This window comes from Leptidea sinapis, chromosome 2 (assembly GCF_905404315.1).
Source record: "Leptidea sinapis chromosome 2, ilLepSina1.1, whole genome shotgun sequence".
Classification (NCBI taxonomy): domain Eukaryota; kingdom Metazoa; phylum Arthropoda; class Insecta; order Lepidoptera; family Pieridae; genus Leptidea; species Leptidea sinapis.
Window position 1 is genome coordinate 15,751,124 of NC_066266.1, and position 50,645 is coordinate 15,801,768.

At 37.5% G+C, this 50,645-nt stretch overlaps 3 protein-coding genes and 1 long non-coding RNA gene across 7 annotated transcripts; 3 read left to right on the forward strand and 1 right to left on the reverse strand.

Annotated features, from left to right (window-relative positions):
* Positions 1-2,897: 2,897 nt before the first annotated feature.
* Positions 2,898-15,824, forward strand: LOC126977059 (esterase FE4-like). Of its 2 annotated transcripts, none has more exons than XM_050825740.1 (3): positions 2,898-3,165; positions 13,880-15,192; positions 15,296-15,824. In XM_050825740.1, exons 1-3 carry the CDS (start codon positions 3,037-3,039, stop codon positions 15,465-15,467), a joined length of 1,614 nt encoding a protein of 537 aa, XP_050681697.1. In that variant the 5' UTR covers positions 2,898-3,036; the 3' UTR covers positions 15,468-15,824. The 2 variants fall into 2 exon arrangements, with proteins under 2 accessions (XP_050681697.1, XP_050681707.1); XM_050825750.1 differs by lacking the exon at positions 2,898-3,165 and adding an exon at positions 9,267-9,929.
* A 1,921-nt stretch (positions 15,825-17,745) lies between these two features.
* Positions 17,746-23,406, forward strand: LOC126977563 (uncharacterized). The gene is made up of 4 exons (XR_007732242.1): positions 17,746-17,944; positions 18,210-18,357; positions 21,762-21,853; positions 23,385-23,406. It is a non-coding gene; the product is annotated as an uncharacterized LOC126977563 (long non-coding RNA).
* A 456-nt stretch (positions 23,407-23,862) lies between these two features.
* LOC126973155 (uncharacterized) lies at positions 23,863-28,679 on the forward strand. Its single transcript, XM_050820320.1, has 5 exons — positions 23,863-23,901; positions 24,196-24,365; positions 25,324-25,381; positions 25,949-26,197; positions 27,967-28,679. Exons 1-5 carry the CDS (start codon positions 23,863-23,865, stop codon positions 28,105-28,107), a joined length of 657 nt encoding a protein of 218 aa, XP_050676277.1. The 3' UTR covers positions 28,108-28,679.
* Positions 28,680-29,004: 325 nt separating this feature from the next.
* On the reverse strand, positions 29,005-49,954 carry LOC126977213 (adenosine 3'-phospho 5'-phosphosulfate transporter 1). Of its 3 annotated transcripts, none has more exons than XR_007732170.1 (10): positions 49,817-49,954; positions 49,327-49,437; positions 49,110-49,213; positions 48,654-48,844; positions 46,790-47,014; positions 45,987-46,134; positions 44,807-45,003; positions 43,506-43,631; positions 33,054-34,716; positions 29,005-32,036 (listed from the first exon to the last, which is right to left on the reverse strand). XR_007732170.1 is itself a non-coding variant. In XM_050825942.1 (10 exons), the coding sequence occupies exons 1-9, from the start codon at positions 49,837-49,839 to the stop codon at positions 34,591-34,593; spliced, it is 1,251 nt and encodes a 416-aa protein (XP_050681899.1). In that variant the 5' UTR covers positions 49,840-49,954; the 3' UTR covers positions 29,005-30,821; positions 34,567-34,590. The 3 variants fall into 3 exon arrangements, 2 of the variants coding, with proteins under 2 accessions (XP_050681899.1, XP_050681885.1); XM_050825942.1 differs by having other exon boundaries at positions 29,005-30,821; positions 34,567-34,716; XM_050825928.1 differs by having other exon boundaries at positions 29,005-34,716.
* Between the last annotated feature and the right edge of the window lie 691 nt (positions 49,955-50,645).

Sequence of the window (50,645 nt, forward strand, 5' to 3'; positions counted from 1 at the left end):
TGAAATAACTCGCCGCTTCCAGTATTCAGAAGTACCTACTTCTTCCATATAATATCATATCAAATATAATATCCAGGTGTATAGCCAAGTGGCTATAACAATTTATGTGATTTGATTATAGCAAATATCAGCTTTGTTATAGCAAATTTTACTCTCCTTTAGACTTGGCAATCCACTTCCATGGGCATAAACAAATAAACACAACCTTCACAGCCCTAGAATGACGCGTTTGGGGTTAAAACATCATCTACATTTTCATAGAGTCATCTATTCAGCTATAGTAATCTATTCATTCCTTATGTGGCCTCCGTTTATGGCTGTTTCCGTTATGTATATTAACTCCCACAATCTGAACCTTTGACTTTTGACGGCGAATTTTGTTAAATATACACCCAAACTAAAATTTGTATAACGCTTCCCCAGGATGTCGAAAATTTCGGCATAAAATGTGTCTTGTATATTATTTTCTATACCCCTGACGTGTGAAGAATGTTAGTAAAAAAAGTAGAGCCTTCAAAGTTCAATACTGAAATAAATATTGTGTAGTGCAATATAATTTATTGTTACTCATATTAATAAACATTGATGTGAATAACACCTACTTACATTGTTGTATTAGATTGGAAAAATTATATTCAATTCAATATTTAATTCAATCTGTTATAAATAAATTATCAGTCATAGTATTTTGTTTGATCGACGAGTATCGCACATTTAAATAAAATACACAACAATAATTTCAAAAGGTCAACGAAAACGGGTTCAATAAATAATGCAAATTTTATCAAACGTCTTTGCTTTAAGCGTGATTTGAATATAAGTTTATAATGGCTTTTTATAGCTCAAATTAAAAAAAAAGTGAACGAAATCTTATTTCGTTTTATAGAAACAGGCATTGAAACTGCAAGATTGTTGAAGTGAAACTTCTTTAGAGTCGTGAGACACAAACAGGTAAATGTTATAGGATTCAGCCGGCCGCGGCGAGAGAATGAGACAGACACACAAATTCTTAAGATTTAACTTGGGAGAAAATGAGATAGGAAGAATTTTTATTTATGGTAAAAGGTTTTCGTTCCGGTCTTTTTTTTTTCGGAGCCGAGCTTTTTATCTGGTAAACTATCAATTACTATGGCAAAAACTCACCTTGTCGAATGTGCCGCAAAAAACTGTAGATCTGTTGAGATACTGGTACGAAAACCAAACAAATTATGTAAAATGGGGCGACGCCATCTCTAATGACTTTAGATTAGAGTACGGCGTGCGTCAAGGAGGGCTAACCACTCCGGACCTCTTTAGCCTTAATGTCAATGATCTGATTGTGGAACTTAGAAATGTTGGAGTTGGCTGTCACATAGGAAAAACGTGCGTGAATAACTTCAGCTGCGCTGACTATATGGTGCTTCTAAGTCCCTCAATCAGAGGCCTCAGGAAACTGCTGGCTATCTGTGAAAAAAATGCAGCATTGCCTCAAATATAAAGTCAAAAAACACAAATGATGGTGGTTCTGGCTAAGAACGGTCCGGAGAGAACAAAATGGTAAAATTGTAAGTAGATGCATTTATTGAGTACTAGCTGACCCGACAAACGTTGTTTTGCCATATAAATTATTTTTAGTGTTAGACCGTTTATTGGACATTGCTTTATTTTTCTAAAATAAACGTAGCCTAAGTTACTCCTTATTACATCAGCTACCTGCCAGTAAAAGTCGCCGAAATAGCCGGAACAAACAGACAGACAGATGGTAAAAAATGTTATTTTGGTGTATGTATATGTATTTATAATATACATTTAGTAAAAAACGGTTATTTCAATATTACAAACAGACACTCCAATTTTATTTAAATGTATAGATAATTCACACAATATTTTTATAAATTATAGCCTATATGTTATTCTGGTGTGTAAGCTATATTAGGCAAAGTTTCATCAAAATCCATTCAGTAGTGTTTGCGTTAAAGAAGTTCAAACATACATCCAGACATACAAACTTTCACATTTATAATATTAAATTATAGTAGGATTACATAATACGAGTATGTAGATGAACATTCATTGTTGTTGTTTGGTTGAGTTCTGGTGACAGGTTTCGTCGTGCTTGTGGCGGCAACGTGAGGCGGGTCGTTCCCTTCCAGGGAAGTCAAATTTTTTTTTTTAAATTAAAGTTTTTATACTTTTTATAATCGTTAATAAAATGCTCGTATAATGCCTTTATTAATTTACTGACCTCAGTACTTTACATATTTTTTTATTACCTCGCCTAAGGCATTGAGTAGGTAAGTAGGTATTTGACGTTTGAGTATTTTTGTTGTATCAGTTTGTATTTTATATTGTAATTGAAATGATTTGTAAAACGATGAAGCTGTAAATATTCATTAAAGGATATGCCAACGAGTCTTTTACCACTTCTTCTCATTAAAGCTCAACGTTTTCCGAAGTGGTGGTAAATGTAAAAAAAAAAGAAAACATTCATGTGTCATTTCTTTGACCTACATGAATAAAAGAATATGGATTTGATTTGAATATTAAGGATAACTTATATATTTTTAGAACCTACAATCAAATTTTAGAACGAGCTTCCAATTGTCCTTGATATTATGTCCATAATATAGAACAGCAACAATAAAAAGACAGTAAACCCATGGCAAGTCCAAATTCAGATATAAATACTGATAATCACAAAGTTCCTCTAATATTCATCATTTTCTTCATTTTAAAATTTTTCTTACTGTACAGGTCACAGAGGTCACCGACCAAATAAATATTTGTTTTTGCACAAATTTGATTGCAATTTGCAGCATGTGAACAAAGTAATGTGTTATCGTGAACCGTGAACAAGAGTTGGTAGATTCGCGTTCGAAATGATAAGATATGGCCAGTCACAACTAAACACTTAACAGTACACACCGCCGCGGCCGCCGCTAATACTTAGTTGTGTTCATTGTGAATGGACAAAGTGTCACAAATAATAAAAAATGTCCCTGTTGCTTCGATAGTCTTACTGTCACACCTCGGAACAAGTTGGATTCTCAAATAATAATGGCGAGAGTAGAAGTAGAAGAAGGTATATTAGAAGGTGAAATATTATCGAATGAATATGGAAATATATTTTATAGCTTCAAAGGAATTCCATATGCGGAGCCACCTATAGGGGACTTAAGATTTAAGGTAACATTTTATAATATATCATACTAGCTGTGACGGATGCTTTGTCAGCATGGATTTAAAATATTATCTCTATAGGATATAAATATATTTTCATTTTGTTTTACCAAAAAGCGAGTTTTTTTAAATATTTTTTAACTATTATTTATGTTTGCTTTTTTAGTCCTGCGTAGTATCGTAGGACCGAATAATCAATGTCAGTTAGTTTGGGACTCAGACACTACCGGGTTTGAAAAAACAATCCCTTATCCCGAATATCCTGTTAAGAAAAATGGGACAGACTATGTATATGAATTATTAAATTGACATCAGTCCTTGACCAGTTTGTAAAGTTACAAATTAATCCAACCTTACGAAGGGATCGAAAGTCAAGTCAAGTCTACATACAAACGGACATTCATACAAAAGTTATGAAAGTGGGACTGCTTAAATTATTGTTTTGTCATCGGTCCTTAATCAGTGCGCAAAGTTTCAATTGAGTACAACATTTTAAAGTGGGAGAAAGTTAAACCCAAAGATACCAGTACATGATTGATACAGGTACGCTGTGTCAATTTACAAAATTGTTTTGGTGTTTAGTAGTTGGGCATTGGATTTGATCTGTGTGTGAAGCTACAACTAATACCAGATCTTCAATAGCACTTCTCTGTACTTCAAAAGAGAAGTCAAATTTCCAGCAATGTGCTCATAGAAATTATTTGCGGAATGTGCGAGAGCATGAAAATCGTTTCGACTTGTTGGTAGACAATTGTAATTTATTTGTGCTAAATTTCATACAATATACAATATCTATATATATGTATATACATACACAAACAACAATAAATTAACGGACAGACTCACGTTACTCCCACATGGAATGATTAAAAGAAAACGATGACTATGATAATTTAAACGTCTAGATTATGGAGAGTTGAGGCAAGGAGTATCAGCTCTTATGGGAGAAAAGTTGAAAAAGTGTCCAGCTTTATGTGGTAAGTAACAGTTCAAAAAGCTTCCACAATGGCGCTGGTGTAGGCACAGGTATGCTATGGAGTATGGTGAATGTAGCAATTGTGAACGAATTGAAGTATGCCAAGATAAAAAAAACTAATATCATTGTCGACTTAAGTAGTTAAATAGTGAAAATATCAAAAATTTACGTTGTTCAAAATAATGTATTAAATATAACCTTAAAGAGTTATTATGAGAACACGTTTAGCTATCGTGATTAGTATTATTTTAAGTTTGGTTCTTTTAAGATTTACCCTGATGCTACTGTGGCGCCACTCTAATTTAATGTATTTTGACGGAAACAGATGATTTTACACAACCGCTAAAAACAGGCCCAGTTTAATACTTTACGGTGCGTGACAAGTTACGTTAGTGTGCGTGCATTGCTGAAAATAGTGGTTTACTTGAAACTAATTTTTATTTGTTTTCACAGCTGTCATAGTCTATTTAGAGGTATAAATGATCTAAGATATAGCTACCAAAACAGTACGAAAAACAAAGACTTCAAAATTTTTATTTTACAATTACCGGATTAAGGCGGACGAAGCCACGGGCAGAATATATTAATGACATACTCACCTATTAGTTAAGTAATTACTTGAACTAACCAAACATACATTTTTATTAAGATCGTATTAGCATTTCTGTTATAAACAGACTAAAATTTCAAGGTGAGATCAAACGCTAATCATTAATCACAAAAATACAGACACAGAAACAGACAGCGGCCTATATATAGTAGTATAGACTAGTTGCAAAAAATCAATTTGTACTTGTCATTATAATATCATTATCATAACATATTCATGGAATTTGTTATTGCTTTGCAATTTGCTTTGCTTAGTACGTAGTAACAATTGTTATATAATATTAGCGCTTATTGTTAATGTACTAGAATGTAATAATACTAATGTGTCATACTGTATGTATATATATATATGTATTTTATACGTAATTGGCGTCGCACGGGGAACCGAAATCTACCAACCGACTGTCAAGGTCATTGGGTTACACATTACAGACTTCTGCCATATTATTATCAGTAGGTACCTACTACTATATTATAGCCTATGTGGCCTCTGTCTGTAGTTACGTTTTTTGTAAATTGTTGTAATAAACACAGAATAGTTTAGGTGATATTTACATGTTTTATGACAATCGACAACAATTCTACGATTTTTATATGTACCTGTGTGTCTATCCCTTTTAAAACTCAAGAACCTAACAAGGTGTTCGTGTGAAGTTAGGTCATGTGATAACTAATAGAAAGGCATGTCTATATAAACGGCATATTGAGGGTTCCAGGCAGATGAGGCATATTCTAGATGGGTCCTAACAAGTGCGTTATATAGCAAGACAAGTTTGACGAAGAACAAATCCGACCACCCTATATTCTTTGCTTTTAATTTTTGTCAACTATTATTCGTAAAGTAATTAATTGTCTGTCAAGCTGGATCCCAGGTCCTGCACCTCTTCAACTCGACGCAAATTTTCTCTTTCTTCCTGCAAACCTTGTCAGTATTTTTCTGTTCTAATTACATTGAAAGTGTTTGTGCGATCTCCATATAAAACAGATAAGAGTGTTAATGCATTTTATAACGTCATTAATAATGAATATATTAAAAAGTAATTATCTTAGGTGCGAGCCCTGAGGCACGCCAGATGTTATCGGTACGAAAGAAGAAATGTAACCCTTGACTGACATCTTAGGAGGTCACCGAGCGCTTTCAGTTTGGAAATTAGAACATCTTGTGAGATTTTATCAATGGCCTTGGTAGTAATCGGTATCGACGGCGTCCAAAATTATATCCAGCAATTCAAATAGATTGGTTTCCGTGGCGCGATTGTATAGATCCATGTTCAGACGGCGTCAATAGCCGTCGTGCCGCCGGAAATAATGAATAGTATGTTATTCTTTCGAACAGTTTGGGGATGACAGGTAATTTGGAAATGCCGCGGTAATTTCGTATAATAAGCTTATGTCCATTTTTATTAATAGGAGCTACTATAGAACGTTTTCATATCTTAGGCAAAGCGCCAGCTCTTAATGAACTTTGAAACAATAGCGTTAGCGAGAAAGATAACCGTTTGCTAGATTTTTAAGGAATAAAGGGTGTAACCCATCAGGGCCGCCGCTCTTGGTTACATCAAGAGCCATTAAATATATTTCAACTATTTTAGCATTCATTTCAACGTGTCCAATGAGCGCTCGAGGATGGTGATTAGGATTAGCTTTAAGCACAGAGTTAAAACGTTTTTTGAAAACAGATTCAAAAAAAGTTATTGAAAACATCAGCTATGTGCTGCCCATCGTGGGCATATTCGCCATCCAAGTATAAACTATCTGGTATACTATTAACGTTATATTCAGATTGTAAAAAAGACCAAAATGATTTTGAGTTAAGAGAAATATTACCTTCTGCACGTTCAATATATAAAATATAGCACAGGACCTCCATGTCCTTAAATTCACGCCTTAGATCTCCAAAAAGGATTTACTCGTACTGCCTAACATATATTTTCCATCTTTTGTGTATTCTTTTTTTATTAACAATCTCAATTACATGGCGTGAGCTGGTGCTCATGCTGGTGCATGGATATCTAGAATTTTTAATGACTCATTCGGGAAGAATAAACTTATCTATTACTAATCAACTGTGTCGGTGATGCCTTTATCTCCGAGGCGTTCAACCAAGTCAATTATCGATACGTCTTTATTAATAGAACTATATCAAATCAAATCAAATCAAATCATCTATTAATATCACCATGTTACAAGTCAAAAAACAAAAATAGGTCAATTTAAAATTCAAATTATCATTTTAAATAGATAGGGAAGTCCTACCTCACAATAATACAGTATTGTGTAATTATATATTGATATGTATATAAAGAAAATAAATATTGTTTTACGTATTGTTAAATAAGTTTTACCTAGTTAAATGACTGGCATCTTCTTAAACTCCTCAACTGAGTAAAACGTATGTTCGAGAAGCCATTTTCGAAGTTGTGTCTTAAACACCGTTGTGGAAATTGCATCTTTCTTGATCGAGTTCGGCAGCCTGTTATACACAGATGGACCCATTATGTATACTGATCTCTCCGATTTACGCAGCTTATGGTCTGGCGTGACCAGTAAATGTGCGAGATTGTTGCTGCGTAAAGATCTAGATGTATTAACACCTTTTTGTCGGAAGAGGTTTATATTATTATACGTGCACAGTGCTATTTGATAAATCAGCTCGCAAGGTAGAGGCATGATTTTAAGTTCTCTAAGCAGCTCTATACAAGAAACATCGTCCGAGACGCCCACAATGGCGCGCACGGCTCGTTTCTTCATGACAAAGACTCGCTCAACGTCCGCGGCCTGCGCCCAGAGCTCCGCACCGTAGGTGATATTGCTGTGGACGGTAGCGTGATTGCACGAAACTATCACGCAGCGAGATGCGGTGCTGGCGAGCCGGCGTAATGCAAAGCAGGTACGACCTAGTCTAGAGCAGAGCTCGCCAATGTGGACATCCCAGGTGAGGCTACTATCTAAATAAAATCCGAGCAATTTTGTTGATTGTACCATCTTTAGTGGGGCATCACCCGCGGTGACTGTGAGAGGCGGCGGTGGTGTACCATTCAGGTAGAAGGACATAAAGCAAGTTTAATCTCTATTCAGAGCCAGACCGTTTGATCAGAACCACTGCTCAAGTTTTTGAACAACTGAGTTTAGCCTCTGCTGCAACTCGTATGTTGTCGGTGCGGTGACAATTGCGGCGACGTCGTCTGCGTACATAAATACCTCTGCGTCGCCGACCGCGTCGGGCAAGTCGTTTAACAGAAGGCTGAACAGAGTGTTGGACCGACAAGAGCCCTGGGGGACTCCGAGGGTCGTGACCATCTCATATGACCTTAAACTTCCGTTTTGCCCTACAACAGTCTGTGATCTCTTGGACAAGAATGAGGTTAGAAAGGACAGTGCCGGGCCGCGTATACCGTAGAAGTTAAGTTTATTAGAGATAAGGTGGTGATCAGCTGTGTCAAACGCGCGTGAGCAGTCGCAGCTCAGGAGAGCGACGTACTGGCCCGCCTCACGTGCGACCAGCACGCGCCATACAACCTCGCGCATCAGGTCCGTACTGGCGCGTCCGGATCTGTAGGCGTACTGCCTATCAGTCATCAAGTCGCGATCTCCTTTGAAAGACAGGACCCTGTGGTTCAAGCCCACTCCGAATATTTTGCTGATGGTGGGAACTATCGATATCGGCCTGTAAGACTTGATGTCAACTTTTTTGCCTTTGCCTTTATATAGCGGGGCTATTTTTACTCGCTCGAAAGCAGAGGGATATATACCCTTGCGAATACAGGCGTTAAAAAGGTAGACTATTATGCATGCATGTGGGTTCGCGACGGCACGGAGTAGGTTAGCTGATATACCATACAAGTCTGTACTCTTCTTAGGGGCTATGTACTTATTTACAATAAGCAATATCTTGCCTGGGGTAAAAAACGTAAGCCGTATCGACGAGTTACATCCATTCGATTTAGTACAGAGACAGTTGTATGCGCAAGCAATATCAGCCAACGGGGCGCCGCACTTGCTGGCGGCGGTTGTGAATTCGAGATTCATTGCATCTACCAACTGCTGCTTAGTGCTAAAAGGAGCTCCATCAGCGACCCGTACAAGGTCGGTATAATCGATTCTCTCACGGTTTCCTCAGCCAAGTTCTAAATTAATTATATTCCACATACATTTCGCTTTATTCGGATGGTCACGAATCAGACCTAGTAACCAGTAGTATTTAGTTCTTTTCTCTTTTAACATTGAAAATTAACTAAGTAATTTTAAAAATCTATAATTAGACGTTTTAAACTTAAAAAAATCGTTCCCTAATAATACTGACCTAATTGCTATCGCCGAACAATACTAAAATAAATATAATAATATTTATTTAAAATACAATAAATATAATAATATTTATTTAAAATAAATATAATAATATTTATTTGAATATTGTTCGGCGATAGCAATTAGGTCAGTATTATTAGGAACGATTTTTTTAAGTTTAAGACGTCTAATAACATATTTTTATAATTTCTTACTTCGCTATCGATCCAAAAATTTTGTTAGGTTATGTATGTAGTGCAGTTTTTTAAGTGGAAAACTTACTTCAAATTTATTAACTATTAGGGCCAGCAGAGCTTCTGCTATCGCATGACAGTCATTTCCTACGCGCTCTACTAATGATTCCCAGTCAACTGATGCAAGGGCTTTCGAAAAGTTTGCTTTATTCGCTACTGTGAACAAGCGTCTTATAGAGAACTTAGGTGGTGGCGTGGTGTTACGTGAGATGGTCAAGCACCTGAGCGTCGTGGTCGCTCAGACACTAGCCACACATTCCTCGGGGAGATTGGAGTACACGTGGTCCAGTAGAGAACCAGTGTTTCCCTCTAGTCTAGTAGGAAAGTCGACTAGTTGGCTGAAATTGTGCCTAGATAATATATAATAAATTAATATTAATGTCGCCCATTATTATTGCACCAAGGCCTTCGACACATATTTTTGATAAAAGTTTCTCAAACAACCGGACACGATGGTCGATGCGCTGCGGGGGCGGCCGGTTGCCGCGGGACTGCTGCTACCGCCGGGGCCGCGAGTGCCGTAGTTGCCGCCTGTGCTCATGGGATTGCGTGGCGGCGCCTGGGTGGACGCACCTTGCGCGCACTGATTTCGGTACCGGGAGGCCAGTTTACGGCTGTCATGAAAAAGTCGAATTGACTGCACGGTACGGAGATAGAGAACGATACGACTATATTTTATATATATCTATATTATAATATATATATAATATATATCTGCGATGTGAAAGCGTCGAACTAAACGAGGATGAGGACGTAGAGTAGGTTAAGTTTTGAATATTAATGTTTACATTGAGGGCTGGATGATGATCATCTTCCGGTAGTGATTCGGATTAGTTCGGATCTAGACACTGTACATTGGGAATTAGATCTGACCAGGTCCAGGTATCTATTACTTATGTTACTCATACTGTTGAATTGCATCCAACCGGTAAAACATAAAAATTATAAAAGTTGTGATGTTAATTGATCCACATTAGGATCCAATGTGGTATAATTTAAATCACCTAGGCTCAGTTGCCATTCTACATTCTTCATACTAAAATCACCCTCTACTAAAAATCGCTCAAGTCTGAAAGGTACTCGAAAAATTGTTGTTGTGACCAATAATAATATGGTCGCATATTCAGTATGTAGTAAGTTTGCGGTATACCGCGATAAGGGTGCCGCCTCCCATAGTCACGAACAGTTCTTTATACATTATACCTAGAGTCAAATAGTTCTGCATGGATGATTCCTGGCAGCAACCACGTCTCGCTTAAACAAACTATTACTGTCATAATCATTCTTTGAGAGATTTTAAGAAACCCAGTTGTTTTTGTTCGTAAACCGCGAACGTTTTGATAAAAAGAATAACACCGTATCAACATGGGTTTAATTTTAATTGCGAATATTACGTAAATAATGCTTCAAAAAATAACAGTTGAAATATGATAGATAGTAAAATCTGATGTTATAGCTTTTAAACGATCGCAATGAATTACAGATATTTGGATGTTGTGTATGAAAAATATTAAAATGGAATTCATAATATACAATGTAATGTTATGAATAAACATTATTCAAATAAGTTTATAGAATTTTGAAACGATAGAAGACAAATTACTAAGATGCGAAATATTATATTTCTACGTCTCTATTTATAACATAATATATGGCATTGCATCATCTTATTGACACAGCTTGAGTGATCACGGTAACAGATAAAAGGTTATAATAATTATTATTATTATTGGTGAATGTAAAATATAGACTCTCATAATGATGGATATAACCATATACAGGAAATAAACATGGATTTATTTTATCACAACAGTTAAATGACTGTTTCTCACTAACACTAATATAAGAAGCACATTTCACTATTAAAATATTACTTAAACATTTTTTTAACGACACTTTAAAAGTAATTTGTAAGATTTTAAATTTGTCATTTTGGCGAACCATGATTTTGCAGTTCCTTACCCAACAATAGATATATTATTTTTCTTTCGCCTTAAGTTTGGCTTGTTGTAGGAGCATCTTAAACTATAATTAGTTTGAGAGGTGGTCATATACATAAACACAATTTTGGTAACCAGGGAATCTAATATCGGATGCTCTCAGGTCCTCAGGCAACGTAAGCATGCTAAGAAATCAACGTTTTTATACCTTGACAAAAGTTTTCTTGTTGGCTTAGGGTATGAGCTGTCGACGTCGTTCCTAACATGGAGCAACATGGGTGACGAAATCGATACCTCTCGTTGGGTTTAATTGGTACCCGCACTTTTCCGCGAGATTAGTTATAACCTTGACGAATCGAAAGTATGAGGAATCCTTTCTCTGCGGAATGCCATTGTTTTGAATATTGGAATAGGTGACCCATTGCTCGTTTTTTATGTTAGACTTTATAATACTAGTACCCTCTTTTTAAGTTCGCTAAAATCTGGCTTAATATCCTCTAATTGCGACACCCTTAATTCGAGGGCGGAATCAAGGCTATCTAAGCCATCGACTTTTGCAGAAAGTGTTTTTACGAATCTGCTTGAGAAGATGAACTTTGCACAGATTTAAATTTATCCGTTATTAGGCAATATCCGTCGACAACGACCACATGCATAAACTCTCGGGAAGCTTAAGTGATGGAAGTTTTGTGAGAAGCGTGTTATGGCATACATGATCAAAGGATTTCGCTATATCCAAGCTAACTGCCAAGCTTTCTTCCTTGCTGTCAATAGCCACCCATCTATGAGTTAAGTATACCAGAAGTTCGCTTGCCAAGGCGAAACCCGTACTGTCGGTCGTGACCAACTGGTGACCCTCTAGGTATACCAAGAGCTGGTGGTTAATTTTGCTCTGAATGACTTCGGAGAGTAGGGAGGTAATAGCTATAGGCCTGCAGTATGCCGGATCCGAACTATATCCTTTTATATTGATCGGATGGACAAGTGGTAACTATCATGGGTCAGGGTCTACGCCTTTTAAGTATGAATGCCGGAATATACGCGTTAGCACCGGCATCAACTCAGGGGTTCTAAGCACCGTGATAGAAATGCCATTAAGCCCGCTAGCCCTCTTTACATCCAACGAAAACAGATCTCGCCGAACAGTTTTATGTCTGAAATGTACTTCACGCATAGAGCTCTGACACCGCGAGATGGTCGGCGGTATTTTTCCGTTGTCTCCTGTGCAGCGGCGGCAGGGATGGATGGTTAAAGTTACTAAGAGCAGCTTTGGATAACGTCCAGAACTTGCGTGTTCCAGTCGGGTATTTGAGTCACCTACCGTATCGTCGTTATGGTCAAGTAATTGTCGTAGTCAAATATGATGATCAGGTGAACGTCTTAGCGGCTTACAGTAAGGGTGCGATCTGCGATCTGTGATAGAATGTCTTTCCCAATTTACTATCTACAGATAGAAATAAATTACTACCTTCTACTGTCAGTAATTAGTTGTCAATAATCTGTAGCTGTCCCAATATACCCGATAAGTCATTCTTATCGCCTTATATTGGGACGCGTGAATTACAATTTTCATACAAACTTTATATCTCTGGTAAGCTATACATCGTCCCATTGACAGACACGTCTACGGATAAGTTAGCGTCGATAAGTTTCTTGGGACAGAAAAGTCAACGATAGTTACGATTTTTATCTCAAGTAAGAGATGGACTGAATATTGGGAACGGCCGTAACTGTCTGTAATCAAATTGCAATTCGTTTACATTCGTTGTTGCATTGCAATATGACGCAAGAGTTCTATCTATTATTGCACTCTTCGCAAATCTCTTTTGTAATTATCCTCGAGATAGATCCTCTGTAGAGACAAGTGTTTCTCCCTGACTTCATTTGTGTCATTTAAACGGCACTATCTCATATTATGAGCAGCACGTTAAGTAGGTCTTCACATATTCAGACAAATTAGTTGGTGTACTTCAGATTCCCTAAAAATAAAATTAAAATTAACAATAAAAACAACCGGCGTCATGAAAACTATTCCAAAACAATATAATAAAGTAAAAATATAATTGCGTATTCTTCTACAACTAAATAATCGAATTATTTTTAGACTTCTCCTAAGTAAAAAGATATGAAAAATATTGGACTACCTAAACGTCAATATAATGTAGTTCCAATTATTGTTATTTTTTAAGTCGGTGTCTATATATATATATATATATAATGTTATATATATATAGTACATATTATATTATGATATAGTTAAAGCTGAATGATGTGCTTCTTTCGCTCGCCACGAGGAGAAGTGACCACGTCTCGCCTCGCGTAAGCATTGGAGTCTGCCCGCTAGCAAAATGTTTTACATTTGTCTTGCTATAGCATATAATATGTAATTTGTTGATGCTTTACTTGCTAAGTTGACTTAGATACGGTCAACAACAAAATGTGTTACTCTTAGTCTAAACAAAACGTGAAATACTTTTAGAATTTGCTTGAGAATACATCGTCCCAAAGTACATATACACCTATGCTAGTAGGTGTATTACCTACGTACTCTACGATTAACAAAAATGTATCAAAAATGACAGGTTTAAAAATATACCAGTCTTTCAAAATAAATTGCTAGACATTTTGTTTAACTTGAAAATAATTTATTCCAGGCACCAAAGCCCAAGAAACCCTGGCAAGGAGTGCGCCAGGCAAAACAGCATGGGTCGATATGCTACCAACATGACAACCATCCTCCCTTCGCTCCGAAAGGCAACGAAGATTGTCTCTACTTGAACGTCTACACTCCAACCTGCACGCCAATTAAACTACCAGTCATGGTGTATATCCATGGGGGAGCTTTCAGAATAGGCGATGGTAATTCCGACCGATACGGACCCGTCTTTTTGTTGAAACATAATGTTATTTTAGTAACCATCAATTATCGCCTTGAAATCCTTGGATTCCTTTGTCTAGATTCGAAAGATATTCCAGGTAATGCAGGTATGAAAGACCAAGTTGCTGCTTTAAGATGGGTGCAAAAGAACATAAGAAACTTCGGCGGAGACCCAGATAATGTAACTATATTTGGGGAGAGTGCGGGAGGCGCATCTGTTTCATTTCATTTAGTTTCACCGATGAGCAAAGGACTTTTTAAAAGAGCTATAATGCAGAGTGGGTCTATCACCTGCTGGTGGTCAACAGTATATAAAGCACGCGAAAGAGCATTGCTTCTGGCGAGAGAGTTAGGTTGTACTGCGAATAACGATGAAGAAATTTGTGACTTTCTTAAACATGTACCAGTTGAAAAATTGAGCAACAAAAATTTAAGTCTATCTTTTGCCGAATCTACAAAACTAGGAACATACTTATTTTTCGCTATTGTATCTGAAAAATATTTTGATGGCGAAGAAAGATTTTTTGAAGGTGACGTTTATGATGCACTCCGTAATGGAATTCATGATGGCGTCGACGTAATTAACGGATATAACGAACACGAAGGTATTATTTGCTTGCTAGGACAATGGAATTTGATATTAGAACAAGCGAATCGATATCTGGAGCATTTTGTGCCGCAGCCGTTACCAATGGTGTGTTCAATGATAAACCAATTAGATGTAGGAGAAAAATTTAAAAATCATTTCTTGAAAGGTGAACCACTTACGAAACAAACTGCAGAACAATTTTTGAAGTACTTGAGCATGGAGGCTTTTGTCTACGGAATATTATCTTGGCAGAAAATATGTGCAAAAAGAAATAAAAATAAAATATATTTGTACAAATTCAGGTGCACATCTGAGAGAAATATTTTCACGAAAAAATTAGGTGCAGACAAGCTGTTCGATCAACGTGTCATGGTGTCCCATGCTGATGACTTAGCATACTTATTTCCAGCAGTAGATGTCCCGAAAGTAGATCCTGCCTTGGATTCATATCGCATGATCCAACAATTAACAAAATTATGGACCAATTTCGCTAAATTTGGGTAAGACCCGGAAATTGATTCGAAGTCAAATACCCTCGAATTAGTTCAGATTCAAATGTATCATACTATTTGATTATAATTCATTTTCATATTTTTGTTTTAGAGACCCGACACCTGAGGATGATCTCGGGGTGAAATGGAGACCATATACGATGAAAGATGAAGAATACTTAGATATTGGTTCTACACTTACACCTAAATATTCACCCGAAAAAGAAGATATGGAATTTTTTGAAAATATATTTCGTGAATATTATCCACACGTCGTTCCATGATACGCTTATATTATAATATTTTTACATATTATACTGTTTATATTTTTTTAGTTTGTATTTTTCTGTTTCTGTTTGTTTCCTTATTTCGTTATTAATATAATATAATAAAACAAAAATATATCTTGCCTTGGTTTAAAGCGCTTCTATACTTACTTTTCATCGGTCGCAAAATCATTACCTACCCACCTTCTGTAAACATTTTTTTAAGGTTTCCCGATTACTCATTACATTTAAATAACTATCTACGAGATATCCGTGAAGTCGACGACCATCACTTATTTTTTGCACAATAACTAACAAGTTCATGGAAGTGTTCACTTCCATTTGTGTTCACAAATAAACGCTTGTTCCTTTAAATAGTGTATTACTTTCCAATCCCTGACCCACTCTCGTGAAATTTTGTTAAATATTTTTTTACAATTTATGACCATCGCCCTGCAACCGATTCATATTAAAATTGGCAATAATATGTATTGTGTGCTACCCTCTATGCTGTAACTACTCACCAGGAGACACAGGAATATACCAACTATCTCTATGAAGAGAGTAGTATATTTGAAGACGATGTATGTTAAATTATTAAGACTCGTGAGACGTTAATAAATAACGTCACAATACGTTATTTATTAAATTATATATTATTTATTAACACGGCCTTACTGACCACACCAAATCGATAAATCGTTAATAAAGTCTTGAAATACGATATACGTTCTTGCTGTATTCTGTAAATAGCTGTAAATTCAAGTTAATTTATAAAGTGAATCTTAAAAAGTTGCGCACTGCCACGGATATTGTTAGAGTTCTGGATTGAGCGGGATACCAAGGGTGAATTGAACGCAGCTGTCACGCTCATATAGAACATTTAACTCTAAAAATTCCAAGACACTTGATATTGGATTGGATATCATACAATTATCTTCATTTTTTATGGAAGACGAGGACAAAGGAATGTACGGGTATTCTGATGTTGAGTCACCATAGGAAACACAGGGGCGTTGCCGGACGTTTCTCGTATGGTCCCGGAAACACCGCACAGTAAAACTCAATTCACAGCTGGGTTGAACTTTGAAGAAAGTTCCTGGAAGACCGCACTGTAGACGGTCGCCAGACATACAGATGGTGGGGATGATATTCTATTTTACAACAACATTTACACTCTCTAGAGAGACTGCAGCTGGTGTGTATAGCCCGACATCACTATTACTGTTACCCGCAAAGTAAATGTTCGAGACGTCCAACATATCACTGATATGCAGAAGAAACAGTGTAGAAGTAGCACACAGGCTTGGGGAACACTGGCGTTCATGGGCTTCGGGTTCGAGCAATAACCATCGACAACGAAGCTGGTGGTCCACTTGCCTAAACTCTCGGGAAGCCCAAATGATGGAAGTTTTGAGAGAAGCGCCTTGTGCCATACACGATCAAAAGCCTTCGTTATATCCAGACTAACTGTCAGGCCCCTTAATGTAAATATATTTATACATATTGAATATATAATATGATCTTAATCTTCATCACATGACATAAAACGACATACAGACAAAAATAAATCTGAAATTCGTAATATTTTGGGTTGGTGAGTGGAAAAACGTTTATAAATCACAAAATGTATGTAATTTCAGACAGACAACTGATTAATATAGTACATAGATTAAAATGATTATTATAACTACACAATATCAAATAATTTTGCATCTCATTTGAACTACTTCCAATAATTGCATTAAAACTTTTTCGTTTTAATGGCTTAAAATTAACATTGAATAAACTTTCCAATATGAACCATCGATATATATGCCCATATTTTTTTTAGATAGTACTCACTAAAAGAAAGCGTTTTGCAAAGTTTAAGGTTGCGCAAACTTACGGTTCATGAAATATATTTAAAGTTTTAAGGTTAGAATAGCGCTATTAATTTAATAGAATGATTTTCATCTGATATTTTCTTTCCTTACCATTATCTGGTTTTGCTTTATTATATTATTTATTATTATTCTCGTTTCCGCATGTCTCTTCACATCCTAAAACATTGCAGTTTCACAGGATGGGGATGGCACATACCCCTAAAACCTCATATATCGATGGTCTATATTGGAAAGTTTAACTTGAACATTAAAATAAGTTTGTAATAGTTTTATTATTCTGGTTAGCTTGTTATATTATATAATCGCCAGTTTATATAATGACGTGCTTCATAGTTAATATTTTTGAATATTGAACCTTCTTATTGACTCGATGAATTGATAGATCACTCTTTCGTTAATATGACGTAAAAATAAGAAAGTATATCAAAGAAATAAAGTTAGAAGATTGTCGCAAAATTATTAATAAATGTTTAAAATCGTATGAAATGTTTGATAACAGTATTTAATAAAAAAGAAATATCTGTCAAGCAGAATGTCTTGGCTGACGAATGCTGTAAGCGTTAACAGTTATTATGAGTTCAGAGAGTTTCAGCATTGTCCACGTGAAAAGTAAGGCTTTTGTGGAGTGAGTTTGTGTTATTGTCAATATGGGATCTTGTTCTGCGTACTAGATGACTGTATACCTGCGAGGAATGGTCTTTTATATGAACCCATGCATGAGCAATTTAATATTTTCCCATTTATAACATCATCACCTATTTTCACACCACTGTGACATGGACAAAAGTCTAACATGATTAGGGACATCTGTCTGACCAAACAGAATGACACCTACCCATCATTTGATAAATTGCGTGTTACGTACTATTTTCAGAGGTGGAAATGCTAGGACAGCTCTTGGTGACCCTAGTGCTGGCGTTGGGGATGGCTCCGTGCGTTCTGCAGCGCGCCTGTTTGAGTTCGCCCCGCAGAAGCACGAACCCTCCGTCCTCCGTGTGCATGCATCGCGTCCCAACGCCAGTGTAAGTAAAGCTAGATAGCGAAATTTTTACTTCAAATACATCACACAACAAAACGATTAGTACTACACGACAGCAACGGATATCATGGTATACGAACAATTTTTTATAATTATTTGGGAAATTTATAGCTAGCTTACTTACAATGATAACTTATGAAATAATTACAATTATTAAAGGCTTCTTAAAACTTTCCACTAATATATAACGGAGAAAGAGCCTCTATTGTTTTTAAAATATGTGACGTCAACATTACTAACGTCACAATTGTTGGCTTGCTGGTGATCACTCATAATTGGATCATCAAAGAAAACTGCACGAGTATTTTGATCACCTTTGTATATTCCTCGGGCAACGTAACGACGTCCTAAAGAGGTCTGTACCGTACGACAGCTCGAGCCCTAATGCCTCGAGTGTCGGCGTCGAATTTTCTTCTCATCTCCTGTGTGAGGGCAGAAGGAACCCTCCTTCTTCAGGGCTGAGTCCTATGAATCTCTGGGTATTTAACATGCGTCTGCGCTATGTGCTTGGATCACAGCGTTGTTTTATTTTAATAGTTTTTGTGTTGTCTCCTTGCTTGTCAGTCAGTCAGTCTTTTGTCATTTTCGGCCTCTTATTTGATTGTTGCTCGTCTTCATTTATACAGTCTCTAGAATAAGCCTTCATTCTTCGTTTACCCTCTTAATCCGGAAGTCTTGCGCGTAGCGTGGCAATTCCCACCAGGTGATGGTGTGAGGAGCCATTTCATTGCCGGAACATTTCTGTTGTTAACCATCGTATGAAGGTGTCAATGTTTTCTAATGGAACGCGGTGTCCCAACTATAGCACGCAACGCAAGATTTTCTTGAGTTTGCAGGCGATACCCGTTCGTCGTGGTGCGAAACGGGTACCAAGCTGCTGCTGCATTAGTCAGTCTGGACCATATTATGTAAGTTATGTAAATCGACAATTTCGTTTCTATTGGCAGCTTGGCACGCAGAACGGGCTGGTGTTTGGCGCGAGCACCCCTCGCCATACCTATGGTGATGCCTACATGCTTCTTGAAGCTGAGTCTCCGGTCAATGGTTACTCCCAGGTATTTGACGTCCGGCCTCCATGGGGGTTCCTCCAACATTATCTTCAAGGGTGAGGTATTGTGAATTACCGGTGATGATCGCCTGTGATTTCGCTATGGTTATCACAAGTCTCCACTTCATCAACCATTTTAGACGAGCTTTTAAAGTGGGTAATACTCACTGTCTACTGTGTACTCAGGTCTATTGGAGGATACGTAGAAAGCCGCATCATCCGGGTATAGAGCGAGCTTAACCTGCCCAACGACTGGGATATCGTTGGTATACCAGGTATAGCAGTGCGGAGAGAGGCAGTTTCCTTGAGGTACTCACTGGCCTATCACTTGACTGGCAATCCCCCACAGTCAACACAGACAAGGAATCTCATGTTTGCTAAAATAATATAGCTAATATTTGACATGGCATCTCTTTTTGCATTATCTTGTACAACAGCCATACGCGATCGAAGGTCTTCTCCATATCTAGCAGCACCGCTGCGACATATTCCTTCTTGTTATCTCTCACGGCCATCTCGTTCACCATCCGTGTGATCTGCAAGGTGGACTATTCCGCTCTAAGCTCGAATTGCTCTTCTTGGGTGTATTGCGTGATATATCTTAATTAGACCCTCTCAAATAATTTGGAGAGAGTATGAAGTAGTTGGTCTGTAACTCTCAGGTTTACAGGCGTCCTTTCCCGGTATTAGATGCATCACCTTGCCTATTTTCCAGTCATCTGGAAAATGGCCGAAACGGAATATGCCGATGAAATTAGATTTTAAATTTTAAGAGTAAAATTATTAATCTTAATTATTCTCGTTTATATAATAGGTGTGTTGTAGGTTTTGCGCCGATATATATAAAACTATTGTAAGGATGTAATAATATAATGCCTTAAAACTAATCTAAACCTCAATTATTTAATCTGGAAGAACTTATTAGATAACGTTCTTTTTAATTGTCTTTATTCTTTTTTATCTTTGAAATAAAGGATGTTGCACGTCAAAACCAAAGATGGAGAAAAAAGGTGACTGAATGGAGAGGATGTCAAGGGGAGAAGGTAAAGAGCTGGTAGTGTTGGTTCCAGCTAGCTCAACCCAGAGAAGGCTGGCTATACTTGGAGGAGTACCTTCACCTGTAGAGGGATTCTTGCAAACAAAATTAAAACATGTTATTTATTTATTTACAACACTTACGTCTAGCATTACAGGAATATTCCTAAAGCGCTAGTGTAACATTTAACTTAAAAAATAATGTAACATTTAAAATGAGATTAATTAAAAAAAAATATAGAAATACATTTAATCGTACAATATATAATACTTAAGAAACCTAATCTTATAATTGTAATGTATTCCTACTTGTACATGTTTGATTTTTTTGTTAATATAATAGTAGATTTAACCCAGGAGGGTACCGGCTCTACCAGAGTCGGAGTCATTGATATGCAGAAGAAACTGCATATCAATGACATGTTGGATACCTCCAACATACATTGCTATGCAGACAACAGCACGGGCGATATAGATATATATGGCATACACGGGCCATGCAGGTCTCTCTCGGGAATTCGTCGACCAGTGCCGGGAGAAACTTGTCTTCTATCGAGTCCTCTCTTGAGAAGGTCGCGGAAAGGGGTAATTGTATTAGCGATTGCCAATTTCGCGGCTATTTGGAGATCAAAGCCAAATTGGCTTCGAAGAAACTGGGCGTCATAAATAGACCACGGCAATACTTCAAGCCGGCCCACATTCTAGCGTTGTACGAAGCGCAGGTCCAGCCACAAATGGAGTATTGCTGTCATCTCCCGTCTGGCGCACCTCAGTATCAGCTCGATCCATTTGACCGCGTGCAACGTAGAGCAGCTCGAATTGTCGGGGACCCGATGCTCTGTGAACTGCTGGATCACTTGGCGTTGCGAAGAGACATCGCTTCATTGTGTGTACTCTACCGCATGGGGAGTGTTCCGAAGAGCTGTATTACCTGATTCTTGTCGCCAAATTCCACCTTCGCACGACACGCCACAAGTTAGGATATCATCCCTCAGCTTTCTTCCATGTACTACAAAGCTGTGGAATGAACGTCCTTGTGCGGTGTTTCCGGGACGGTATGACATGGGTACCTTCAAAAAAAGCGCGTACATCTTCCTGCAATGCCGGAAACGCTCCTGTGATTCCTCTGGTGTTGCAAGAGAATGTGAGCGACGGTGATCACTTAACACCAGGTGACCTGTACGCTCGTTTGTCCTCCTTTTCCATATAAAAAAAAATTGTACTAAAGTCGTGCGAAGAAGAAAGAATGTATGGCTTTTTATTTTAATTGATATTCATTGCTATTCTTTATATTTTTTTTTCAGGAGAAACGGTAGTGCTTCCACTTGCCCAAAATTGTCAGCCAAATGAAGTTAAATTTAAAAATTGGTCACGAAGTTCTGAAGTATTCAAAAAGGTCCGTAATATAAGTTAAGGCTTCGATTAAATACTAACCCCTTTATTCATAATGGTCCGCTAACTTAAAACAGCTGCTAAAGAGTGTTATTTCTCATTCTGACTTAGGTCAATAGAAGAAGATAGAGTGAGAATTAGCAATGCTTTTAGTTAGCAGAGCTATTATGAATAAGGGGGTAAGTACCTAATCTATAATTATTTTTTAATTCAAGGCGGTAGGGGGTCATTGTAAAGTGGATACTTTCTATTTTATCGTAACTACTACAATATTTTGATAAAGTGGACAATATTTTATGTCCATTTATTTATTTTAAACTGGCTTTTACCCGCAACTCCGTCCGCGTCGAATAGTTACTTTGAGCAGCATTTTTTATGGAACCATGCAAATAATACACATACAAACTGCTGCGGTTTTTATTTTTATAAACTACTCATACTTTTTCTTGTTTTCCCATTCTTTACTATAAACATAAATATTTTATACGAGCTTTACTCGTGAGCCATACATTAGGTGGCCCATGGAAAAATATTTGTTTCTACATTTACACCTGCAACAAGTGCCTGTCTTTGAGCTTTGTTTATTGTCGTAGCAATCAGAGGAAATTGCACTGCACAAACTTTGTTAGTGAAATGGCAAATGAGTAGGAATTATTCGAAGACCTCCTTTTGCCATTCCAGGCATGATTATAGTTTTAATAATTTTGCGTCCCAGATGAGTAATATGTAGGCGTGTAGGTACCATAACATAGCCTCAGTACGTCAATATTTCTTATCCACAGGATTCAGTCCTGTGGATAAGAAATATTGACCACCGTCTTTTTAGCCTCAAATTTTCCAGTAATTGTTATCACTTGGAAGACCAAGTTCAATACATCCTTTGTAAGCGCGTCGTTATCAATTAAAACATACATTACACTACATACCTAAGACTGGCAAGTGGCAATGCTCCTGTGATTCCTTGAGAGCGGTCATGGTGCTCCATTAAAAGGCGTACTATATAGTAGGTATACATATAATATGCTGTATTGCCTCTCATGTGATCGCTCCTGTTGGGAGAGATGAATAGCATGAATTGGTAACTGCAGATCAGTTACACACTTATGTGAAAAGACAAACTCTAAAAGAAGGTAAATATAATTTCACATTATTTGTGAATGTGATACATTGTTGAGCAGCTCGAATGTAGCTAGGCTATCACTTATTCTTAAAGTGTAATAATTGTTGCTTGTGGGAAGTTATAGCAATATACCTACTTTGAAAATGATCTCCTTGTCTGACCATCTATGTTCATACCAGTTATGATGATGGCGATCGATTCTACGAGGTTTATGAGCTGCCGTATCATAGAACCCATACAAAACAAACAATAGCTGATTTGTTATAAATACCTAAAGATACCAATATTCCAATAAGACTTCAAACAATAGGGAAAACGTATAGTTGTTCCTGCTTCTGGTGACTGTGAAGCGCCATGAAAGTACTATACCTGAATATACTATAACGTCATTATACCTACCTTCTTATTCTTTCAGGTTTGCTGTTAGCTCATAAAGGCAAGTAATCTAAATTATGAACTAAATCCCCGACTATGAATGTACATGAGCGTTCCAAACATGATCCAAATATTTGACCGATGATCGCGTTTCCCTTTCCTCAACTGTTTTCAAAACAATCGTTGTATTATGCATACACCTCCTACCATGTTCATTCGATTTCTACTCATACAATATACTTACTCGAATGTCATAGCGAAATGTACCAAATCAAGTTTTATATTTAGAGTAAAGTATCCCTACCAACCAAGCCCCCATATTTGTTACTTGTCATATAGGAATTGAAGATAGGGCATTTTACTCATCATGGCTGGCGAACAAGAGGCAGCTTTTCTACCTTTCAAAATGCCTACAAGTACCTACTTTATAGTTTAACTTGCACCAACTCACCTATACCGAGGTCTCTTTCTGCTCTCAACGCTCTTCTCGAAGCCAGAAGCTTGTGATATATTTGCCGATGGATGGCAGACGGTTTTCACAGAGTGCTTGCGTTTTTGTGAGAGGAATGGATGAACGGTACTTGGATGTTTATTTATTCGTTAAAAACAGTAAATTTTGTATTTATATACAAGTAAGTAATCTAATTTATAATTAATTACATACATACTTTAATATGTAAAGTAAAGGTACAGGTACAGTAAAGTCTTAGAATGGCGATAACGTACGTAGGCCCCTCATAAGATGGACCGACGATCTGGTTAAGATCGCCGGAATACGTTGGATGAGGGTAGCGCAGGACCGATCGTAAGTATTTGTATTGATGGTAGGTATCACCGAGGGCCGGTGGTAGGGGCATGTGCGGACGTGCTACAAGAGGCGGGTGCGCGCGCCAGTGCTCGTGCGGTCGCTGCTGCGGTTGTCGCTGGCTGTTGTGTTGCTGCTCGTGCCGCTGCGCCTGCCACAAGTACGAGGACTGACATGTCGCCGCTGCCGCTTGTGCTGCTGCTGGTGCTGCACCAGGTGATCAACTTGATAATGTTTTATACGAGATATATTTAATACTTCCAACCATAACGACCTGTATAGCCGAGTGGTTAGCGATCCTACCTACAAAGCTAGAGGTCCCGGGTTCGAATCCCGGTAGGTGCAAGCATTTATATGATGAATATGGATGTTTGTTTCCGAGTCATGGATGTTTAAATGTAATTTATGTATGATTATATGTTTGTTTATATGAATTTATGTATGTTTAAGTAAGTATATTGTATTAAATATATCATTGTCTTGCAACCCATAACACAGGCTATATATGCTCAACTTGGGGCAAGATAATTTGTGTAAAAAGTGTGTCAATATTATTATTATTATTATAACCCTTCCTTCACACTGCAATGCAAGTTCACTGAATGAATAGTGTAGATAGATACAAGTGCGGCTTATGATGGTTATCGCTGACGGCGCCATTACACTGCACTTATGTATAATTGAAAGTTGTATTAGTCTATTATAAAACTAGTACCGGGCTACTAATACAGAAGGGTTACAAACACAAGCTTCATAAAACATTCGATTGTTAACAGACTTTATTCGTTTACTTTACTAAAAACTTTTATTATTTTTACAACATATGACCGCATCTACCGGTTTAAAATACAGAAACACACTCACATAAATACATCCGGTCCGTTATTTGAGTTCCGTCGGGTGACCCTCCCCGGCTGTGAACTGTCTTTTCTTTTCTTTGATGTCGTCGGTTAGGCTACGCATGCAGCCGTCACCTCCGTACATCGCGTGCAACGCTGAGTAGGAACCAATAGGAACTCTATAAAAGTCACGACATTTTGTTAACACGTCGCCTTATTATGCATATTAAATTATCCGTATTCTGAACAGCCTACATTCTGACTTGATTACTACCTACAACCGCTCCATTTATTCAATATCAGTTTAAATTTTGTATGAATTATTCGAATTCTAGATTCTTTATAATAAAAAAAATTGCATTTCAGGTCACTGGCGAATGTAAGAATTGCGTGGTAAGTACCTTTTTATATGCTATTACATATTTTAAATGTTTAATAACTTTAAACGGCCCAGCGTATAACATAACAAATCGTCAATTTGAAATACGGACTTGTTTTTACAAGTACAGCACATTAAATAACTTTGATTTTTCAAAGTTATTTAATGTGCCTGTAATCTCAATCAATATATTGTGGCACGTCTCCAATAACTTAGGTTTCTCCAAGATTTCATAGAAAATAAAATTATTACATACAAACTTTATTATTATTTTATATTATTACTTACAAAATTATTGAAAGTCCTAAATTTTATTGTATTTAATCATGTAGTCGGTTTGCATCACGTAGGCGGTAGAAGGGATGTTAGGAAATGTACCAACACAACATCCTAAATTATTATGTTAACAGTGTCTATCCGTGTTGTTGATATCGCTAACAACTAACACAATATTATGATTCGCATTGCATTCATTGACATAACAACTTAATTGAATTCAATGTTTGTCTAGTTTTGTTGAATAACTTGGTGGTTTGGGCATGAGGAGTTCATTCAAGTTTGACCAAACGTGTTCCGTGCAGGTCCTGGGCAAGGAAGAGAGGGCAATGTTCCGCGCCCACTCGGAGGCGTGTGCGGCGCAGTCGCACGTGTCGGCGGGCTCGCTGTCAGCGCTGCTGGGAGGCGCCGTGGTCCGCGACGAGCCAGCGCTGCGCCGCCACGTGTACTGCGTGCTGCAGCGCTGCAAGCTGATCGGCAAGGACGGAAAGCTGCTGAAGGCAGCGCTGCTCGGCAAGCTAGGCGCCCGCCAAGACGCAAGAATCGTTACCAAGGTTCGATGCACACCTCAATGTTATACTTGATTCTAATAAATACTGTTCATACTAGCTTTATCTTGAGAAAAGCTTACAAGACAGGGTGAACAGTATAACAACAGGGTATACAAATGACCTCAATATTAAAAGAGGCTAACTGGCCAAAGTGGTCTGAACTCAGTTGGTTTATTATTGCCTGAGAAATGGGTTTATAATTAACTGGTCGACGATTTCCCGAGAGTTGTTGCTGATAGTGTTGGAGGTGTCCAACATATCATTGATATGCAGAAGAAACAGTGTGGGAGATAGCACATAGCCTTGGGGCACTCCAGCGTTCACGGGCTTCGGGTTACTGGAAGCTAGAGGTCCACTTGCATAAGCTATCGGGAAGCCCAAATGTTATAAGTTTTAAAAGAAGCGCCTTGTGTAATACACGATCAAAGGCCTTCGCTATATCCAGGCAGCTGTCACGCCTTCCCCCTTGCTATCAATAGCCGCCGCCCATCTATGTGTTAGGTATACTAGGTCACCTTCCGACCGACCATGGAGAAAGCCGTACTGTAGGTCGTTGATCAACTGGTGACCCTCTCGGTATACCAAGAGCTGGCGGTTATTTATGCTCTCCATAGTTTTGGAGAGCAGGGAGGTAATAGCTAGGCCTGTAGTTTTCCGGATCCGAACAGTCTCCTTTTTTTTGGATCGGATGGACAAGGGCTGACTTCCATGAGTCAGGGACTACGCCGTTTGAATATGAGTGCCAGCGTCAAATCAGGGGGCACGTTCTAAAACGATTGGAGAAATGCCATCCGGCCCGCTCAACTTCCTGACGTCCTGAGTGCTGTGTCTTTGTTCGAAAAAATTTTAGCGAATTTAGTAAATATGAAAACACTTTTCTTTTCCCATCCAGGGACCCCACAAAACTACAAGTACCTTGCTGTAGAACTACATTGTTTCAGAGAAACTGTTTTATAAAAATCTATAATCACATCCCAAAGATAATAAGTGAGGTATCGTCAAATAGGAATTTCTCATCTAAATTGAAAATATACCTTAGTAAAAACTGCTTATATTCATTAGACGGTATTTCTAACTCATAAAAATACAATATGTTCCAGACTTCACCAACATATCATATACTAAAATGTTCTCCGCTGCATCTTATGTTACAAGAATAATTCCAATCGGTTCAGTAGTTTTCGCAGTATAACCTAAAGAAAAAACCGGCCATACATTTATTAGTACAAAATAGATTCGTGCTAGACGTCAGGAGCCCCGCGCAAAATGGCGCGTTTGAATAGCCGAAATATATTGCCGGGAAAGAATATTTATTTTTAATTCAATAAGAATGTTTTTATCAATAATTTGATGTGTTTGATAACTTTTAGGATGTAAAAAAACAAATTTAAGTATTTTTATGTATTGATCCACAGTGCTCAGACAACCAGTCCGGACAGTACTCAGTACTGTCCGGACCAATTCCGACCATGTACTTAGGCTAAAAAATACACGTACCAGCGGCTTTTCTTTGAAGGCGGTGCTATTCAACTTTTGCGCGGAAAACTGGCAATACCGCGTTTTGATCAAATGAAAGTTCATTGAATCATTGACCTAGTGACCCACTTCTACAGAACGTTCAAATTTGCTCAAAATGAAGTCTTCTTTTTGACAACATTAATGCGCGTATTTTGTTAATTTTTTGTATAGTGTCAGCAAATATGCTTAAAAGTATGTACCTACATTTATTTCATATATGCTACTTCCATATACATCGATATTTGTGATGGCAGGTGCTGGAGACCTGCGCTGAGCAAACGGGAGACACCCCCGAGGACCTGGCGTGGAACCTGTTTCGCTGCGGGTACGACCGCAAAGCAGTCCTGTTCCACCACATGCCCGCTGGCGACGACGGAGCACTCTCAGCATCCTAGCAATTCTGTCTTCGTCTTTGACTTAGGGTGAGATCTATAGAGCGAACTTAGACTATGCTAAGACTTTACTTACACAGTCAGCACGATTGTGATAATATGCAAACTTAACTTATGTATTCGGCTGTCTTATCTTAAGCTCAGGATAATTCCAGCTGTAAAATGCCTATAAAAACGAAATAAAAGATTATGCTAAGCTTACGCTCAGCTATGTTTTATGTGAATAAAGTCTGAGCAAAGTCTAAGTACGCTGTATAGATCGGCCTTAGGTGTCCATCGTTTACAATTTGTCCTTGTCCATTTCTAAATCTCGGAAATCATTGATCTGGGTCCATATAAATAAATATATATACCTTATTTTTAAGGCTAGAAACTATAAAGGTTCATCTTTCCGTTGAGAAACTGTAATTTATTCCGATTCCTTTTTACCATTGTTTCTTAAATATTTTTGTTATTTTAAACACGACAATGACTTTGTGATCGTATTTTTTTAGTTCCTTTAAGTACCTATTTCATTTTAAATAGTTACTGATAATTGATAAGTATTTATAAAGGTCTGTATTCAAATATAAATAAAAATGTGAATTATATTAAGGTATTTTTACTATAGATAGTTATTTCATTAGAACAGCGAACTCAAATTAACATTGGACCAGTAAACATTGGTGGCTTCTATCAATATCTGCCCTGGTATTTAGAAATCAGTCCGTTTAAAGGATATAAAAAAATAAGGCATAACTGTTAAGCGGTCCTCAAGGAGCTTTCTTTGGAGCTTTGTCGGACCTTAGTGATGTTATTATAATAAGGTAAGAGTGTCGATGTTCATGGTGAAGGTGAAACATCGTAAAGGTTCGTATAAGCCTAGAGGTCAAACTAGTTCGGTTATTTAGAATGCAAATAAAAAATTCAAACTAATATTTATTATTCACTGGATATCTAATCTCATAATCAAACATAACTACTTAATTAACATTTCATATTCAAATACAATACAATACATTATGCCCTCGGTTGTCACCTTACTATAAAATCTAGATGCGTACTTACATAAAATAATATTTACTTCGCTATCTGCATTAATACAATTTATTGCACTTTCATTTAAATAATTTAATTACTAAAGTAATAGCACAGTAGACATTTATGTACCAGTACGGAAACTACCTACAAACGTTCGAAATGACACACTCACACAAACATGCGCATTGACGAGGCCCCTAAGCGGTTTTCGCGGTCAATACGAGTCGAGTGTCACGTTGTTATTTGTTTCCGCGTTCTTTTTAAAAATGCCAGCGTATTGCGTGGTATACGGCTATTTGAACTCGGTTCCATCAAAACTCCAGTTTTCGTTTTTTAAACTATACAGTAGTATAAGTATATAAGATTGATTTATTGCTATATTATTATTATAATTAGTAGGTATTCGAATTATAAGTCCGTGAGATCGATTATAATAAATTCGTGAACATAATTCACAATTTACCCTAAGATGGCGGCTGCAATATTTATTAATTTTTTTTATGAGTGTGGTTTAATGGTTTTAGTATATTTTTTTTTATATTTATTTATTTTGGACAAAAATACTTACCTACATTTGTTTTATCATGGTTTTCGTGAGTGTTGAAACCATTCCAAAACATTCCAAAATAAATATTTCCAAGAAAAACATTCAATAAAAAATTGTTTAAAAACATTACATATCAGTATACTATAATATTGCATTATACACTGTATAGCTATCATACATACACTATATATATATACATCTAACGCTTTTTAATTTTTTACGCTCTGCAACACCCCTTTTGGAACTTCGTTCCAAAACTCCTTTTTTAAAGTCGGTTAGAAAAATAACCTGACAACCCTATTGCTTTAATGGTGTGTACGTTACATATAGGTAAGTTTTTTATCAACAAGGCTTAGTTTCCGTACTGATACATATGTCTACTGTAGTAATAGCCTAAACAAAGGGTCGCATATGGTACGGCCGGACCATTGGACTGCCCGGTGGGTGCCTCGCACCAATTGGTCCGGCGTCGTACTCAGTACGGTCCGGACGGTAATAATAATAATTTTGTGCGATAGACAATGCGACATACCCTCGGACAATACGTCCGATTGATCATGTCCGACCATGTGTTTAGGCTGTAAGTGTTACACACAGCTGCTTTTACCTCGACCACATTCCCATACGTACACGTGTAAGACAATAAATAATAAAATCTGTCCTAGAAGACCATACACAATACACCAGTTGGTGGTACTTTATAATTGACACACTGACACATATAAGAGAAATACATGTTTTGTAGTCAGTTGTCAGGTTACCTACCGTGCTAGGACGGTTGTATTTAATTACAAATAAAAAATATCTAAAATATAATTATTATTTGAGTCGATTAATTATGACATAATTTATGCTTAATAGTTTCTCCTGTTGTTTATGTTGACTGAAGACAATGTTTCAATATCAACAAACGATATTTTACTTTACACAACAGAGATCATGGATTTTTTTTACACAACCTAAAGCGCCACACATTTCCGGGAACTCCTCCCGGCCGTCTTCCGTCAGGGACGGGGAAAAAATCGGTTACGTACAAATTGTATGAACTTGTTCACACAGCTCCGTGTCAGGCGTCAGTGTCCCGGAGCACGCTCGGTCGCACGGACGCTCTGACAGTGCCATCCGATTTTTGTTAAAGTTGACAATTTATCTGCAAGTGCAACATGAACACAGAAAGGTTGATAGAACTTGTATGGCAGAATGCTATTATACTTTACGATCTTTCTAATCCACATTATTTGAATTCTAAAAAGAAAAATATCATATGGGATAATATAGGAAAAGAATTAAAGTGTGAAGGTAGGTTTAAACATTTTTATTATATGTTTTGTATTCTGTAGACATTTATGTAGGTTCTTATTGTTTATTTCAGGGGTATTTTCATACATTTTGATCCGTTATTTACCACTTTGTATGAAATAGTTGTTTTTTTTCCACTTTTATTGAGGGACAACAACTTAAATTCTATTGTTTTGCCAAGGCACTGCGCCAGCTGGAGAAATAAAATAAGATTTGAACGTATCCCTTACATAAAAAGCCTCTCTTGAAGCATTTAAACCGACAGCTGGTAAATCGTCGTATGCTGCAAGAGTTTCGTTTGTGCTTGCAACTTCTGCAAACAAATTTGTTTCTTTGTCATATTTTTTAATAAAATTATGAAGAATACACGTAGAAAGTAATATATTATCAACATTTTTTGCTAAAGCATGAATGCGTCTATTATAAATTCGGAATTTTGATGTCAACTATCCAAATGTGTTTTCCACTACCCTCCTTGCACGAGATAAACGATAGTTGAAAATTCGCATATCGGTGCACAAATTGGTCCCTGGATACGGTCGCATTAAATAAGTTTTGAGAGGGAAAGCTTTATCTCCTACAAGAACATAAGAGCTGTTGTTGAACTGCCTCGTAGATACGAAGCTTCAGGCAAAGACAAGTTTTTTCTTTGAAGTTCTTTTCCCAGATTAGAGTTAGCAAAAATTCCTCCATCACTATTCTTTCCATAAGAACCAACATTGACAATTGTAAAATTATAATTGAGATCAACTAACGCCATAAGCACAACTAAGAATGTTTTTTTATAGTTGAAGTATAGTGATCCACTGTTAGGCGGTGACTGGATGTTAAAATTTTTTCCATCAAGAGCTCCGATGCAATTTGATCCGATGCGATACAATTCCAAAGTGTATTGAAGTCGTCCGCTATTGATTTCCACGTCTCATATGTTGGCCTAGGTAGCATTTCACTCATCATTGTGTCAACTATACATTTACAAGTTTTCGTTACAATTTCTTGCACAGTACTAAACCCCATTCAATATCTGAACGCAATTGTTTTAAATGAATCTCCTGTTGTCAGGAATCTGTAATAAACAAAAATGTTAAATTATCTGTTTTATTATCTTTCCAGCAAAGGTGTGCAAATCGCGGTGGAATAATATTCGGGATCAATACCTTAAAAGTGGCCAAAGAGGTGAATCACAAAAACATTATAAATATCACGAGCAGTTGTCATTTCTTCGGCCGTATTTTCAAGAAAGAGAAACAATTAGCAATATAAGTGCTCAAAGTGAAGATAGTACATTAGATACGGATTTAAACAGTGGTTCTCCACACTCTGCACAGTCTCCATCAGTTTTGAGTGACGAAGAAGTGATAATATCTATTCCATCGTCAGTTCATACATCCCATCGAACAGGATCACTTTCACCAGCAGCATGTTAAAGTTCTCTTGCATCTGCTCAGGAAACAACTGACAGACCAAAGTCTGCTGCTGCTACTTTGTTGGAGTATGTATTAAAGAAAAATCAAAATAACACTACAGGGGAACATCCTATTGACAAGTTTCTGCATGGTATTGCTCCCACTCTTAAAAATCTTACACCGTATTACCAAAACTTAGCTAAGAGTGACATATTTAATATTATAAAAAAGTATGAAATAAACATGTTTGAGCGACATATGGAAGTACAAAATGTTGCAAATGATGTACAAATAATTTTTAAGACAAGTACCCCATCTGCCGGCACAGGACGTAATTTACAAGTGCAAGAAGAATTACCAGAAATTACACATCCAAGTCCATCTACATCTACAAGTGCCCCAACGAGTATGCAAGGAGAATCAGCAGACAGCAGACTGAAACTTTATCCGAGAGTGTTCTGAATCCTACAAATAATCAAAATTCTTCTACTACTTCTTCTACAGAAAACAAAAATGTACATGAAGATGTCTCCACCTTAGCACAATACATTTGCGAATTTCAATCCTAATTAAGTAATTACATATACTTTTTAAATATAATTTGATGTGTAAAACCTCTTTGATAAGTAACTAAAAATAAATACATTTAAAATAAATTATTTTATTTTTACACTTACCTTAACGTAACAGCGAGTCTTTCCATTGGCGATGTAGATTGTCTCCAGTATCTTTTCTTCTCAAACCATCTTGTAGCCTTTGTAGTAGCAAGTGAAAAGTAGATTCTGGCAGTTTGAAGTAATCATAATAATATTTAGGGTGTCTCGTGAGTTTCTGGCATAATGTGTGATATTCTCCTGCAGTTTCTCTATCTTCCCACAGCTCACATACCCAAATACGTTTTATTGCCTGCTGATGGTCTTCTTGGTCATCTGCTTCTTCTTCATCTAGCGCTATTGCAATCATTGCTAACTCTTCTTGGTTAAACAAAGACATCGTGAAGTGTGCGTATCAGAAAGAAACTGATTACACTGATACCGATTTCTCTGATATGTGTGAACACGGGTGACTGATGGCACGTCCCTGACGGGAACACTGAAACGGACAACTCGGAACTCGGATAGCCCTGACCCGGAAATGTGTGGTTCGCACTTAAGAGTTGAACAAAAAATACCAGGATATACGATTGATGCGTCACTTTGACGGTTGGCTCAGTTGGTAAGAAAACGAGACGGAACCCGAGAGGTTGCGAGTTCGAGTCCTGCATAGTTAATATTTATCATGTATTTTTTTTTCTATTTAAATAATAAAGAGCATAACATCATACACCACTTCTCAATTACTTTCAGATTTGGTCATAATACAGAGCAACTAAAAAAACATAATATGCGATTATCATGTTATTATGACATTTTTACTTTTCGTATTGACAATTATTATTTATTAAGTATCTACTACTGTACAGCATCACAATGCAACTACAGCAATATTATACAAAAAAGATTGACTATAACATTGTGTTTCATTAATATTTCTAATTATGTAATATAGACATTATTTTTGACTATAATCCGATTCGTAAATTCTGCAGAGTTCGATAACGAGCTGTAGTATGAGCGGCGAACACATTAGTTGAATTTAGACGGGGTGTTACTAGAACCAATAGGGGCAAGGCATGTGCAAATAATAATAATAATCGGCGGTTAACACTCACCAGAATATATTTACATAGGTACGTATATCAAATATAATAATTTCAAGTCACTCTTAATACAATAAATCGAACACTTACGTCAAACGAGCTTGAGTATTGGCTGTAGGTACATGTTTACTACCCTCACCTCTGACTTGGTGTTCCCCACTTGCTAAGCTTATTAAAACTCAAAATTTATAGTTAAGCCACAAGTAGCGCTCGGTTATGAATCCGGTTCGAAGGACCATATGAAGTTGTTATTTTGTTTAAATAATTAGTTATACATTGTGTAGAATTTCAAGGATATCTTCCTACCGTTTATGGAAGCCACGACCAGGTCAACGGGGTGATATGTTACACATACTTGCTTGTAAAGTTTCCTAAAACTTCAAATTACCTGCTATGCCTAGAATGTTCTAATATAGTCAGACGACTCGTATTTAGCTATCTAAACACTCTTTCGAATGAAAGTGTATAAGGCGATTGAATGTAAAACACACGTGTACTAATTGAGCGATGGCGTGTTAGGCGCTCCGACGGCGGCAGTGCACGCGGTACAGTACGGCCGCGAACACTAGCGCCACACCCGCGCCGCCCACCAGAGACACCGCGTGTCCGTACACCGCGCACGAGATCAGGATCGACACCGCCTGCACCATACATTACCAACTAGTTCAACTTATGGCAATCAAAGAGTATCATACTTTGAAAGTAACATAATGAAAATGAAAAAAAAATAATATTTACGTAAACTTATAAAAAGCATCTGTAAATAGTCATAAAATGTTCACAAGTGCGCAAAAGCGTCAAAAAGTAAATAACGTAAGTAATTTATATAATAAATAAATAAATATAATATAATAAATAAATTAAAAATACATCAGTGGAAGCGAGGAATACGCACATGTATTGACGGGACTGTGGGTAACCATAGGAGTACCGACTGGCTCGATATATGGGCCAGTGGGCTATTTAATGCTTATTAATAGTGCAGTTAATGTGATTCAGACGTGTCGAGTTTTTATGTTTGCAGATGACATGTGCTTGCTATACGCGTCTAACGACGTGAAAGAGGCGCGTGATAATATCCAAATAGATTTTGAAAGCCTAACTAAATGGGCACACGATAATGGCATTATTATTAATATGGAGAAAACAAAATGCATGCATATACTCGCCATATAACAGACGCGCTAAGACAGTACAATACAAAGATATAGGTATAGTGGGGCATAGCTACGACTGCCTACACAGAGATTAATATACGTGCGCTATCTTCAATATGTAGAAAATTCTAAGTATTTGGGATAGCATATCGATTGTAACTTCGATTTCAAAACACACACCGGTATGCAATAAACTACAAAAAATTCTAGGGCAGTTCTATCATCTCGAGCTCGTGCTGAGTAAACATACAAACTTGGTAGTATACTATACAATAGCTGATTCAGTCTTAAGCTATGGTCTAAATATTTACAGACGTTCAAACGAGACTATTAAAGCTAATAATTGGAAGCAAAGAAAAGGAAAAATACATAAAAAATTATGAAAATATATTTAAAGACTTAAAAATACTTCCAGTAACTAACAAAATTAACTATTTAATAAAAAAAAAACTATTATTTAAACTATTCAACTGAGGGACAATTTAAGACACAATATTAGGTATAAATTCCAATTCAAATTCAAATATTTTTATTCAAAATAGGATGTGAAATCAGTTACTGAAAGTCAAAAAAAACTACCACCCATTTCAAAATGAATGCCTCAGGCCTGAGAAGAATGGGCGCAACAAACTCAGCGGTTTTTTTTTTTCATCAAAAATATGTTTTACAATTAAAGTAACATTTACAAAGTAAAAAAGTAACAGACAATGTTAAATACATCAATTAAACTTATTATTTAATAGCCTGAGGGCGGTCGCTCGATTCCCAATCTGTGGTATCATTAAGAAAGTCATTTATGTTATAGTAACCTTTACCACACAAACGTTTTTTAACAATTCTTTTGAATAACGTAATACTTTTGTTTTGAACATTATCTGGGATCCTGTTGTAAAAGCATATACACTATATATAGCCCCACTAAAGACTTGTTAACTCGACTTAGCCGAGTAGCAGGCATTATAAGCTTATGTCTGTTCCTGGTGTTAACATTATGGTTATGACAGTTTCTGGCAAATTCACTTATGTGCCTATGAACATACATTACATTATCAAGAATATATTGAAAAGCAACAGTCAAGATGTTAATTTCTTTGAATTTTGCTCTCAATGATTCCTTGGGATCTAGGTTATATAATAAGCGCGAATAGACTTCTTCTGCAGCACAAATATTGTATTAATATCGGCAGCGCTGCCCCACAGCAATATACCGTAGGACCGTATGTCAGTTAATTGTCTAATCTTTTTAACCACGTATGCTGCAGAACTGAGTCTGTTCGCCAATTCTTCAATATGGGGGCCCCATTGTATAATAGATATAGAATACCCAAAATATGTAATTATTACGGGGAAAGATTAAGGGAATGGTTAAGAGAGGATAAAGAAGACTGTAAAGGAGTATTCAAGAAAATTTAAAAGAGCACTTCCTTAACGTCTCCACGTAAGCCTTAAAATTTAATTACTATAAATATATATATTTATACTATCTGACCCGACAGACGTTGTTCTGTAGATAATAAAAAAGAAAAACATCAATAATTATTTCGTAAAAAATACTCCCTGTTGTTATAATGAAATTGTTTCACAGCGAAACTGTCAAACCGTGCGTCATTAAATTCTCTCATAGAAAATATGTCCATACAAAACAAATATTGAAAATAAAACTAATTAAGGGTCCCAAATCGAAATAAAAACTATCCTATCTCTCAAGTTGGACCAAACTGCACTCCATGATACTTCATCCCCATTAAAATCCGTTCATTACTTTAGGAGATCTTGGACAAACAACGTGTCACGTAATTTATATGTATTAAGATTAGTAGTATAGGTAAGATGTTATATGTATAAACAATTTGGCTTTACTAGGGGACGTTCAACAACGGATGCAGGTGTTGAGCTTATCAAGAATATTTTTGATGGCTGGGAGGAATCGCAGAATACACTTGGCATCTTCTGTGATTTATCTAAGGCTTTTGATTGTGTTCAACATTCATCGCTGGTCAGGAATCTATGTCACTATGGCATAAAGGGAACTGCGCTCGATCTTCTGATTTCATATCTAAACAATAGAATTCAGAAGGTCGACGTGAATGGCAGGAGATCTCCTGGGACTCCTCTCAGTATGGGGGTACCACAAGGGTCTATTCTCGGACCGTTCCTCTTTCTTATCTATATAAATGATCTTATAGAGAAAAAACATAATTTTGCCCTGTGCTGCCCCGGGGCGTAAAAAGAATAGGTCCCAGGTCCAAGGGTGCCGTAAGAGGCGACTACGGGCTTTTTGAACGTGGGAGAGTCACGCTGCTGTCTTATGACGTCAGCACAATCGGGCCAGACTCGTCCGGGTTACTTACCACACTCGCACAGAATACCGGCGTGAAGTAGCGGCCTAGTGCCGCTATGTTTCGCATAGGTTAGTGTCGAGGACCGGAGGCCATCTTTTCCCCCTCCCCATCACCCCCCAACAAAAAATATGAGAGCGGTCCTTTAAAAATATATTACCCCATGAGGGTACCGGCTCTACCAGAGCCGGAGAATCCCTCCCCGAGCATTCATGCTCGGGCTGCCCCTCGTATTCTGGGGAGGGCACAGCACCGCGCATATCTAAGGACAAAAATGGCAGCAACACCACTGCACCCCGCTCCACGCTTAATGTGAACTTCTGTAATATCAGGGGAATTCACTCCAATTTAAACGCCATCCACCACCACCTTGAGACGGCGCAGCCGGCCTTGTGTTTCCTTACGGAGACGCAGATATCTCGACCTAGCAATACGCCATATTAAACGTAACCCGGGTATAAAATTGAGCATAATTTTATGCCTCATGCCGGAGTACATGTGTACGTTAGGGAGGATATTTGCTGTCGCCGTCTCGGCCATTTGGAGGGTAGGGACCTGTCTACTCTCTGGCTCCGCGTAGATTTAGAGGACCGCGTCCGCATCTATGCGTGTGTCAAAAGGTCCCATAGTGGTAACGCAAAAACGGATCACCTCATGGGCTGCGTTCAAGCGGCATTTGATGACGTGCTTACTCAGATCCCCACCGCTGAAATCGTAGTCTTGGGTGATTTCAACGGGCACTATGCCGAATGGCTTGGATCACGTACTACAGACTACGCAGGGCGATCTGTGCATAATTTTGCATTGGCGTATGGTCTGTCCCAATTGGTTGAGTTAGACTTATTAGATCTTCTGCTGACTACACATCCCGATGGTTACCAGGTCACTGTCGACGCCCCTGTCGGAACGTCCGACCATTGCCTGGTCAGGAGTGTAGTTCCTATCCGACGCCAACGTTGCAGACCACCAGCGACCCGCCGCGTTTACACAAGTCAGCAGATTGGGATAGGATGCGTTCCATTTTTGCATCCTACCCTTGGGGCAGGGTTTGTTTCCCTTCGGATGATCCTAGTGCCTGCGCCGTTGCAGTAGCCAATGTGATACTGCAGCGCATGGATATTTTTATACCAAACTCTGTAGTACCGATCGGTGGCAGATCACAGCCCTGGTACGATGTGTCAGTTAAAGCAGCATCTGACTGCAAAAAACAGGCGTATCGTACTTGGGTTGCGGCGCTGGGCTCAAAGGATCCAAACCGCAAAGTTCTGAAGAGGAAATATAACCGTGCCTCCAGATTTTTTAAGCGGTAAATCGCCCGTGCGAAATCGAAGCACGTCGTCAAAATTGGTGGCAGCTTTCCAGTTACCCGACCGGAACACGCAAGTTCTGGTCGTTGTCGAAAGCTGCTCTTGGTAACTTCAACCAGCCGTCCATGCCGCCGTTGCACATGAGGAATGACACCCTGGCCCATACGGCAAAAGAGAAAGCCGATCTCCTGTGCACTCTTTTTGCCTCCAACTCGACTCTTGACGACAACAGAAAAACACCGCCGACCATCCCGCGGTGTCAGAGCTCCATGCCTGAAGTAGAGTTCAGACAGAAAACTGTTCGGAGAGCTCTGTTTTCGCTGAACGACAGGAAGTCGAGCGGGCCGGATGGCATTTCTCCAATCGTGCTTAGAACGTGTGCCCCTGAGCTGACGCCGGTGCTAACGCGTTTATTCCGGCACTCTTATTCAAAAGGCGTAGTCCCTGACTCATGGAAGTCAGCCCTTGTCCATCCGATCCAAAAAAAAGGAGACAGTTCGGATCCGGCAAACTACAGGCCTAGCTATTACCTCCTTGCTCTCCAAAACTATGGAGAACATAAATAACCGCCAGCTCTTGGTATACCGAGAGGGTCACCAGTTGATCAACGACCGACAGTACGGCTTTCGCCATGGTCGATCGACTGGCGATCTTCTGGTATACCTAACACATAGATGGGCGGCGGCTATTGAAAGCAAGGGGGATGGCCTAGCAGTTGGCCTGGATATAGCGAATGCCTTTGATCGTGTATGGCACAAGGCGCTCCTCGCAAAACTTCCATCATTTGGGCTTCCCCAGAGCTAATGCATGTGGACTTCCAGCTTCCTCACTGGGCGCGGCATACAGGTCGTTGTCGACGGTTATTGCTCGAATCCCAAGCCCGTGATCGCTAGAGTGCCCCAAGGCTCTGTGCTATCTCCCACGCTGTTTCTTCTGCATATCAATGATATATTGGACACCGCTAACATACATTGCTATGCAGACGACAGCACTGGTGATGCCGTATACACGGGCCATGCAGGTCTCTCTCGGGAAAACGTCGACCAGTGCCGGGAGAAACTTGTGTCTTCTATCGAGTCATCTCTCGAGAAGGTCGTTGAAGTTGAACCTGGTCCAATTTAACCCCCAGAAGACTCAAGTTTGCGCGTTTACCACAAAAAAAAACCCTATTTGTCGTATCACCGCTCTTCCAGAACACTTGTCTTAAAGCCTCGCCTAGTATCGGATATAATGTGTATATAATGGATATTATCCATTACACATTATATACACATTATATAATATTTCCTTCGCTATTGCTTAAGGATATTGCAAGAAAAAGGAATATCTATAAATATATTCTATTAAAATTTACAGACACAACAAATATTTAAATATTAGTGTTCCATCTCGTATTCCAAACACGCTCTTCTAAACTTGTTTAACGATATATTATGTAGATCAACATCTATGTCGTTGAACCATGCGTTATTTTGACGGCATATCCGAGGTAAAGGACTGTGGAACCCTACATTTGTTCGGTAAGTATCTATTGCAAAAGGCTGAAAGTTATTCACTCTAGCATTAGCACGAGGAACCTTGAAGTTACTTTTTTCCAGTAATTGAGGACATTCAATCAAATTATTAACTATTTTAAAAAGAAAAACCTGATCTGAATTCCAACGTCTACGCGAGAGAGTTGTCAATTCAAAAAAGAAACAGCGCTCATTGTATGATTGTAATTGATGTAGCTTGTTTTGATGGACACACATAAAAAACATGAACCTTTTTTGAATCTTCTCAAGTCTTTGCATATCACACTTGTAGTGAGGACTCCATACAGTTGAACAATATTCTAAATGGCTACGTGCCAGAGACACATATAGTGTTTTTAAAGCAAGAGTATTTTTGAATTTCTTAGCATTTCTCCAAATGAAGCCAAGCATTCTAAACGATTTTTTTACTATTAGTTCAAGATGCTTTAAAATTTAGTTGTCTATCTAATATCACGCCCAGATCTCTAATAAGCCATACTTCTTCAAGGTCAACTCCGTTTATACTATATTTAGTATCTAATGGTGACTTTTTCCTCGTAAATTTTACGATATCATCCCCACCATCTGGATGTGAGGCGGTTCTCCACAGTGCGGTTTTCAAGGAGCTTTCTTCCTCGTACTACGAAGCTGTGGAATGAGCTCCCTTGTGCGGTGTTTCCGGGACGATACGACATGGGTACCTTCAAAAAAAGCGCTTACACCTTCCTTAAAGGCCGGCAACACTCTTGTGATTTCTCTGGTGTTGCAAAAGAATGTGAGCGGCGGTGATCACTTAACACCAGGTGACCCGTACGCACGTTTGTCCTCCTAGTCCATAAAAAAAAACAAAAGGAAGTATTGTTTGCGGACGACACTTCACTGATTTTCAAAGTGAAAAGAAACCAAGCTATGTATGACGAAGTGAACGATATTCTATCTGACATCGTGTACTGGTTTAGCGCTTATAACCTATTGTAAATAGCAAGAAAACGAAATATATAAAATTTACCGTACCAAATGTCAAAAATGTTGATGCAAGTGTTTTGTTAAACGGTGAGGTGATAAAATCGGTGGATTCTGCTAAATTTCTTGGCATTACTCTGGATTCCAAATTACAATGGGGCCCCTATATTGAAGGATTGGCGAACAGACTTAGTTCTGCAGCATACGCGGTTAAAAAGATTAGACAATTAACTGACATAGATACGGCGCGACTTGTACACTTTAGTTACTTCCATAGTATTACGTCCTATGGTATATTGCTGTGGGGCAGCGCTGCCGATATTAATACAATATTTGTGCTGCAGAAGAGGTCTATTCGCGCTATTTATAATAGGCCCTAAGGAATCATTGAGAGCAAAATTCAAAGAATATAACATCTTGACTGTTGCTTCTCAATATATTCTTGATAATGTATGTTAATGCGATAAACTGTCATAACCATAATGTTAACACCACGAACAGACATAAGCTTATAATGCCTACTCCTCGGCTAGGGCGATGTATATGCTTTTACTACAGGATCCCAGAAAATGTTCAAAACAAAAGTATTACATTATTCAAAAGAATTGTTAAATAACGTTTGGTTAAAGGTTACTATAACATAATGACCGCCCTCAGGCTATTAAATAATAAGTTTAATTGTACAATGTTACTTTGTTACTTTGCAAATGCTACTTTAACTGTCAAACATATTTTTGATGAAAAAAAAAGCCCGCTGAGTTTGTTGCGCCCATTCTTCTCAGGCCTGAGGCATTCATATTTTTTGAATGGGTGATAGTTTTTTTTGACTTTCAATAAGTGATGTCATATCTTATTTTGAATAAAAATAATTGAATTTGAATATACAGGTAAGATTTTTACTATGTTTTTAGGAATATTATGAATTAATAACTAAGTAATTAACTATATGTGTATTAGTAATAGTGTTGATAACTTACAAAGTAGGTATAATTTATTATAGACGCACAGTATTATAGTATAGTCTAAGAGCGTAAAATTTAAGTACCAAATGTGCATACTTTTAAAATTAAATAAATTTAAAAAAACTCCCTAGCACAGGATCCAGCTACATGGACATACTGACGATTTTTTCAGTTGCCAAGCAATAGGGAGCACACCCTATTTTACTTCGAAAGGCGTCGTAGCTTATGAAATTAATGGGCTTATCATAATAATGTACCGTTTTCAAGCATCCTGAAAGTATGCATTTTAGTGAGCTAGCAGAGGCTGGATCACTTTACATCAGATGAATGTATTGACCCTCTCGCTAGACTTTATCAAAAAAAAAAGAATAATGTGGACACTCCAGTATCCGTGACCATACCTCACCTATAAGATAATTTATTGTACGCGAAATATCGTATTCTTGACAAATTTTGATTAGACGGTGTATGCATAAGAATCAGCTGTAATTGCAGGAACACTATTTCAGAATGTGTGTGATTTAAATAAATAAGAATAATTTGTCAATTCCGGAACTATCAGGGTCACACATATCAGGTGACCCATACGCTCCTTTTTCATCCCAATACCAAAATTAATATTCTTAGATACTTTATTTGAACCTGATCACTACCGGCAGTGGTCGTATGCGGTATGCTGCGGTATATTATCGTCTCTATAATTTTCCGGCCAGCCTGTCAGGTCAATAAAGTCAATTCTAAAACAATAATTTAATTATTCCATTGTATGGAGAAGAGCTTTTACCGTTCTTGAAAGTTGCCTAATTTCTTTGAACAAGGCGAAGTTGAATAGTTTTATATCATGTGATGTGGAGAGTAAGGTCTGCCTTGAGAGAATTGTGTCATCATCATAATTTCAGCCGGAAGACGTCCACTGCTGGAGAAACACCTCCCCCAAAGATAGCCATAAAGATAGGTCTTGCGCTGCCCTAGTCCAACCTATTCCGGCAAATCTGATCACGGTTCATCTTGTGGGAGGCCTGTGATACATTAGGTCTTCCGGTACGTGGTCGACTACTCGAGGACTTTACTGCCCCAACTTTACATTTTTACAAGAATTGTGTGATTCCTGTAAAATACCAACTTGCACTTTGTATATTAAGTAATTTAGAAGTTTGAATGCGTTGTGTGTGTATATGTGTGGATTACCTGTCGCAGCGTCATCACGATGGTGAACACGATGGCTCCGAAGCGCGCAATGGTGCGGTAAATGAGCACCTGTCCCAGAGCCGAGCTGGCGGACAGCAGCAGGCAGTCGGCCACGAACATGGGGTGCTGCACCAATATTCATTAAAGATAATCTTTTGTTCGTTACAAAGTAGATTACAATAAATTGTATGAGTTATGTTAAAATCATAAAGTTAATCCAAAAATACAGACTACTAACAAATTTACAATTGACATTTGTGTTTTAAGCTGGAGGTCTACTTGTAATAAGCTCTCGGGAAGCCCAAATGATAGAAGTTTTGAGAGGAGTGCTTTGTGCCATACACTATCAAAGACCTTGCTTTCAATACCCGCCGTCCATCGATGTGTTAGGTATATCAGAAGATCGTCTGCCAACCGACCATGTGAAAGCCGTACTGTCGGTTATTGATCAACTGGAGGCTATCTAGGTGTACCAGTATAGCTACTGGTAAGACCTGACGGATAATTATGGAGGTTCTTCATGATTTTGGAGAGCAGGGAGGTAATAGCAATATGCCTGTAGTTTGCCGGATCCGAACTGTCTCCTTTGTTTTGGATCGGATCGACAAGAGCTGATATCTATGAGTCAGGGATTATGCCGTCTGAAAAAAGTGCTGGAATAAACGCGTTAGCACCGGCGTCAACTCAGGGGCACACGTTCTAAAAACGATTGGAACAATGCAATCCGATTTTTGATAAAATTACTACAGATTAAATAAATGTAAGATACATGTAATTCTCATCTATTTTCTAACAAAAGTAATAAAATTTTTCGTCATGATCAAGACGTCAAGTCATATTTAGTAGTAGATCGCGACTGAGCTAATGTTGCGTACCTCCGCATAATTGTCACACACCAGCGACACCTGGAGATATTTCCGCTTGTATTTCTCTATTCCGTAATTGCAAACTACATTTTGCTCAAGAAATCCATATAACTACACTGTTATATACTTTAATCCATTTTTTTAACCAGAACCATCAGGATAAGCGATTTCTTTATGTCCGATATTCGTTAGTGTCTGTTAGACTATGGAGGGAGTTTGTGAGACTGTGTAGACTATTGAGGCGCGTGCTAATACATCGATTAATCTTTAACTACGTTATTATTATCGTTTTCACTAAAAATGCAAAAAAACAACAATAAAAAAAAAACTAAAAAACACGTTTTTATACGAAACTCAAATAAAAAAGGAGAAAAAAAAATCGTTAAAATTGAAAAGCGTTTACATGTGGTAGTTCCATAGTGTGGGGGTGTGTACCTGCGGCAGCGGCGTGTGCGAGGCCAGCAGTGCGGGCGCGGTGAGAGCGCACGAGCACGCACTGACGACGCACATGACCTGCAGAGGGCGCGCGCGGTACGAGCGGAACAGCGCGCTCTGCCACGATGACGTGAAGCTGTCGCACGACATGTACAGCAGCAGCAGGCACACGCCCGAGACGGACGTGCCCGGCGACACTGTACACACGAGTCATACAGCCTACAGGCTACTAATACGGCTTTACTCACCATTTATCACTTGTCTCTATTAAAATTTTCGACGATCGATTTCTATGGCTTCCAGCAGCTTGCGAGACACACAGTTTTTATCGCAGCTAATACTTTCCGAGTGTAGGTCATACTCTATAGGCCAAGTCCGCAGTATGAGACGGCATCGGGTTATCGCGAACCCACTACACTGATGAAGGACCTCCGATTTCCGAATGGTCCGAAACTTATACCGAAACGGTACCCACACCTAATAATTTAACATATTAATTTAAATAATAGGAAACACTACACCATGTCAAATATCACATTTGACCGCCTTTACATCGAAACAAAGAAACATTGCTTATTCAATAAGCTCCAAATGATACTTATTATGAATACCACTTCTTCCGAAAAGAGTAGATCCAGTGAAAAGAAGTGACAACAAACTCATGTCACCCTTTTAAATATATATTTACAGTTCCAGCATTTTAATGTTATATTTCATTGAATGCATGTAAAGTGATGCACCATAATAATAATGCATAAATAAAAAAAGGGTTTAAAATTTTAAAAAAAGTCAAAGGAATAATAATTTTATTTAATAAATAAATAAAAAATATAAACAAAATTTCAAGCCTTCAAAACATTTTTATTTCAATAAATTATATACTAATTTTGGATTTCCCATTCTAATCACTATCTTCTATATTACACAAAGATGATTCGTCGAAAGAGTTCAAATAAGCCGTATAATGTAACTCAGTAACAGACCGTTTGTTTACGTTTTGTATCTCATCATCATGTCGGCCCTTAGTTTATTGAAACTACCAACTTACAATGAAATAGTAATGTCCTCTCTTTATTAAAGTCTATCAAACAGCTATAACCTCCACCTTGATGATATATCAGTACTCATAAGACACGATGAAAGAGTGTACTTATGATAAGATTGTGCCCGTGTGACTTACCTGGCTGGTCGTGGCTGGCGAACATAAACATGAGCATGCCGGTGGAAATGAGCAACGCCGTGACGTACTCGTGAGGCGCGTACTTGTTGCGTGAGATCAGTTTACCCATCACCATCACCGGGATCACCTTACACGACTTCGACAGAACCTGCACATGTCGCGTTACAACATAAAATACGGGCTATTCTGAACATACACTATAAATATATCATTTACATCAGGCATATTAGCCAATACAACACGAGAAAAACTTATTAAACATTGATTTGAAAATACTTGTTTTTAGTGAGAATAGTGAAGAAGAGAACAAACATTAAAGTTGCTCATAGTGTTGGGGCCTAGTGCTCTGAATCCTTAATGTGGGCATCGGCAATCACTTAATACTAATTACCAAAAAAACCATGTACCTCGAGGTACATGATACGACCTGTCAATATACAATGAACCCAGAGTTCTCTGGTACGCTTTTATTTTTACTTCAAACACCCATACAGCCAACGCGGGAAATGTTGAATATACCTAGCAGCATCTTTGCAAATTCTATTTACAATTTAGATTTAAACATGAATGTATTTTATTTAATTTTTTTTATTATTTATTTAAATAAATAAATAAAAATATAATGTTTGTAATAGTTCAAATTGAATGTACAGTTTTGAGGTTATTGTTTAACAGAAGTGCGTACAAACGTCCCTCCTTTGAGACTAATAAGTTACATTTATAGTATAACACACTAGTATTACACGTTAGTCGTTGAAAGTTATGTATGTTATGTTATATATGATCTAGGAATCAGGACTTACCTGCGTGGGGAAGCTGACGTACTTGAGAGCCTCGTACTGGCACCAAGCACTGATGACGTTGGTCAGCGAGCAGTACGAGAACTTGTAGAGCGGCGCCGTCAGCAGCGGCTGGCGCGTCCACAGCAGCCACGCCAGCGACACCAGCAGCGCCGACAGCCGGTTGATGAACACCAGGAATTGGGAGTCGCTGAAGCGGCTCACGCTGCCGTCCTCCATCACATAGCTCTGTAACGTGCACCACACAAGTGTGAGTACCACACACACACACAACGGCGCCGGTACACCAGGCGGACGGTCACATGTACTTTCATTATCACCATCCATCTCTATATTACTATCGAGCTTTTCTGTATTCAATTAAGTTTGTAACCAAAATTTATGAACGATGCGGGACTCCAGCGCTCTTCCACTGAGTCAACCGTTCGAGTGACGCATCGTTCGTAAATCTTGCTATGTCTTGTTCAACTCTGAGGTTGCTTTCAGGTTTTCTGTATTGACAAGAGAAATTCACCGGGCTTCTATTTTTTTTAATTCGTCACAATGTAATTTCATACAATAAATTTATTAAATAGCCTGTAGGCGGCCGCTCCATTCCCAATCTGTAGTATCATTAAGAAAGTAATTTATGTAATAGTAACCTTTACCACATAAACATTTTTAAATAATACTTTTCAATTTCGTAACACATTAGTTTTGAACAGTTTCTGGGATCATGTTGTAAATATTCGTCGCCCAAAAGACTTACTAACTCAACTTTACCGAGTACTATGCATAACAAGTTTGTTTGTTGGTGGTGTTAACATCTTGATTATCTCAGTTTCTAGCAAATTCGCCTAATGTGCCTATGTACACACAGAAAGTTATCAACAATATATTGAGATACAAAAGTTAAAAGATTTATTTCTTTGAATTTTTCTCGTAATGATTCTTTTCTGTGTTATATATATATATTCATAATAATATCGGCTGCACTGTCCCAGGACATTATACTATAGGACACAGCAATTATACTTAACATATTAAGTTATTGTACTTACTACTTGGGCGAATCAACATGACACCTGGCTCGATCTTAACAGTCGCCTTGCGCGGGCAGTCGCGATAGCATAGTTGGATTAGATTAATTTTTTAACTTAAAACGTTAATTATTATAACACTGTTAAAAATAAAATTAACTACAGCGTGTTATTTTACTGCATAGATATAATTATCACCATATGTTAATTTAATATAAGTGCAACATTTTATTTATCTTAGCAACTAAAAATTACATAGGTTTTTTGCATGCATACATTACATATGTGAATAGTAACGTGGCTGACTGTTTACGATCACATGATTGATATCAATTGATTGTAACTGATTTTGATTTTCAATCAAAATCGTGGCTGACTGTTTACGATCAAATGATTGATATCAATTGACTGTAACTGATTTTGATTTTCAATCTTTTTTTTTCATTTTGATTGAAAATCAAAATTCTTCAATTTTGATTGTAAATCAAAATCAGTAACAATCAATTGATATCAATCATTTGATTGTAATTGATTTTGATTTTCAATCTAAATCGTGGCTGAGTGTTTACAATCAAATGATTGATATCAATTGATTGTTACTGATTTTGATTTTCAATCAAAATTGAAGAATTTTGATTTTCAATCAAAATTGAAAAAAAATATTGAAAATCAAAATCAGTTACAGTAACAACAGACTCTAGAAATGTTCTACCTTGCACACTTTGTTCTATAGGCTAAGTATGTCTATGGGGAAAACTTAGCCTTTACCATTGCATGTTGCTCAATCTGTGATATGTCCAAATAGTCATAAGAAATGTATTTATTAAAATATTTAATTTTACATGCACCTGAGTCATGATCTTCTCCTGCAGTAGTCCCCACACCAGGTAGGCGCCCATTAGCCCAGAGAAACAGAACAACATTTCCAGTGTGTCCCGTTTCTCCGACTCCTCAGTCTTAGGCTTTACTGTCTCTGGTAACCGCTCACTTGGTTCCGCAAAACATGAATACAGGACTCTGTACACATGTGACGAGTTTGCTGCAATATAAGTAATACAAAATGTTTATATGTTTACAAAAGGTGTGTGTGTATACAATAATTGTAAGGATTAAAAAGTACATAAACAAGGAAGACATGTCCATAAGTTATGTAGCTTCTTTGTAGGACTTTTACCGACTGTTCTGAAGAGCACTTTTGTCTGATTTCTGCCACCGAAATCCATCTTGGTATTTACAGACAGATCTTATTTAAAATTATTTATTATTTTTTACTATAAACAATATTGAAACAAACAAAAACTTACATATTTTCTCAAAATAATTTGACATCTGCAGATATTTGTACATAAGAAATGCAGGGACCAGAACAGCAGAATAACCTGTGAGATTCAGCAATAAACGGATAAACCTGAAATAAAAAATATTGTAGAAGTATAAGCAGGAAGAAGCCATTTAAAAGGGAATAAATTTTGAGAAAATAAAAGCCTTTTTATGCCTTTTAATATCAAGTCCAATATTTACCAAGAATATTCAGAATCTGTGAGTATTCCATTTGTCTCATAGGCCAATATTAAAAGTTGATAAATATATCCAATCAACCATCCTGTAGAGATACACAGCACCACCAGGCATCTGAAATTAAATTAAATGTATGTTAGGTAACCGATAATTGATTAGGTTCATTTAAATGACAAGAGATAAAACTAAAACTATTGATAATATTGATAACTAGATAAAGTAATGAAAATATTGAAGAGAAAAATGTTGGTAGTTGAATATTATTTATAATTAATCCAAAATATGATAAATTTCGCTTTAAATGTGAAAATTTTTAGCAATCAACGGCCTTAAAGCTGGTTGCATAAATAAGTGTTTTTTTAAGTAATGTAAAAAAATAAACTGCTAAATTCCTACCTTTAATATAAGTAAGTGAAAGTATATTTAAATTGAAAAACGCTTATCAGGAAATTTCGAAGAAAGTATATATTTTAACACGTTGTTATTAACTTACCCTACAGCATACTTCGCCTTCATTTTAACATTTATTATTAGACTAAAAAAATTAACTAAACTGTATTTTTTTCATAACATTTTACAAATCGGTAAAGCGCGTTATCAAAATAGTCATCACACACAACTTGCGTTTTGGCGAAACGGAACTGTCATAATTTATCGGTGCAGATCACATGCACCTACGTCAACACTGATGACAATGACTTAAGACTTCCGATGACTGCCACTGTACATAGTGGTTAAATTCTCTTTGACTGCCACAGTCAACCAATGAGAATTTATGAAGTCCGATCGAACTTTGACCACGACCTTTTCAACAACGACAATTTCATAATTATTCTCAATTCACTCTTGATTGAAAAAGCTGAAAACGAACATTATGCTACTCCTATTAACACTGCATTACATCCTCTTTGCAGAATGAAGTTTATATTAGTAACTCACTAATTAAAGATATTTTGAAGGGAAGAAAAAAAAAGCATATTTTTACAATTTTTTTTTAAATTAAGTACCTAACCTTTTTAATGTCATCAAAACTAGCCAGATAATAAAAGTATGTACAAAGATGAACGAAATTAATTCAAAATGTAAAAATACTTCAAAGTATTGTACGTTCCTTTGTAGCTATTTGTATTATACGTCAAACTTAGTTCTCTGGGCGATCGCGATAGGCGCTTCAAATAGACACAAAAAATTGCCGTCATACATAAGCAACGTCCTGTCCAGTAGTACAGACTATTATGATGCTAACGCATCAGACAGGGCACTCTCACAGACCAATATTAGCCTTGATAAAATCTCACACATCATAAATGACAGCTTAGTTT

Excerpts from the sequence above, each read along its gene's own strand:
- LOC126977059 (XM_050825740.1), top strand. The coding sequence starts at position 3,037 with ATGGCGAGAGTAGAAGTAGAAGAAGGTATATTAGAAGGTGAAATATTA. Across the intron at positions 3,166-13,879 it reads TAGGGGACTTAAGATTTAAG|GCACCAAAGCCCAAGAAACC; the intron begins GTAACATTTTAT and ends AATTTATTCCAG. Across the intron at positions 15,193-15,295 it reads ACCAATTTCGCTAAATTTGG|AGACCCGACACCTGAGGATG; the intron begins GTAAGACCCGGA and ends TTTTTGTTTTAG.
- LOC126977213 (XM_050825942.1), bottom strand. The coding sequence starts at position 49,839 with ATGAAGGCGAAGTATGCTGTAGG. Across the intron at positions 49,438-49,816 it reads AAGGCGAAGTATGCTGTAGG|ATGCCTGGTGGTGCTGTGTA; the intron begins GTAAGTTAATAA and ends ATTTAATTTCAG. Across the intron at positions 43,632-44,806 it reads CGCACACGCCGCTGCCGCAG|CACCCCATGTTCGTGGCCGA; the intron begins GTACACACCCCC and ends ATATTGGTGCAG.
- LOC126973155 (XM_050820320.1), top strand. The coding sequence starts at position 23,863 with ATGGATGGCAGACGGTTTTCACAGAGTGCTTGCGTTTTT. Across the intron at positions 25,382-25,948 it reads GCGAATGTAAGAATTGCGTG|GTCCTGGGCAAGGAAGAGAG; the intron begins GTAAGTACCTTT and ends TGTTCCGTGCAG. Across the intron at positions 26,198-27,966 it reads ACGCAAGAATCGTTACCAAG|GTGCTGGAGACCTGCGCTGA; the intron begins GTTCGATGCACA and ends TTGTGATGGCAG.